General features: G+C 38.8%; 1 protein-coding gene across 1 annotated transcript; it reads right to left on the bottom strand.

Moving 5' to 3' along the window:
* Positions 1-33,120: 33,120 nt before the first annotated feature.
* On the bottom strand, positions 33,121-33,708 carry LOC149181250 (uncharacterized). Its single transcript, XM_089414132.1, has one exon. The coding sequence runs from the start codon at positions 33,706-33,708 to the stop codon at positions 33,121-33,123; it is 588 nt and encodes a 195-aa protein (XP_089270258.1).
* Between the last annotated feature and the right edge of the window lie 38,381 nt (positions 33,709-72,089).

Below are 72,089 nucleotides of genomic sequence, written 5' to 3' on the forward strand. Positions count from 1 at the left end.
CTTATGACCATGTCAATTAAAAGGTCATCTTGTAGACCCCTTGTTAGAAAGTGTAGCAAGAAAGGATAAATTTGAAATTTAGCCTTAGTAAAATTGAGTAAATCAAATTTCCACATCAAAAGGATAACTTGGAGGAAATTAACTAGTGTGACATGGCTCTTTTCACTTAGTTAACTTAGTAAATTTGAGTTAGTGGGCCTGGAATTCAATCATGCATGTGTTGATTGCTAAATTTTAGCAATATAGTTAAGTTATTTTTAGTTTGACTCAGTTAATTGAGCTCAAGTTCTTAGTTAATTCAGTTGAGTAGTAGAACTATTGTTAACTCAATGATCTCTTAGTTAACTAGTCAATCAACTAAAAATAGACATAGTCATGCATGGAATTCAAATTGTCTACTTGAAGTGGAGGAATTAAGGCTAAAGTAAAATTATTTGTATACTAGTGGAGTTTACACAATTTTTCATTTAGGTAGTTGATCAATCCTTTGGAATTATGCAAGGAAATAGCGACTTCCCTATTGTTTAGGAGCTCGAATTAGCTTGGGTTTGTGAAAGGAAGTAGGAGGTTAGATGAGGCATAAAGTGGCTAAGTGTTGGCTAGAGGTCCTCATTTAGTAGGGGGAATAATTTTACCCTTGCAGGTGGTGCTTAGAGCTCAAGCATGCAATTGTAATAGTTTCTCTATTCAAATGATTAATGCAAAGAGACTTGAGGTGTTTTTCCCAGTTGGGTTCTCCTAGAAATCACTATGTACTTGTGATTTTGCTTGTTGCATGTCTATGAATGTGTCTCTAAATTATGATTTATTTTTCTCATAATTATAGAGTAGAATTGTGTCTCGTGTTTTTCAATTTGAAATGTTGAGCAGTTACAATTTATATCAATTTTCTACATGGTATTAGAGCCCTAAAATCACATTAGAACCAATATTTCGAATTTTTCCATTAGAAATTTGAATTTGAAACTTTAGTGGAGAAAATTTTCTTCCCTGCAGGGAAATTGTCTTTCAACGGATTGAGGCTTGAGTATGCATTGGAGGGAAGTTCGAATTTCTGAGCTTGGAACAGATTTAGGATCATCACAAGTGCCCTAGGAGCAACATTCTAGAGCAGCCAAATTATTGACTAGTGGGAAGTCCTTGAAGTCCTTGTGTACAATGATCATTGAAGAACTAATGAGTTGTTAGGAGGTAGAGTTATGGAGCCCTATTTCAAGGTAGATCCAAAAGACCCTATGTGCATACTTCTTAATTGAGCTATAAGGCTACTAGTGGGAAGATCAGTGAGTCAATGTTTAGTGAAAACAAGTAGTTGTGATAATTTATATTGGCAGATTGAGGAGAAAAGAGATTTCCCACAGCGAGATTGAGACTCAGAGGGAGTCTATTTTAAGAGGAAGAAACCTTACGGAAGCTAGTACTTTAAGATATGGGGAGATCATACTCATCATTGTAGTAGTTGCAACACTAGCATGGAATCAGCAACAGAGAAATACCAATAGTAATATGAGTATATTATATTTCACCATGCATGCAATTGTACCTCGAGGAGTGAGGTGGGGAAATGTCAAGCCTTAACCCTAGTGTTGCAAATAATTGGGCAGGATCCGTAGGAAAGTAGTTATAGTACACGTTGCTCATGGATCATTACCTTGCTATAGGGGACAACTATGTTCAGTAGCAGAAGGATCAGTGTCAATTGGTGCTGTCAGATGTTGAGGAGCACAAAAAAATGTCGATAGCAGTGCAAGAGATATTGCAAAATCAACAAATAGTGCAGTTTTCCCATTAGAGAGTTTTAGAGAGACAACTGATTATGTATTTTTGGATGCTTCATAATTGTTGTTGTTGCAACAAAAACAAAAATAGTGAGAGGTAGTGCTACAATACCTTCCACAAGTGTTGGAAATGGGTGGTGCAAAATCCATTTCTTGCTAAGAGGGTGTGTTAGAAAGTGTAGCAAGAAAGGTGCAATTTGACTTTAGCCTTAGTCAAATTGAGTAAATCTAATTTCCATATTAGCAATACAACTTGGAGGAAGTTAACTAGTGTGACATGGCTCTTGTCACTCAGTTAGCTTAAAAAATTCGAGTTAGTGGGCTTGGAGTTCAATCATGCATGTGTTGATTACTAAATTTTAGTAATCTAGTTCAACTATTTCAGTTTGACTCAATTAACTGAGCTCAAGTACTTAGTTGAGTCAGTTGAAGGTCAGTTGAGTAGAATAAGTATTGTTAACTCAGTGATCTCTTAGTTAACTAGTTAATCAACTAAAAATATACAGACTCATGCATGGAATTAGAAGGGTTTTCTTCCTAGAATAAACAACTATTATTCCTAGAATAATCATGCATAGAATATACAACTACTATTCTTCTTTCTTTACCATAAACCTTCTATGCATTATTTCTTCATTTTATGTTTCCTTGCTCCTAAAATTCTTACTATTTCCTCAAATGATAACTTTATGAATCCTTACTCGCAGGTATTGCAATTAGAACTGTTTTCATGAGAAGACATATTGGATGAATCCACTATAGAAATTAGTTATCCTTTTGGATCATGAATATGATCTTGGTGACTTAAAATCACACATTGATATTCCTCGATCTTATAGATATTCACCTTTGAGAGAAAAACAACATCTAGATATACTCACATCAAAATGAAACTAACTTTGTAGCAAGTCTTATAATCCAAGGCTAAAGACTCACATATAATAATGATTTTTTAAGTATATTAATAAATCATCATTTCTAGCTATGGATTTTGTGTGAGCCTAAGGATTTATCTCCTCATATTGATTCCTAGGTTCAATATTGAACTTCAAGGGAAACCATAATATTTTATGATTTTCACACTTCATAGTGCCTTGGGATTAATATGTATGTTCTCATTCTTCTTATGGATTATATTTGATTCAAGAGGGCTTCTAGTCCAAGGGTTCAAGACTTTTCTGAGCTTTGTGTCCCCCCACACCATACTAATTTACTCTCCTAATGTTAATTTCTAACCATAGGCCATTTATAAAAAGCTATTCCCCTCACATTTTAGGTTATCGTTAATGCTTGCCTCCCATTTTTGTTTTGTTTTTTACCTAAGGAAAAGTCGTAATTTTATTTAAGAAAACAAAATTACATGTTGTAGGATCTCCAAAATAATTTGGAAAAAAATCAAACAAATGTTGGTGCCTAGAAAAGAAAAAACAATTAAAAAATAGGTAATTAACTTGGGTCTAAGTGGAAATACCTAGTTACCATTTTTCCCTACCTTCTTATCTATGTTTTTCCATCCTCATTAATCAAGAGAGGTTGTTACAATAACTAGATAGGTGTACTCTAACTTCCACGAATTTTCCTCTTCTAAGTCTAAGCTTTCTAATGAATGAGGGTGTTTGACTCCTCTTGTCTCCTTCTCAATATGCATTGTTTGGGATGAAATTCCTACTATTCTTGGAAGTGAGTTTGGTACCATGGTCCCACCTTGATTAATTTTCCCATTTGCTGAAGGTTCTGGTGGGTTGTACTTTTGCTTATTTATGGGGTTTCCCAACTCCTCTTTCTCTTCTTCTTTTGGTTGCTGCTATGGAAATTCCCATCCCTTGGGATTTTTAGCTAACTTCTTTTTCTTCCATGGATCTTTCTTTGTCACGAGACAATAAATTTGTAAATGTCTTGTTTGTAGATAGGCGAGACACGTTGAAGCCGTATTCTTGAGATATAAAAATTGGGTCCAACACTGATTGTTGTGTTAGAAGAATATGGCCAGTTAGTCCTTTGCTAAGATATACCTCTATGCAAATTTTGGTGAAAGTGCATATTGCTTCTTTGGTTCTTTGTGTGTCCATTTTTATGAATCTCCCCAATATATTACCATCCTTCTAATACTTTTGTATGCCAGAAATGAAGAGGAATATCATGAAATCTTTTCCAGATTGGAATTTGGGTGATCACCATTGATTTTTCATTGAATTTTCATGGAGTTACAGGAACCATAAGGTGATAAAAGACCCAATTTTTCCAAGAACCATGGACCATCTTGTAAAACATACTCTCTGATCTCTGATGATTCAAATTTTACGATGAAGAAACCTCTGGAGCATAGATGAACCTCACAATTTTTTTTCTAAGTCATGAAAATTCATTTAAAAGGATCCATTGGTTTTGGCTAGAAACCATTGAATCTATAGATGATCGCTTGGGATTGGAAGGATTTCCATATATAATTTATCTCTAATGGATATATTGTCAATTCCAGGACTTTATTCGACAATTCCACAATCTAGGGACCAAGAATGTTTAGAGTCTGTTCAAATTTAACAAAGGCTTTGGTATTCCCTTTTAGAATGTCTTTGAATGAAGTGGATCCCTGGAATTTTCCCAGGACCAGTATAGTTCCCTTAGGGAAACTAGATCCAGGCGCACCCCCCAGCAATCACAGGTTTGTGATAATAGAAGAATTTTGTTCAACTCCATAGTCTTGTAGCATCAAATCATCTTGCATAGATCTACCCGCAAAGATCAAGCTTTGAACCTCCATTGGAATGCCTGATATTTTATGGATCTCCCTTTTCAGATCTCACATTAAAGAGTCCTTTTGAACCCTAATCAGAATCGATCAACCATTTTGGATTTCTGAAAAAAAATTGGACGAAGGAATCCTTGCCCGAATCAAATTTCTCAACTTTCTCATCAAGGGGTTTTATGAAGGATTGAGATTGATCTCTCACCTCCAAATCTAGATTTCAACTGTAAAAAACCTATAGATCTATTGAAAAAAATATTCTCTAGATAGAACCAACTCTCAACCATAACTTTCTTGTCAATGGGTAATTGATTCAAGATTTGCCTCCAAAAATCCATGGACAATAAGCCACGAACCCCAATATGATCCATGGGCCTTTGGCATCTGAAAAAAGTACAAATCCGAGGTTATGCATGCATGGAACCTTGGAAACATAACGATGAAACCATGCCAACTCAAAAATTATCGTATCGAAGTGAGGATGTCCAAATCAGACCTTTTGGAGGGCCAATCTACAATTGCAGATGACTGCATCAATTATATTTCTAGCACTGCATAGCCTTATTTTTTGACTATTTATCTTCATTACTATGGCACAAGTGTTTTCATAGTTTACAAACCAAACAAATACTTCCTTCCATCTACCCATATCCCATCCATTTGTGTTGTATGGATGCCAAACATCATTGGAGCATGTTCAAAGGGCATTAAGGGTGCATTGTTACCTTTCAATACAACCCTGGAGCATTATGCAACCCAAAACCCTTGCCATATCTATCATAGACTTTCTCTCACACCCCCATTTTTCTTTTTTTGAAGAGAGAATCCTCAAAATTTTTCTTTCCATAATTCCCATACCCTTGGATTATATTTCTCTTCTTAATTTTTCTTTTTTCAATAGTGTGTGTGCGCGTGATTGTGAACTAATTCAAGTTGTTGAGTTCTTTTGTAATGTTCCAAACTAGGAAAAATAGTGCTATGCAAAGCAAACAATAAAAGAAACACCATAAAATGGAAACATTTAGTGCAAACCCACAAAAAGTCCAGGAATAACCAACAACTAAGCCAGTTTATCATAATATGGGAGAAAAGTATAACAACGTGGATGTGGTGCACCTAGGCTTGCCTCAATGGCAAGCGTGATCAAGCTCAGGTGGTAATATGTCAAGCCCAGATGGCACAAATCACTACTACAATGATGCCCTAATGAAACTGTGTTGTCTGCTGTGAAGATGCTACTGGAAACCCTACCTCTAGTACTTAGAAAATTCTAAGAAATTAACCTGGGTCTCTCCACCAAATACCTAGAATAACCCACGAAGGAATTAGACAAATGTTGACCTCGGAATTTTGACCCAAATTTCCCCTAGCTACTGGCTAAGTTGGGACCCCTATTTGAACCCTCAGTTCTAACCAGAAAATTCTACAAAATTAGTCCCAAGCTCCTCAACCAAAACCTAGAAAGGGTTTGGCCTGGTTTTGACCCCAAAAATTTGGCCTCCCAAGAGCCATGCCCTCCTTCGACTGTTAAAGTGTACGGCCTGACTGTAACTCCAAAGTAAACCCTCCAAAACACACTAAAATGGCTGAGATAATCTTCTTTGAACTTCCCCTTATCTCTCCCGGCAAGTAATCGCTTCAGAACTGACCCACGAACTCCCCATGTGTGCCCAGTGATGAATTCATGCGCTAGTCCTGAGTGTTGGCTATCACGCTGCTCCCAAACAGAAATATCCAGCTCCTAAAATCCTCCTAAAGGCTAGTCTTCCCCTTTACTTCCTTCTCCAAAACTCCTCTGATAATTGCTCCCTGGAAGTCCACTGAATTATCCACTGCGTATTCCACTACTGCATCTTTCTGTAGTACACACTGATTGAATGATGGCTAAGTTGGGGGATCTAAATATCCACCTACAATCTCTTGGAATAATCAAAATAAGCCTCACTAGTGTGGCACTCGTGGTCCACTGAAGAGAGGGTGAGTTATCCACTTGAAGAACTCATGCTAAACAACGGGTGACCCGACTAAGTAGCTCAAGCAACTAAGGTTGAGTTAAATGTGTCCAAAGATGAATGAAATGAGGATAGTTGCCTTCCTTATATAGATTTCATGGAGAAATGTTCCCTCCAATTTTACCTTCATCGTGGGCCCTCACTTAACCACCTCCATGCAAAACTTAACGACCTCAAAATAACTTCTCCTAAGTCTAATCTCCTAATAAAATTGAATGGGCCCCACTATCTCCAAAATTGGCCCCAAAATGAAATAATTAGTCTTGTTCCAAATTAATTTAGGAAGGGACATGACAGTCCTCCCCTCCTAGATGTTGCTTGTCCCCAAGCAAATTAAGTGTTGGATTCTCAAGTATGTGCTTTCCCTCCCAAGTAACATCCTCATCTGGCAAGCTCCTCTAATGCACCAAAAATTTCTTGTCCTCAAGCAGTGCTTGAACAAGTGCCCTCTATGATAGTGGATTCCCACTGTCGCTACAAACTTCACCAGGGTCTCGAATATGCCATTGGATCATCCCTAATCACTGTACTATCCTATAGTGAAGGAGTCCCTCAATAACAAGATCCCAAGCCAACCTTATCAACATGGAGAAACCCTTGCTCCACTCACTATCCTGTTAGACAAGGGTGTTAGAACCCCTCTGTCTACTACCAATAAGTAAAGCATCCTGACGATTTAAAACTCCATCCAAATCCTCATGAAGTTTCCCTACCGAATAGTCCACCCCATGCACTTTTATTGTGGACCCTTGAAGATACAAATCAATCCCCCTTCGAATGAATCCTCTCTTGCATGAGATCCTCCTGCAATCCTCTTGCTGGCCATCCTACCATGTTGATGAAGTCTCCCACGCCATCAGTGAAGAACGAAAACCTGGTGGAAAATCTAGATGACCCTATCCTATAAAGACCAACTAACCCCTATGGGTAGTTGAATCGCTAAGTACTGTGATGCTAGTGCCCCTTGCCTAGCATAGCAAGAAACTATCATACTTACCTCGTGATACTCTAGTCATCACTAATTGTATAGCACGCTCGTATTATGACCTACTCTCGCAAAAATCTTAGTCACAATTTATGTGATGATCAAGGTTAGGCCCAACTTGCCAAAGCTCCTTAATAGTGCTAGCGCTTATCGTGCCATGGTTGGCCCCAATCGTGAGCAACAATCTGCCTCACCCTATGGTGATGGATTTGGTGACTCCCCATGTGTCTACCTGTGAATGAATTAGTTTGCCTGTTATTCTAACCAGGCTCATTGAGGAGTGCAGTATCCCATCAATCCACTGGATCCCTAGATCCCATAACCATACTAAAGGTCCACAACCTCAAATCCTCTCTGCCTGCTTTTGTGTTATGTTGCTAGCTATTGGGATCCCTCTGTGCCCCACCTCTATCTCCTATAGGTATCCAATAGGTAGACACCAAGCATCAAGAACTTGTGCCACGAATATCCAATTTCTTTGTGCTTGTCAAATAACACAATGAGATTTGCTATCCCAACTCCTGATGATGTGCCAGGGTACTTCCAGAAGTCTAGGCATCATCCTACTAGCAAGGACTCTTGTCCTCCGCACCTCATGCTCATCTAACTCCTTGAGCTGTCCAACTAAAAAAGCACCATGTAACTCCCTCTCGGTCACCTCCCCAAGTGTGATATTAGGGGTGGAACATATGCTACTTAGACAATCAACCATGCCATCCCTAAGCCTGTATTCGTCAACTTGTGCACCTACCAAGTGTCTCAACTGGAGAGTCTCCTCCTGGTTCATGACATGAGGTGTCTCATACAACTTCCTAGGGTGAGCCTCCGAAGCCTTGTTGCATGAATGGAGAGTGTCAAGGGGCAACAAACAAACACTTTGCAACTATAAACAACACTAACGGAGGACGGGTATGATCAAGAGTTCAAGCCAGAATGCTCAAGAGTAATCCTACAGACGACCTCCTCTGTGTCTTAGATCTATTCATAACCCCCTCAAAGCCCTGTCTCCACTAAACATGGTGTCCCCAAATGCTCAACATTGTCCTCATTGATCCTAGGTGGGATGCATCCAATGGTACATGTAGTGCCCTTGTCCATAAGTCTCATGAGAGGCAATGCTCCAAGCGCCCGCTGCACCGCATCATCTACCACTACATACCACCAAGTATGGCTGCACTCCTTGACATGCCACTGTACATGCAACTTGTCCCGCTACACCACTGGACACTCCAAGCTATGATTATACCATCCTGTATCGTCCTGTGTCCCACTTGTGTCACTACACCTCTCACTCCCCACATGTACTCAATGCAATGTGAGGCACTCCCACTCCACAATGTAGTCCAACATATTATGACACACCCCCATGCATCTCCATGCCCATTTGCAAACCACTGCTCCATGATAGATGCTCCTACCCATCCCTGGATATGATGGCCTAAAGCTGTGTCCATATGCGTCGCCTTGCACCCGACCTGTATCATCACCTCCACCATCGCATCACTATGCTCTCTAGCGAGGGGATCTCCCCTCTAAATCCTCCATAAGGGACCCATGAAGTGAATCTCCCTAGGTACCAATAACAATTCCATCACTACTTTCTCCTCCATGTCCTCCATGCCCCACACAAATGTGAAGAATTTCCAACTCCATGCAAGGCACTGTCAGGTGACCTATCAGCGCCACCTCCTCTGACAAACTCCCACCAGAGTATGATGATTGTCGTGTGATCCCATGCACAACTATCATACCAAGACACCCCATGGAATCTTCCCACAAACTGGTTGGCTATTGGTACTAGCCAAAAGTCCCCTAGCGAATGAACCGCTAGGTCAACTACACCACCATAATCGTAGTCAACCAGTATATCTGAGGAATGATGGGTAGTCCCACCTAGATCCCAATGCCAGTCTAGGCTTTGGATATCCCAATGCATGAAATCTCTTCCTCAGCTTCATTTGGTTCACTACCATCTCCATAACCTACTACATCGAGTACCAACTCAAAATCTCTCGTCATCCAACCCCAAGAGAGGGATTGAATATACAAACTCTCATACATAGGACAAGCTCTCCATCCGGTGAATGCTACACCTTGCACCGCTCATGTTGCCTCATCTCATCGACTTGGTCAACACATAAAATATGTCGAAGTGGCTTTGCCTCTCTCCCTCCAAGGTGCAGAGGCAAACTACTGATGCTACAAGCCCCATCTATGTATGTCTGAAGAGGGCTACTATGATGATATAAAGTGCACTCTAGTGGTACCATTAGGGAATCCAATTATTCCCCAACGTGAGTCAGTTTGGTCGTTGACTAGGAACAAACCACTCTCATGCCCTCCAACTCCTTGTTTTGTTGTAGAATGGCCTCTCGTACTGTGGTGACCTTCTCTCTCAATGTTAGAAGGTCGACATGGAATTGATGAAACTACCATGGGTATCTATCACTTGCAGACTCAGTCACAGCTCTGGATACCTTTACAACTATCATCATCTCATCCATGGGTGGCTGCTCCTCAAATGATGGCTCTATATGTGTAGGCTCTATCCTCTCCACCAAGGTGTCAACTGGGGCTATCAAAAAGGTCTCAAATAATGGTGACGCATGCACCACACTGAGTAAATCAATGTGCTCCTCAACATCACATGGGCTCTCAACATCATTCTCAACCTCCTCCTCAGGCTCTTGATATCTAAACTGAGGTCTCCACTAACAAAAGCACCCCTTGGTGTCACCCTCTAATTGTCCCTGTCTTGCCTGCTACTTTTAAGGAGATCTAGTGCCCAAATTCTATTAGCTTTCCCCACATGCTATAGGTGGTTGTACTCCCACGACTTGTGCACCTCTAGTGTCTCTACTGTAAGGACAAGGATGGATCTGGTCTCACACCTTCCTCAATTGAGCCAACCTCTCATCATTCCAATGGATTCCACCCTAGAATTCCTTCATACTGAATCTCCCTTGAGCCATGGGTGGTGTATGGTGTAACCCGTCATTGTGCATAAATGCCTAAATCTCCCATGCTCTTATTGGTTACCCATAGCTAGGCCAATATCATGTTCTTATACCACTGTAATGTTCCAAACTAGGAAAAATAGTTCTATGCAAAGCAAACAATAAAAACAACACCATAAAATTGAAACATTCAACGCACACCCATAAAAAGTCCAGGAATAACCAACAACTAAGCCATTTTATTATAATATAGGATAAAAGTACAATAATGTGGGAGTGGTGCTCCTGGGCTTGCCTCAATGGCAAGAGTGATCAAGCCTAGATGGCACAAATCACTACTGTAATGATGCCCTATACTGCCCTGGTGAAACTATGTTGTCTGCTGTGAAGACGCTTCTGGAAATCCTACCTCGGGTGCTAAAAAAATTCCAAGAAATTAACCCGGGTCTCTCCACCAAATATCTAGAATAACCCATAAAGGAATTCGCCAATTGTTGACCTCATAATTTTGGCCCAAATTCCCCCTAGGTGCTGGTTGAGTTGGGACCCCTGTTTGACCCATCAGATCTGCCCAGAAAATACTGCAAAACTAGCCCAAAGCTCCTCAATCAAAACCCACCGAAACCCAAAAAGAGGTTGAATTTATGTAGACATTTAAGAAATAATAATTACAAAGTCATGCTTTTCTTTCAACCATATTATCACTCATTTTGGTGCCCCAAAATTCAAAGTTTGAATTTTTATCAGAGGGCTTTTATGTCATTAAAACTTATTTGGGAATGGGGGCATTTTGCTTAAGAGTCTAGGTGGGGAATTTTGTTGTGGTCTTCATGGTTTTTTTTGCTTGGTAATTTTAGATGAATTTTGTATCTCTATGTTACATGTTTCATTCACGGAAAGAGTTGTTACACTTGGAATCTTACATTGTTGACTGTTAATCATTTATTCCCCCTCACATTTTCTCTTTAGCTGCTTATATGGTGTATGTGTTGGCATTGCTTCCAATGAGGAAGAATATCATGTCATGATTTGTTTGTTTGGATATTCCCTCCAATTTCACATTCATCACCTTCATGTTTGTTTTGATTCTTAGTTTCTAGTTGCATAATTCAAAAACCGTTATCATGTTCATGATCCTAAACTATTTATAAATTATCAAAAATGCAGAAATAATTGGTTAGATAATTCAGTTCCATTACATTCGTTCATGGCCCCATGAGTCTCAATAGCTTTACACTTCATATTGCAAATCAAATTCTAGATTGGAATTTCATTCATTCATTCATCATAAACATGAAATAAAATGATGCATATACGTAAACTTGATAACCATCATAATCATCAACACATGCAATTATAAGAAACCTAACATTGCATTCACATTCATGAGGATAATAAATCCAAACAATAATGCATATATCTCTAAATTTGATGCATGTCTAAAATAAAGTAGAGCATGGGGGTATTTATCCAATATACTAATTGCATATTCATCATCACCACCATCCTCCCTATCTAAGGGTATTAAGCTATTGGGAACAAGGGTCCTCTAGAATGGTCCCTCATCCCCTAAAACACCATAGGTATTCTCTTTATGATAGGGCATCACTCAGTTGGCAACTTGAAGCTAAATTCAATCAATGCCTCATTCAAATTATACTATCCCTTATTTGTAACTCTAGCTAGTAGATGATAAATATAACCATAGATATTATCAAAGATAATTAGTACACACATTTATCCCATTAGTATAGGATTGAATCCCATGAGTTTGCCTCATCATTGCCAATGGCCTACCAACTTCATTGGTTCCTTATCTGCAAACATACAAAATATGAGGAGTATAAGTGGTGTAATTCATATAAATATGGTTATCATTTATGCTATTATGTAAGCAAAAATAAAAATAATTATGTTTCATTGCTTATCCTCTGTCTCCATGCTTGGCTTGGAGCGTAAGGGAGTTTTGGATCTCTTGTATAATCCATGCACTCATATGGATAATGCTCAATTGAAAATGGGAGTTGTAGCTAGTGCACAAAGAAATCTAATTGAAATGCTTCCCATATTTGTGCTACCTCCTCCTCTCCTCATCAATAGTTTACCTTAGACTAGGCAAGGGAAGTTATCATTTCTCCTTGACTATGTAGTTTCTTACATGATTGAATTGAACTCAATATTGCATCATTGATAATTATACATTATGATGGTTTTGGTATTTCAATTTTGTTCACAAAAACTAAATGTGTGAATCTTTTCAATAGTATTGAAATTTTAATTTTTATATTTTTGACAAGTCCAATAATATCCCAATTCTCACCATCTTACAAGCTTATTTAAGTGGATGTTGGTGCATTGGGAAGTGACCCAATGTTCATGTATATGTGAATAAAGTCCCATCATATACTGGAATTTTCAACACCCATGAGTAGGTGAGGTATCCACCAAGGTACACTGATGGGTTTGTAAAACATTTGAAGGTTATGCAAGAAGACGGGGGAAATGGAGATAGCTCTAGCTCAGAGTAACCCAACCCAATCAAGTGTAATATCCATATGTCACAAACAAACCCACTAACAGAAAATACATTCATAAGCCATTACTACATAATTTAACATATTCCCAACAACTATAATGGGTATGGGTCACCATAATATATGGTTCAACCTGAGAAGTAAATTTTCAAGAGGCCTTCATCGCATGTGCATGTGATGTGCATAGGACTAACTTTGACATGAACCGGTAAAAGAAATAGAGTTCATTCATTTATGCAATGCCACAATTATTTACAACATAGAAAGTGTTAACATGAAATTAGCTAGATAACTTGAGAAAACTTTATAGCTAATTCATTAATTCCACCAATAATGCATAACACATAAACAATAAAACCATGAAGCTAGAACAAAACCTCTTCATAACTCATATTTATATTAAACATTGAAAGGAAAAATATACAACTCCATATATTCAACTACAAGAACTTAGATTATTATCATTCATATAATATTGAATAACTAACACCATTATAATAGACAAAATGGATATCATCAATAGAAGGACATACTATTAGAGCCTCAATACAATCATCTCCAAAACCAAATTTTAGACGAAATAAAATATTAGATAACATAAGTAACATAGATTTAACATAAAAAACATAACCAACATAGAATTGAACAATGAATAGAATAAAAGTAGAACATAATATGAGTAGAACAAAATGAATTGTTGATCATAAAAAATAGTTTCTTTTATAACCTTGGTCTTCTACATCTAGCTTAAGGGAATCTCCAACCAACTCACTTAGCCAACTCACCTTGATAAGCTATCCTGATATGTGCCTAACCACAATCATCTACTAAAAAATACCAAGCCAAATTGCCACCTTTGCCCATGTCTAACCAACCTACACAGTTGGAGGATACCCTGTGGGCTAGGAATCTTTTATTTATCACAGAGTCAACTCGACCTTTGTCACACATCTGTGTGGTCTATCAAGCATCTGCACTACATCCCCATACTTAGGAAAAATTTCAACAAATTCTCCACCCCTCCCAATCCCCATTCTTAGCATCAATAGTGTCACAACACTATTAGGGGCTCATCGTTGAGCCACCTTATTGTGATTGTGCCATGGAAGGGAGGACTTCTATAGTCTTCCCCACAATCTTCTCAAACATTTCTTTGGATTTGTGCATATTGGCCTTGGCTTCTTCCACTATTCTAATAATGTTTACAATGGTTTCTACAAGTATAGAGTTAGCTTGGAACAAAAGTTCATTTTCAATAATGGCATTGTGTGCCATATTTTGAAATGCAACAAGATTATCTATGAGTTACATAGCCTCGTCTTATAGATGCTCAAATTTTCATGCTAATTGTTTCTACTCTACTCTCCACGTGTTAATCATTTTGCCTAATGTCACACTCTAGACCATTGCAACTTGACGTTCAGGTGTGGGAAAAGATATGAGATTGTTGTGAATAGCTTCATTTTATTATTCAATAGTTTGAATCCTTGAAACAATATCCTTGAGCTTGACACCATTCTACATTTTGTTTCATAACACTATGCCAACCTCATATTATTTTGTTCACTCATTTTCAATGTCACATGCAATTTCAAAATATTTGGAGGTTATATGAAGCTTTTCTCTCTTGTCGACTTCTTCTGGTGACGTAGAAAGCTTGATCTGTAATTGTAACTCCTCCACCTTTACTTACATAATGTGAATAGCCTCTTCAATTTTGGATATATTCTCCTCCATGGCAGTGTTTAATTCCATGTGGACATCAGTTTTTTTCTATATACATCCTTGACAACACATTGGAATGCCCCTTCACTTTCCTCAACTCATTTTCATGCTTCCTCTAGTTGTGTATTTGCTGCGTGCAAAGCTTGGTACTCAGAAGTAGGTTATACTAGGTATATTAAGGTTTCATGTGCCCAGAACTAGACTTCTTGGGAAATGCACTGTTGCAAAGACTATAAAATAGGCATGGGAAACTAAGAAATAATTAATTTTACTTAAGGTAGGAGTTGTGATCACTATTGAACATTAGTTTGTGTGAGTGTAATACAACCAGGGGCATGGCTAAGGTGTGAGGCTTTGAAAAATTCGTAGATGGTTGTAACAATTCCAGCTAGAGCTCTGATACATGAGGTTCACTAGTTTCCTCCATCATAGTTGTTGGCTTAGTGGCGCTTGGAACAAATGTAGCTTCCCTGGATGCCTTGATTATGTGACATAGTTTCTCCAACTAATTTTTTGTCTGACCTTGTAACTCCCTTTGGTCCTACACATAATTCTCTATAGTTGTGATAATAGGGTCAGTTCCTTGCTCTATCACCTCCTTAAGTTGCTTTGGAATTCCCTGCAAGTCATCCTTCGATAATCCTAGTTCTAGACCCATCATCTTCCTTACTTTATTTTTCTTTCTTGTGCCCTTTTGTTGGCCTAGAAATAAACTTTTCTCACCTCTTGGCACAAATTATTCTTCCTTAGGGTCTTGTTGTGGCCTTCTAAGATGTTCTTCTTTTGGTTCTTGGCATGGGGGCTCTAGGTGTGGCACAATTTGTCCCCCTTTTTGAGCATCTTGGTTCTTTGTCTCTATCTATGTCTTTGTTTCAATATCTTTCACTATTGGTTAATCATCAAGCATTGGTACCTACCATTCCTCCGAACAATCATTTATTGTTTGTGGCACGGTAAATTCATCCAACTTATATCAGCATTGGAGCCATACTTGTTGGGGTTGACTTAGGCCTGAATGTACATATAATGTGGGGTGGCATGAAATTGCACCATTGGGCCATAGGTGATAATAATATTGACTAGTAAGCATCGTACCTTATTTTTTATGTGATTGATAACCTTCTTCTAGATGTAAAATGCAACATTGTTGTCTTGATACCACTTCTTGTCCACTGTATACCATAGAGACACAAATATAAACGTGATGAAGTCAATATTTTCCGTGGCTGGAAATTTGGTGTCCTTTATAATCTATCATGCCATAAGGGCTATTAGGATCAAGAGCCAAGAATAGTGGAAGTAAATATTCTTACCTTGAGCCTCAATACAGTCTTGCATTAACTAGTTTAGAAAGAAAGTGGCCCACTTCATCTGCACCCCCTTTATACACTTTATGGAATTTGCGAGTATGCTTGCAAGGCATTTTTATTCCCTTCATTTTCTTAATAGTTTGCACACAATGAGTTGGGTGGAAAGGCACATTCCATCCTACTCTATGTTGGAGATTATTAGTTTTCACTTCCTTCAATCCATTGAAAACTTCTTTGCGACTTCTTCAGCCACTGCTTTCTCATTGTTTTTTTTAATAGGAGATATGGATCCTCTTTGTTAGCATGGATCCCTGTAATTTAAGCAATCAATTTTGTATCAATTTCAATTAGCTCGTCACACCATAAGAAACCATGCACACTACTAATTAGAAAATTGATGCAAATTTTCACCTCTAAACTCCTGCTAAAGTGTGGGATATATAGGATGTTTAATATGCTAGAATTTTCTAGCCTAAAGACCCATTGTTGCACTTCAATAACCACCTACTATCCTAGTTGTTCAATCCATCTAGCATATCTATCTTCAACAAATTTTGGGAACTTCTTCAGATTCTACATGTTGTTATTGTTATACTTGAGTTTATCAAGCATACCCAACATATCCCCCTCCTATATAACCCCCTTTGGAATTGGAGTCATAACTAGCCTGTAATTTTCCTCTTTAGGTAGTTGAACTTTAAATTTGGTAGCAGGTTGTGGAGGTGGCATAAACCCAAGACCCTTAGCCCTTGATTTCTTAGGAATTGAAGGTGATGTCATAACGAATGTGTAAAAAATAGAAAACAACTCTACAAATGACACTCTAATCTCTAAAATTCACTCTATTCTCTACGAAGGATTTAGATCTACACTTGAAAATATGTTATAATGAATTTGAAAATAGAGGAAATACTAATGATTTTCATGGCTGGTGCACATTTCCAGCTACAATAATTTTTTGGTGATCATGGCAATATCTTGTCATAACTTCGCCGACCTTTAAATAGTATAGCTCTCTGTGTAGGAACATCGTTTATGGTTCTATCTAGATTGGAAGTCATGTCATCAACCCTTCTAACATAACCATTGATCCACAAAATATTTTTCCTTTATTAACTTTAGTGCCTTTTTCTTAATCTAGTTCCATTGTGTCCAATCCATGTGGGCGGCACACACGTTTTCAATGCATTTTTATACCCTTTCTTGGTTCTTGTGGCTATCATCGACTGCTAGCTATAATCCACTATGTAATTTATCATTGATAATGAATGCTCATGCGACTACCAATTCCCTTGACAACATGGCGTTTTTAGTGCACGTTGTGCTAGACCCCTACCGTGACAAGAAATTTTTACTCTATCAAGTTTGTTTCATTGTTCCCCATAATAATGACATTCTTAGGGGTCTCTGCTTCATGTCTCCTCCCTAAAAACACAAACAATTTTGCAAAAATACAACCTCTTTTTTTCTTATAGATCAACTGTGGAATATGGGGTGAATATCTTTATACAATTTCAACCAAATCCCATTAACAAGTTTGTTGAGGGGCTCCCTATCCAACTTATCCAATTAGATTTCCCCTGCATCTATGACATAATGAATGATATACAACTCCTTCCAATTCATTTGGAAATTTTCTCGGTGCTTAAAAAATTTGTTGCCATACATAAACATAAGGTCACCAACTTGGAATTTATTTTGTTTTATATGGTGATCTTGCCATGCCTTTTCCTTGGAATTTTGCACATTTTGTTGGAACCTTGCTATAAATATGTCCTCTTCCAACTAAAGCAACTCTTCAACCTTTACTTGACTACACCAGAATCGTCTAACCCTGTTGTTGTAATGATGCACAAACTAGGGACTATGAGCTTCATGAGAACTATCACTTCCTTCCCATATATCAATTTGAACGGTGTTTGACCTATGAGTTTCTTTGTCTAGTAGGCCTATAACACTATGGGAATCCTTATGTCATAATTGTAAATATTTACGTTGTAGACCTTTGTCAATGAGTCTCCAAAATGTTGTTGAAAACCATCATAGTGATAATGTATTGCACTCCACTTATCTTTGTTGGTGGATTGATTGGCCGAATGAAATATGCATGCTACTTATTAAATTGTTGTAAATTTATTTGTAGGTGGAGTGGTATCTAATTTTGTTGCAAAGGTTTACCCACTCTTTGACATATGTCACAATTGTGACAAAATTCTTTGCATCATGGTGGATTGTTGGCCACTAGAAACCTATGCATGAAATATTCTGTGTAGTTTCTTTAACTACATAGTGCCCTCTAGACACTCCACACATCTTTGTCAATATGACAAGCCTCTCATTCTCCAATGCACATCGACATGGTATTCCATCTACACTTGATTTGTATAGAAATCATGCAATGATTTGACAATCCATGGTCTTAACTACCAATAACTTCTTCTATTCCACTGTGTACTCTTGTGGTGTCGTCCCTGTATCAGGAAATTTATAAATGAAATAGTGCAATAATTTAATTAAAATTTCAAAAATTTATGAATAAAATATTTAAAAGCTACCACCACCACTTGGAAAAAAACCACTAGTGCATTCTTCAACCTGAAAGGCATGAAAATATACTAAAATGATCCCCACTCTATTGCAAATGTTGTCTTATTACAGTCCTCCTTAGAAATATTAATTTAGTGGTATCATGAGAATCTGTCTATAGATGAATAGGTTTCCTATCCTCTGACATTCTCCAAAACTTCATCTAATACAGGTGGATATTGGTGGCCACCTATATACTCCACTTAGATCCCCAACACTGTTTCTTATTGGCTTCTTATGTTTCAACACAATTTCATATTTCAACAATTTTCTATTTTTGTCAGTTTTGGGTCGTGAACTTCCAAAGCCATTTTACGCCCCTAAAAAAAATATTTTTTGGAGAAATAGGCACATGCATGTCAAATTCTATATTTGTATTTGAAAATTGTTTTCCTTGGATAAACCTTTTTAATGGACTATTGTGCACACCAAATGAAGATCACATGCCAAAGTTACAACCCCGGGAAGTTGACATTCTAACTAACCCCATCGAGGCCCATAAACTTTTGGCGCTCATCTCCCACTCATCTCCTAGGGTTAGGATTTTGGATATTTAGGTTGTCTCATTATCTCTTCATGATAAAAAGGCCTCAGATCCCCACTGTAACATAGTTCAAAAGGCATGTATATATCACATCTCTTCTCAGAGATAAGCTACTATCATTTAAGCTAGTTTACTTTCATTCTACATGTAAACAAATTTCAAAATTCTCTATTTTATTAATTGAAGTTCAGTTTCATTATATCTCCATGTTTTTTCCTAAATCTGTATTCCATTTCATTCCTTCATAAATTCGTATCAGAGTGGTTTGTTCTTTCATTTTTTCTTTCCACGTCCCCAACGAGGTCATGGCATAAGGAGTTGGGACTTGAACCCTTAAAAGATAGTCCTAATCGACACTGACGACCTCCCATGGTGGAAGAAAATAATGACAAGGGAGCAAGAGACCCTATCAATTTGTTGCTCAAAGAATCCCTCGAGTGATAGAGGAACGAAATAATCAACAACTTTCCCCAGATCTTTCGATGATTACCAATATGCTATGCATCTTCATCCAACATCACTTAAGAGGAACCTCCCCTTTAAGGTACAAGTTAACTTTGATAATCCTATATTTGAAGGCAAGATAGATGCATATGCTCTAGATAAATTGTTAAATTTGTTGGAAGGATAATTTTGAGTCCATTATTTTTCCAATAGAGAAAAATTTATTTTACACTGCTTAAAGTTGCCACCCACGTGAAGGACTAGTGGGAATTTTACTATGAGAGAAGGCATATGGAGGAGTTTGCATTGTTTTCAGTAGCACCCTCTTGGAACGCTTTTAAGGATGTTGTTAAGGAATAATATTACCCTATTGGAATCTATGAAGACAAATATATAAAATGGACCATGCTACAGTAAGAAAAGGATGAAGACATGCCAGAGTTCATGAATATCTTTCATACTTTATGCATAAAGTTTGGTATCGAGGACTTTAAGTGACATCTAGTGCTCAAGTATCATGTCTTTTTTCACAAATACATCCATGTAGAGATGGAGTTCTTGGAAATTTCCTTTCTTGGCACCGCATTTCGATATGCTACCTGAATTGAGGATAAATTTAAACCGAAGAAGGGAGACTTTGGTTTTGTGAATCCAAAGCAAAGCAAGGGCACCCCCAAACCATAAAACAAAGGATAAAGTGAAGTGGGGATGACCTAGGACAACCCATTTAAGCCACAAGAAAATAATAGCAATGGTAGGATGAATGAGGACACGAGAAAGTGGTGTGAGTTCCACAAGAGCCCCACTCATAATACAAATGAGTGTCATGCAAAGCAATCACTAGTGGCTAAGATGAAAGCTTCAGAGTAATATGCAAGTTATAACTATGAAAGAAACCCTAACAAGGGGAAATAGATCATTGTTGCAAAACCCAATGCCATTATTGCTACCACTAAGGTCTACAAAAGGAGACTGAAAATCCAGAGGAAGGTGAGTGTCTCTTCCACTCATAAATTCCAGTAAAGGGGGCTCTGTTGCGTTTCATTTTCGATAACACAACAAGTCTAAAGAGCCTCATATTATCATATGTCATTAAGAAGTTGAGCCTGTCGAAAACACCCCACCTGTAGCCATACAACATTGGGTGGCTCCACCAAGGGCGAGATCTCCATGTTAGCCAACAATGGCACCTATTCTATAGCATCAAGCTTTTCACGAACGAGGCATTGTGTGATGTTTCACCCCTTGAAGTTTATGCTACTTTTTTGGGCCAAACATACTTGTGGAAGCATCTTGCTATGCTAATTTTACAGCTCAGGGACAAATTCCCTCCTTCAGACAACCTTCCTCATCAAGAAATACCCATCCTAGCCTTTGGAATAATTTAATTTGGTTGAGGTTCAAAATATATTTTAATATGGAAACCCACATGTGCACAAAAGTACAGGTAAAATCAAAAGAGAAATTGGACACCCTTGGAATCCTATAAATACAATTCAAGTGAACCTCATTTGGACATCATCATCAAGCATCTTCTTCTTCTCTCTTCTTTGGATTGGTTCACACAGGTTTGATGTGGGTTCATGGAATTGGTTTATACAGGTCTGAAATTTAAGGGTTTGAGCTTGGATGTGTGGATTATGGCTTTTGATATGGGTCTGCAAGTTTGGAACAAGGAAATATTGACTATAGTCACACACATGCAGGGTTCTCCATGCGGCTGGAGAGTTACAATTGCTTGCATGGTCACTAGTTGACGATAGATCTTGATCATTGACAACCTTCTTGGGACTTTCATTCTAATCAATATTGTTGTTGGTTTCTTCCCTTGGATATTATATGGTCGGTTTTGTTGGATAGTATTGTGATTGATGAATTAAATCATTTCACTCTCTCTTTGTTGAACACTTTATGACAATCTAACAATAAGAATAATTTGAAATGGATTTTCCCCTAGTCTTTGGCCAAATATGGTGTCTCTTATTATTCATTGTATTTATTGTTCTATCTACAATTGCTATTAATCATTCGAAGATTAATTTGCGTTTAAATATTGCTAATTAAAGATAAGAATTTGGCTAAAGTGATTGTAACATCATAGAACAGTCGAAAGTTTAACATGGTATTAGAGCTAAGGCGAAGAGAAAAGCCCAAGGAGACAAGAGATAATAGAAATCATTCATGAAAGAAGCTAAATGATCATATTTGGTTTGGTCAAGATGTCTACCTCTTACTTCAATGAAAATGAGAAATGGGTGACTCATCTAACTTTGTTGTTTAGAAGATCAGGTTGGAAATTATAGTAGATGACATTGATGTTTTAGAGTATGTGCAAGGAAAGGTACCCGAGAATCAAATGAATGCTTCTACTACTGTCAAATATAAGTACAAGAAAGATGATCTCAAAACTAAGAAAATTACCATTGATGGTTTATAAGATCATTTGCTTCTTTATGGTGGTAACTTGAAGGCATCTAAGGATATGTATGACAAGTTGGTCAATATATATGAGGTCAACAACTTGAATCACATACTCTCTTTGAAGGATCAACTCAAAGAGATAAATATGAACAAGGGAGAATTTGTACAATCCTATATCATGAGGGTATCCCATTTAAGGGATCAACTGTAAGATGTAGGTGAACATGTGCCTAATAGGGAGTTGTTATTCATCACTCTTCGTGGTCTTCCTCCTGTTTGGAAGACCTTTCATTACTAATATAAGAAACAATAATGTGTTCCTGTCATTTGATGAGCTCGTTGGTAAATTTATTCATGAGGATACTAGGATGATTGATAGAGGGAAAATTCAAAAGCATGAATTTGGAGACCCTTCAACATTTTCCACTCAAGATAAGAAAAGGAAAGGTAAAGGAGGTCCATATAATAAAAGGAATTTTGTGCCAACACCCAGGTATTCCATTAGGAGAATGACGAGAGATAAAGATATGTCAAATATTGAATGTTACAAATGTCACAAGTTTGGCCACTATGCTCAATATTGTCGGGAAAATAGGAATTCTCCAAGATAAAGGTGCAACAACAAGCATGGATTCGAAAATAGCAATTTCAGTTATATAAGAATAAACGATGATAAAAGAAGAGGTGATGATAGAATAAGGAGAGCTGACAGAAGAAGAAGAGATACACCTGATGATTGGGAAGGAACTTATCATCCTCAAAAGATATCAAAAAGCATTTATAATGTATATATCTAGCCAAAGGAAGATCGAGTTTAGTAGGGATGTGACCTTTGATGAAGATGATGCTCTTGGCAAAGAAATATACCTTCCTCCTTCTCCTCTGAAAAAGATCATGATATGGATATATTAGAAGGTCCTTTTGTGCCAGACTCAAAGAAAAACATTGTTGATAATCCCATGGAGCTTGTGGGCCCCTTGGATTCTCCTCCAAGTGAGCTAGGAAGAGACAATTATTGCTTTGTGATATTTTACAGTACGTTGAGAGATTTGTTCTTTCCAAAAGAAACTTTAGAGAAAGAAAAATCTCGTGTCAATATTAGGGATATGTTGTAGCAATGATCACTATGATCTAGGTTGAGCCCTCCACATTTGAGGAAGCAATGAAAGAACATGTTTGGAGGGATGTTATGGTCGAAGAATATGAATCCATTATGAGGAATGATTTATGGGATATTGTTTTGATACCTAAAGGAATTTCCGTCGTGACCTCAAAATTCCTATCATTTCCATAAATCAATTGGAATCGAGGATAATGACATCCATTAAACTAGAATTGCCTCTAAAACATATTTTAACATCACTAGTGTACCTCCTATAGATAACAACCTATGACACCACAATTTAATTCTCTTTTCAACCTTAACTACTAGCCATTACCAATCTCTTTCCATGTAGTCATTAGATTTTAAAAGAAATCCAAAATATTTTAGACCATACTCCAAATTAATATTATTGTAGGGAAACAAAGTATATAAGAAAAAACCTTCTCTTGATGATCTATACCTCGAAAAGAGACTGAAGATTTGATTTGTAAATGGTAGGCATATGACATGTCAATTTCACCAACACGGATCTTCTACAGAAATATGTGTTTGATCTTTCTCTTAGTCTTGTATAGGGAATTGTGTATGTAGAAAGACCATTTGACTTTGTTCTCTATCCTATATAAGGATATATATCTTCTTCTTATTATGATGATTGTAGTGTCTATTCTTGGGTGTGAACTTCTAGAAACAACCTTGAATTCATTGGCTTTGCAATGCATTTCATAGAAAATAGCTTAAATAATCACCAACTTTTTTAGCCTTTTTACAACTTTTGTAGGAAACAAATTTTGTGGTAGAAGATTTTGTAGCAATAGCCTCTGAGCATAAGCTTCTATCAAATAACTTCCATGACAAAACCTTTCGTAAAAATAACTTATGTTATAGAAGCTTCTGTAGCAATATTTTCTTCGGTACAAAATTTTGTAGCAATATCAACTTCTATAATAGAGTGTTTGCTACTTATCAGATAACTAAAGGTGCCCATTGAATAAGGAAACAAACCAACAATTAAATACATTTATAATTGGCTATAATCAATTCTTTGAGAAATAAAAAGAGTCACCCTATGAAAAATAATGCTCATTTTGATGTCTAAGGAAACTAACAATAGAGGAAATGCTCTGTAGATGATTTTTAACACTTACCGAAAAATAAAATGCATAGGGGTAGATTTAGAAACTTAACAATTGTAGAAAATGTCCAGGAATAGTTTTTAGGCACTTAACAACACCAAAAACATCAAGGGATATATTTATATTCACAACAACAAGAATTTCTTTTGGTTATGGATTTAGATGCCCAACAATTCCAAAAAACTCCCATTGATGGATTCCTATTCATAACAACCAAGGAAAACATTTCATGATGGATTTTTATGCCCAACAACTCCAAATAACTCCTAGGGATGGATTTATGTTCATAACAAAGGAAAATGTTTGGGATGAGTTTGGACTCTTAACAACTTGGAAAAACATATGGGGACATGTTTGAAATCTCAATAACTTGGAAGAATGTTTGGGTATGTATTTGGAATCTCAACAACTTCGGAAAAATGTTTGGGGACATGTTTGGACTCTTAGTAGCTTGGAAAGTCACATAGGAATGTATTTTCATTCCTAGCAATGTAGAAAAGCATATGGAGGCAATTTTTGATTGATTACAAGAAAGTGAAAAACTCCCAATAGTCTAGAAAAGTAGTCGAGCAACCCTTACACTTTTGCAACATATTTAGAATGGGAAAAATTGGTTTCCATGTCTAAAATTAACGAAGTGTGCAGAATAGATAACTATTGGAATAGTTATCTACCATTAAACCTTTGTGCTATGAAGTAAAAACCTTCCAAACACACAAGTATGTAGTGCATATCTCATTAACTCCTCAACATAGATTAATAATATACAAAGAAACTATCAATAACTTTAATGAACAAAAATGAAAGTTAATAATGTAAATAATCAATCCATATAAGAAAATAATGCACATGGAAATAATATTTACCCAAAAAATCAAAATGGGAAAACCAACTTTCAATGGGGCTTTAGTCTTTTTGTGTTGACAATCTATGATAACATGCTTTCATGGATCCTTATCCTTGACATTGTCCTTGCCCAAAAGACCCCTTGATAATGAGATAGAGGGAGGAAATAGGTATATAGGGGGGTGGAGACAAGGACAATAACCATGCCAATTTGTTTCCTCTTCCTCAAACTTCTCTCTTATATCTTTTTCTTATTGCATTAAATTCTCTATTTTCTTCTCACGTTCTCATTTTTGTTTTACTCAACTTTACATAAGAATTAGTTTACAATGTTTTCCAAAATTTATTATTTGTTGAATTAAATTGTAGGTACTGAGACTTAAACCCAGTCATTAGTTCAAAACCATTTTGGATTACACCTCCCATTAAGAGGATTTCTTAGTCTCTACAAGCTTAAGGAAACTAGTTTGGAATAGTGTGCCTTCTATTTACTTCTATAAAACATGGTTTTGACTCTTGATCTTGGTAACGTATTTGAATCTAGCTCCATCTCTGACTCTTGGATTTGGTCCTTACCTATGGAACTAGATTTACCTTTGGATCTCTTGTTCTCACTGACTCTCAACTTTGATAAATCTCAAGATCCACACTCTAGACTCAAAATTCATTTTCATCTCCCTCTCTGTCTTGAAGATACTCCTTCTTGGAAATTATGTAGCCAAGTTAAATGTTGGTCTTCATATTCAGTGTGACCCTAACATGCTATCATAAAATAAAAACCCCACAAGAGGAAGTGTTTCTACCTTCTTCTACTAGGATCATTTACTTATGACCATGCCAATTGAAAGGTCATCTTGTTGACCCCTTATTAGAAAGTGTAGCAAGAAAGGATAAATTTGAATTTAGCCTTAGTCAAATTGAGTAAATCAAATTTCCACATTAGAAGGATAACTTGGAGGTAATTAACTAGTGTGACATGACTCTTTTCACTCAGTTAGCTCAGTAAATTTGAGTTAATGGGCTTGGACTTTAATCATTCATGTGTTGATTGCTAAATTTTAGCAATATAGTTAAGTTATTTTTAGTTTGACTCAGTTAACTAAGCTCAAGTACTTAGTTAAGTCATTTGAGTAGTAGAACTATTGTTAACTCAGTGATCTCTCAGTTAGCTAGTCAATCAACTAAAAATAGACACAATCATGCATGGAATTCGAATTGCCTACTTGAAGTAGAGGAATCAAGGCTAATGTAAAATTATTTGTATACTGGTGGAGTGTACAAAATTTTTCTTGTAGGTAGTTGATCAATTCTTGGGAATATTGCAAGGAAATAATGACTTCCCTATTGTTTAGGAGCTCAAATTATCTTAGGTTTGCGAAGGGAAATAGGAGGTTGGAGGAGGCGTAAAGTGGCTAACTGTTAGCCAGAGGTCCTCATTCAGTAGGGAGAACAATTTACACTTGCCGGTGGTGCTTAGAGCTGAACCATGCAATTGTAATAGTTTCTCTATTCAAATGATTAATACAAAGAGGCTTGAGGTGTTTTTCCCAGTTGGGTTCTCCTAGAAATCACTATGTACTTGTGATTTTTCTTGTTGCACGTCTATGAATGTGTCTCTAAATTGTGATTTATTTTCCCCATAATTATAGAGTAGAACTGTGTCTCGCGTTTTTCAATTTGAAATTTTAAGCAGTTGCAATTTCTATCAAATTTCTACATGGTATTAGAGCCCTAAAATCACATTAGAACCAATATTTCAAATTTTTCCATTAGGAATTTTGAATTTGTAGCTTTAGTGGAGAAGATTTTCTTCCATGCAGGAAAATTGTCTTTCAACGGATTGAGACTTGAGTATACCTTGGAGGGAAGTTTGAATTTCTGAGCTTGGAACAGATTTAGGATCATCACAATTGCCCTAGGAGCAACATTCTGGAGCAGCCAAATTATTGACTAGTGGGAAGTCCTTGAATTCCTCATGTACAATGATCATTGAAGAACTAATGAGCTGTTAGCAGGTAGATTTATGGAGCCCTAGTTCAAGGTAGATCCAAAAGACCCTATGTGAAAACTTCTTAATTGAGCTATAAGGCTACTAGTGGGAAGATTAGTGAGCCAATGTTTAGTGACAAAAAAAGAGTTGTGATAATTTATATTGGCATACTGAGGAGCAAAGAGATTTCCCACAACGAGATTAAGACTCAGAGGGAGTCTATTTTAAGAGGGAGAAACCTTATGGAAGCTAGTATTTTAAGATATGGAGAGATTAGACTCATTATTGCAGTAGTTGCAACAGTAGCATGGAATCAACAACAAAGAAATACCAATAGTAATATGAGTATATTAGATTTCACCATGCATGCAATTGTACCTCGAGGAGTGAGGTGGGGAAATGTCGAGCCTTAACCCTAATGTTGCAAAGAATTGGGCAGGATCCATAGGAGAGCAGTTATAGTATACCTTTCTCATGGATCATTAGCTTGCTACTGGGGACAAAAATGTTCAGTAGCAGAAGGATCAATGTTAGTTGGTGCTTTCAAATGGTAAGGAGCACAAAACAATGTCAATAGTAGTGCAAGAGATATTGTAAAATCAACAATATTGCAGTTTTCCTAGTAGAGAGTTTCAGAGAGACAATTGATTATTTGTTTTTTTGGATGCTTCATAGTTGTTGTTGTTGCAACAACAACAATAGTGAGAGGTAGTGCTACAATACATTCCACAAGTGTTGGATATGGGTGGTGCAAAATCAATTTCTTGCTAAGAGGGTGTGTTAGAAAGTGTAGCAAGAAATGCACAATTTGACTTTAGCCTTAGTCAAATTGAGTAAATCAAATTTCCATATTAGCAAGACAACTTGGAGGAAATCAACTAGTGTGACATGGCTCTTGTCACTCAGTTAGCTCAATAAATTCGAGTTAGTGGACTTGGAGTTCAATCATGCATGTTTTGATTACTAAATTTTAGTAATCTAGTTCAATTATTTTCAGTTTGACTCAGTTAACTGAGCTCAAGTACTTAGTTGATTCAGTTGAAGGTCAGTTGAGTAGAAGAACTATTGTTAACTCAGTGATCTCTCAATTAACTAGCCAATCAACTAAAAATAGACAGTCTCATGCATGGAATTAGAAGGGTTTTCTTCCTAGAATAGACAACTATTATTCTTAGAATAATCATGCATAGAATAGACAACTACTATTCTTCATTCGTTACCATAAGCCTTCTATGGATTATTTCTTCCTTTTATGTTTTCTTCCTTCTAAAATTCTTGTTATTTCCTCAAATGACAACTTTATGAAGCCTTACTCTTAGGCATCTCAATTAGAAGGGTTTTCGTGAGGAGGCACATTGGATGAATCCACTACAGAAATTTGGTATTCTTTTGGATCATGAATATGATCTTGGTGACTAACAAAATCACACATTGATATTCCTCGATCTTATAGATATTCACCTTTGAGATAAAAACAACATCTAGATATACTCACATCAAAATGACTAACTTTGTAGCAAGTCTTACATGGTGTATAATCCAAGGCTAAAGACTCACATATAATAATGATTTTTTAAGTGTATTAATAAATCATCATTTCTAGTTATAGAATTTTTGGGAGCCTAAGGATTTATCTCCTCATATTGATTTTTAGGTTCAATATTGAACTTCAAGGGAAACTGTAATCTTTTATGCTTTTCACACTTCATAGTGCCTTGTGATTAATATGTATGTTCTCTTTTTCTTTTTTCTTAAGCAAGAAACGGACCTTCTATTTCATGTATGTAAGCAATTTACAATATATACAAACAATCACCATCCTCTGTGGACTAGGGCCAACCAGAACGTTGCCCTACAGAAAAAGACACTTCAAACTCTTTTAGTTTCTTACAAAAAAAGGGGAAACGGGAATATTAGGGCACATGAGCCAACCGCAAAAACCCGTGAAAACTACCCGTTGGCTAGTCTCTTTGATCACCCACGTTTAAAATCCTCTTTTGATCTGACGGCGGAAATGAAAAATGCTTCTGAAAGAAGCAAGGTATAAAACTTCCCGCACCACTTAACTGCTCGATCCATCCTAACCGTCGGATGTCTTTGTATAAATGGACGGTTGTGCTTGATATCGCACCGCCAGAAGTTATCGACCTTTAAGGCGTGATGGGGGTGGTTTTTGAATCCGACCATCCACCACGTGTCACGCTTTATATGGTATCGCTGCCCATGCTCCAAAACTACTTTCTGTTGGAAAGCGGTGCGATCTCCTAAAAACCGCTCAAGCTGCTGAATATTCACCCGACCATAGAAATTAGGATGCGGAAGCCCCCATCTCCACTGCCGACGATTATTCCCTAAGGCTTTTTCCTGGATTGGGGAAAACTTTTGCCTAACACAGAGGATTATAGAAGAAGAGATAATCCAATCCGCCATAATTAACCAGGGCCATTCTTTTACCTGTTTGACCCAAAAGAGAGAAACCAGCCAAGATCTGATCATCGAGACCTTTCTTTTTGGGATTTATTCCAGAACGCTTCCTTATCCTTTTCCGCCAGGTTGTGACTGCGGGCTTTTAAAATGCTTTGTGGTAGAGCTTGCCAGCCCGTCAGAGTTCTGTTATCCTTGCATCTAACACCTTGGTTGGCCAAGAAATCTGCCAGTTTGTTGGCCTCTCTGCGCACATGATTGAACCTGACAGAGTTAAGCCCTTGAAGGTGACCCTGAATTCTCTGGAAAACTCGGATCAATTTCCAGTGCTGAGAGACTTTCTCTGGCTCTGAGCCACATTGAATTCTTTTTACCGAGTTGATAACTAACTCTGAGTCGGCTTCAATGATAACATTATGACAGTCCTCCTGCTTCAAAAATTCCAGTCCTTGCTCCATTGCCATTAATTCTGCCATGTTATTGGTAGCTCTTCCTAGATGACAGTGGAAAAGAGAGAGGATATTACCTGCTTCGTCCCTCAGAACTCCCCCATATCCTGCTTTACCAGGGTTACCCTTTGAGGCCCCATCCACATTGTATTTCAAAAAGCCTCTTGGAGGAGGTTGCTAGTACTCCTTTTCAGAATCCTTTTTGTTAGCTGATTTGTTCTGGTATGGTAAGATGATCTCCTGCAATCCTAACAGCCTAAGAGTTCGAAGTTCAGTACCTGAGGGAGGAATTTTGGGAAAATTCCTGGTTAAAGAGCTGACTGTTTCCCTGATCTGCTTTAAGATCTGCTCAAACAGGCTAAGAGCATGACTCTTTTCCTCTTTGAAGATTCTCTTGTTTCTTTCTTTCCAAATATTCCAAATAATAAAACTTGGCATGAGAGCCCAAGCAAGGTTGAGAACTTCATTATCCGAAAAGTGTCTCCTCCATCTGATAAGGGTGTTAGTAATACTCTCTTTATCCCTGTCCGACTATTGAAAGATGTTGGCAAAAGCATCCCACAGCCTGGAAGTGTAATTACAACTGTTGAGAAGGTGTTCCATAGTTTCCTCTTGGGCTTCACAGAGCTTGCAGATGGAAGGACCTAACATGCCCCTCTTTCTAATGTTGTCCCAGGTCAAGATTTTCCTGTGATGAACCAACCACATGAAGAGTTTTATTTTCATCCACCCTTGGTGTCTCCAAAGGTGCAGCCAGGTTCGGTTTGGAGCCTGGGAATCCAGCTCTAGGAGAATATTTTTTGCTTCCTTGATATTGAAGATGCCTTCACTGTTGTTTCCCCATCTGAGTTGGTCCTGCCCAACAGAAACTAAGATCATCCTTTGATCCAACTTTTTCCCAAGAGCCTCTACCTTTGTTGTCAGCATTTCATCATTCCTGCACTCTATATTCTTCCATTTTCTCCACTTTTCATTGTTGTGGGTGTTATCCCAAAAATCTTTCACTCTTTTTAAACCTTGGGTGTCAGTTTCATGTTTCAGGTTCAAAAACTCTTCTTCTAGCAGTCTTGGTTCTTGTTGCCATTTGTCCTCCCAGAAAAGAGCCAGGTCTCCTTCTCTGATTTCCCAAAAACTATTTCTTTGAACTAAACCTCTGTTTGCCCAGGCTTTGTTCCAGATAGCTGAGCCTTTTATGTTTCCAGACATTCTTATGAGGTCAGTGTACTGCCACGAGCTGGCATATTTTTCTTTCCATATGTTTGCCCATTGTGCCTTAGGATTTTTCACCCAGCGCCACCAGAGTTTGGCTCCTAGCACTTTACTTAGGATCTCTTGGTCATCTAAGCCTAAGCCCCCATGATTCTTGGGTTTACAAATCTTTTCCCAAGAGACCAAGGCCCATTTTTTCCTGGTTTCCTCCCTGCCCCAGAGGAAGTCTCTCTGTATGTTTCTGAATTTTTGCAAGACTCCTATGGGGGCTGGTAATGCTGAAAGCACGAAAATTGGAATTGATTGGAGCACAGCCTTTGTCAGCACTAGTCTGCCTGCCAGATTTAGCGATCTGCTCATCCATTTTCTAACTTTATCCTACATTTTGGTGATCAGGGGTTCCCAAATTCTCTTGTGTAGTGGTTTCTCTGTTAAAGGAACTCCTAAGTACTTGGAAGGGAGGGAATCCCTCTGGAAGCCTAAAATTCTGGAGATGTTTCTCTGAATAGCTATATTGGTATTAAAGAAAAAAATTTGGATTTGGAGAGGTTGACTTCCATACCTGAGGCCATGGCAAAGTCATTCAGAATTTGTTTGAATGCCCGAGCCTCTTTGACAGTGGGGATACCTTGTAACATGGTGTCATCTACAAATTGTTGATGAGTTAAGGCCTGGCCGTTCTCCTTCAGAGTGAGACCTTGAATTTTGCCCATTACTCTGGCATGCTTGATAGCCCGTCCGAGGCCTTCCATCATGAGAATGAAGAGAAAGGGGGAGAGTGGGTCCCCCTGCCTCAGCCCTCTGGAAGGAATAAAAATCTTAGAAGGAGAGCCATTGACCAAAATTGAAAAGCTGGAAGAGGTGACTAGGGCCATGACCCATCCTACCTAGATGTGATCAAAACCAAAAGCCTTAAGTGTATTCCTGATATAGGTCCAGTTCACCTTGTCATAGGCTTTTGCTATGTCTAGTTGCAAGATCATACTAGATTTCCTTGTACTGGTTAAAGAGTGAACCACTTCATGTGCTTGAATAATGTTATCCAGAATTTGTCTACCTTCTACATACCCTGATTGCTCCCCTGATATCAGAGAGGGGAGAAGAGGTTTTAGTCTATTGGCAACAACCTTGGAAATAATTTTGTAGACCACATTGCAAAGTGCTATGGGTCTGTACCTATCTGGTGTCTGAGCATTATCCTATTTAGGAATCAAAGAGATGAAGGAGGTATTGAGCGCTTGTAAGATGGTTCTGTTCCTCCTAGAGTCTTCCACCACCTTCAAAATGTCCTCTTTCACAACATTCCAACAGGCTTTAAAGAAGTCTACATTAAAACCATCCAGGCCTGGTGCTTTTCCATTCTGCATGTCTTTAAGAACCTCACTGACCTCTTCTTCTATCACTGGTCTATTGAGATTGAAATTATCCTCTCTAGTCACTAGCTTAGGTATATGCCTAGTGACGTCCTTGATGAAATGTTCTCTATTAGTATTTTTTTCCTGGGCTATTTCACGGAAGTGTTGAACCAACTCGGCCTCTATTTCTTCATGGGATTGAAGAAGTTGTCTGTCCTTCTTTTTTAGTGAAGATATTCTGTTGTGTGCTCTATTCGCCATGGTGGAATTGTGAAAAAATCTAGTGTTACACTCCCCTTCTTTGAGCCATTGAACTCTAGACTTTTGTCTCCAAAAAATCTCCTCTCGTTTACACCAATTTTCCCAATCTTGATGATATTTCTCCACTAGATCCTTCTTATCTTTATCAAAACCTTCTGAGATCATGGCTTGGTTGAGAACCTGCATTTTAATTTCCACCAATTTCTTTTCTGCAAAAATGTTGCCAAAATTCTTCTTATTCCATTCTTTGAGCCTTATTTTTATGTGCTTTAATCTTTTATGAAGCATGAACATTCTAGTTCCCTAAATTTGTAGATCTTCTGCCCACCATTTCCCAATATTGCTAATGAAGTCTGGGTGTGACAGCCAAATATTCTCAAATCTGAAAGGTCTATTCCGGGGGGTGCCTATACCCTGGATTTCCATTTGAATTGGCCAGTGATCTGAACCTCCCACTGGAAGAACACTGGTTGTTATTTCCTTATCTGAAAGCATGAGATTCTCAGAGATAATGAATCTATCCAATCTGGAAGCTACCTGAGACTCTCCTCCTCTCTTGTTGTTCCAGGTGAAGAGGCCATTACATGTGTCCACATCCACTAGTTTCATGTTATCTGAAAAGATCTGAAAGGCTAAGGAGTCTTTATTAAGGGCTCTGGTGCCCCCTTTTTTTTCCGAAAGTGATTTTATCATATTAAAATCTCCTCCCATAATCCAGGGTATTCCAGCATGTCTTTCCCTGAGATACATTAGGGATTCTGTAAACTTGAGTTTGTCATCTATTCTTTGAGGGCCATACACATTCGTGACTAGGTAGGTACTCCTGTCACCAACAGGCTGTATCACTACTGATAAATAATTTCGTGCAGCTTCGGCCTCAATTACATCCATTCTTTGGGGATTCCAGAGTGTGAGAATACCTCCCGTTGTATTCTCTGCTTTAACTTCTAGATATTCATATTTATTGAGCCACTTGCTATGAAGTTGTCTTAACCTTTGAATGGAACATTTTGTTTCCTGGATAAAAATTATATCCGGAGCAGCCTGTTTCATTCTATTATTTAGCAATCTCTACTTTCTTTTACTGCCTAGACCTCTAATATTCCAAGAAATGAACTTCATCATTAAATATTTGTGAAGGAGTAACTAGTGAGATCTTTCATCTTACCTGAATCTATCATGAGATTTCCGCATTCCATCAGTAGTTCATTTTGCTTTTTTCTACCTCTCTTTTTTCCTGGGTTTTTGGGTGCTAATCCCGGAGTAGATTTTATTGTCTTCACTCCTTCATTGCTCATCCTGTTCCTTTTTTTTTCTTTCTCCAGACCCTTTTCCTGAGTTTTCCATAAATACAGTTGTTGTATTCTATTGAGCTCTTCCTGGGGTAATGATTCCACCCCTCCAGATGTTCCTTGAATTAAAAACCCTTCCAGATCTAGGTTTTCTCTTTCTAGAATCTCTTGCAGTTCTATCTCCTCCAGATCCATTTCACTCTGTGTCATTTCTTGGTCCATCTCTGGTTCTGTATCACTCGTCATTATTCCTTTCTGCTTAGCATTTTCCTAGGTTAGCTCACAGTTACCTTCCTCCTCCTTCTGCCCCGTACTTCCTTCCCTTGCTTGATTTTCTATTGCTCTTTCTTCCTCTTCTTCCAATACTTGGAACCGGTTCTGCCTGCTTTGATATCCGTCCTTTTGTTGCAGCTTTGGCCCTCTTTTTCCGCCTTTTCCTTTATGGACCACCTTGTGAAAGCTATCCTGGTCTTTCATTGTGTTAGTTTTACTAATATTCTCCGCTTTGCTAAGAGGGCAGTCTCTGAGAAGATGCCCATGTTCATGACATTTATGACATCTGAATGAAATATGTTCATAGTCCACCGTTTGAATCCATTCTTCATCAAAAACTTCCAGTATTACCTCATCCGGAAGAGCTCCTGATAAATCCATCTCCACACAAATCTTGGCAAAAGAAGTATATTTTCCTCTTCTAGTAGCTTCTGAGGTCTTGATAAATCTACCTAACTTGTTGCCTATGGAAGCTAACGATTCAGGTTGCCAATAATCAAGAAGTAAGGAATAGAGTCTTACCCAAACCGGGACCGAGGTGAAATTTTCCTTCTCGAGGACAAAGTTCATCTTCCATGGCCTCATGTAGAGACCTGCTGCTGCGTAGAAGTAGGGCCCTCCTTCAAACACTCTGTCTTTATCCTCAATATTTGTGAACACCATTGTAAAGAAACCCTTTGACCCAAGGTGTAGATCTATGCTTCCTTTGGGTTTCCAGTGGTACTTGATCCAAGTCTGTAAGGCTTTTTCAGTGGGCCAGAGTCCCATGAATTTGCAAATGATTGCATAGGTTTGCATGTGCTCCCTGTGCACTTGCAGCGCAGGATCATTTAAAATAACTCTGGGTGTTATTTCAGCTTTGGGTTTACAAGGCCCCTTTTGTTTTTTCTCTTTTGTTTCCTGTTTTTTTTTGTCCTCTTCCTCCTTGTTTCTAGTGCTACTGTTCTCCCTTATTTTTTCCTCCACCTCTTCCTTTTCCATATTGCTCCTTTCTTCTTCCACTATTTCTCTGACTTTTTCTAGGGGCTTTTTGCCCTTGTTGGCCATGACCTCCGTGAAGGAGGGAGACGAGCTCCCTCCTCTACCTCTGTCCATGGATTTTGCAGCTCGCTGAAACCCTGGTAGCTCTTTTTTCTTCAGTGTCGCCCACCGACAACCACCAAACCTCGTATACCAAGGAAACCCTTCTTGTTGCTATAGGAACACAAATCGATTTGGGTATCAATGTGATGACCGTCGAGGCTACTATTCAAACATAATTGTTGGTTTTTATTGACAGGACTACTCAGACAGAGCCTGTACCTCCTTACAGCTCCTTGATCATGGATGCTACCATTTACGTGTTAAATAAAATATTCCGATTAATATGTATGTTCTCATTCTCCTTATGGAATATATTTGATTCAAGAGGGATTCTAGTCCAAGGGTTCAATACTTTTTTGAGCTTTGGGTTCCCCCATACCATACCAATTTACTCTCCAAACGTTAATTTCTAACCTTAGGCCATTTATAAAAGCTATTCCCCTCACATTTTAGGGTGTCATTAATGTTTGCCTCCCATTTTTTTTTTGTTTTTACCTAAGGAAAAATTATAATTTTATTTAAGAAAACAAAATTACATGTTGTAGGATCTCCAAAAGCATTTGGAAAAAAAAAACTAAACAAAAGCTGGTGCCCAGAAAACAAAAACAATAAAAAAATAGGAAATAAACTTGGGTCTAAGTGAAAATAATTAGTTACCATTTTTCCCTGCCTTCTTATCTACATTTCACCATCCTCCTTGATTAAGAGAGGTTGTTACAATAACTAGCTGGGTGTCCTCTAACTTCCGTGAATTTTCCTTTTTTGAGTCTGAGCTTTCTGATGAATGAGGGTGTTTGAATCCTCTTGTCTCCTTCTCAATCTGCATTGCTTGGGCTGAAATTCTTGCTATTCTTGGATGTGAGTTTGGTACCATGGTCCCATCTTGATTAATTTTCCCATTTGCTGAAGGTTCTTGTGGGTTCTACTTTTGCTTATTTATGGGATTTCCCAACTCCTCCTCTTTCTCTTCTTCTTTTGATTCCTGTTATGGAAATTTCCATCCCTTGGGATTTTTAGCTGACTTCTTTTTCTTCCGTGGATATTTATTTGTCACGGGACAATAAATTTGTAAATGTCTTGTTTGTAGATAGGCAATATACAATGAAGCCATATTCTCGAAATATAAAAATTGGTTCCAGCACTGATTGTTGTGTTAGAAGAATATGACCAGGTAGTCCTTTGCTAAGATCTACCTCTATGAAAATTCTGGCGAAAGTGTATATTGCTTCTTTGGTTCTTTGTGTGTCCATTTTTATGAATCTCCCCAATATATTAGCATCCTTCTAATACTTTTGTATGCCATAAATGAAGGGGAATATTATGCAATCTTTTCCAGATTGGAATTTGGGTGATCACCGTTGAATTTTCATCGAGTTCCAGGAACCATAAGGTGAGAAAAAGACCCGCATTTTCCTAGAACCATGGACCATCTTGTAAAACATACTCTCTGATCTATGATGATTCAAATTTTATGATGAAGAAACCTCTAGGGTATAGATGAGCCTCACAATTTATTTTCTAAGTTGTGAAAATTCATTTAAAAGGATCCATTGGTTTTGGCTAGAAACCATTGAATCTATAGATGACTGCTTGGGATTGGAAGTATTTCCATAGATCATTTATCTCTGATAAATCTATTATCAATTCCATGACTTTATTCAACCGTTCCACAATCTAGGGACCAAAAATGTTTAGAGTCTGTTCAAATTTAACAGAGGCTTCAATCTTCCCTTTTAGAATGTCTTGTAATGAAGTGGATCCTTGGCATTTTCCCAGGACCAATATAGTTCGCTTGGGGAAAGTAGATCCAGGTGCACCCCCAACAATCACAGGTTGGTGATAATAGAAGAATTATGTTCAACTCCATATTCTTGTAGCATCAAATAATCTTGCATATATCTGCCCACAAAGATCATCATTTGAACCTCCATTGGAATGCCTAATTTTTTATGGATATCCCTTTTCAGATCTCGCATTAAAGAGTCCTTTTGAACCCTAATCAGAATCGATTGACCATCTAGGATTTTTGAAAAAAATTGGTCAAAGGCATCCTTGCCCAAACCAAATTTCTCGAATTTCTCATCAAGGGGTTTTACGAAGGATTGATATTGATCTCTCACCTCCAAATCTAGATTTTGGCTATAAAAAACTCTAGATATATTTAAAAAAAAAAATCTCTAGATAGATCCAACTCATCGACGATAACTTTCTTGTCAATGGGTAGTTGATCCAAGCTTTGCCTCCAAAAATCCATGGACAACAAGCCACCAACCCCCGATATGAGCCATGGGCCTCTGGCATCTAAAAAAGTACAAATCCGAGGTCATGCACGCATTGAACCTTGGAAACACAATGATGAAACCACACCAACTCAAAAATTATCATATAGAGGTGAGGATTTCCAGATCCGACCTTTTCTGACTTTTTACCTTCATTAATGCGGCACAAGTGTTCTCTCAATCTACAAACCAAACAAATACTTCTTGCCATCTACCCATATCCCATCAATTTGTGTTGTATGGATGCCAAGCATCATTGGAGCAGGTTCAGAGGGCATTGAGGGTGCATTGTTACCCTTCAATACAACCCTAGAGCATTTTGCAGCCCAAAACTCTTGCCATATCCATCATCAACTTTCTCTCACACCCCCATTTTTCTTTTGTTGAAGAGAGAATCCTCATTTTTTTTCTCCATAATTCCCATATCCTTGGATTATATTTCTCTTCTTAAATCTTTTTTGCTTTTAAAACAATGTGTGTGCGCTTGCTTGTGCACTAATTCAAGTTGTTGAGTTCTTTTGTAATGTTCCAAACTAGGAAAAATAGTGTTATGCAAAACAAATAATAAAAATAACACCATAAAATTGAAACATTTAGCACACATCCATAAAAAGTCCAAGAATAACCAACAACTGAGCCATTTTATTATAATATGGGAGAAAAGTACAACAATGTGGAAGTGGTGCACCTGGGTTTGCCTCAATGGCAAGCGTGATCAAGTTCAGGTAGTAATATGTCAAGCCCAAATGGCACAAATCACTACTGCAATGATGCCCTGATGAAACTGTGTTGTCTGCTATGAAGATGTTGCTATAAACTGTACCTCTGGTGCTTAGAAAATTATGATAATTTAACCTGGGCCTCTCCACCAAATACGCAGAATAACCCATGAAGGAATTAGACAAACGCTGAGCTCAGAATTTTGGCCCAAATTCCCCCTAGCTACTGGCTGAGTTGGGACCCCTATTTTAACCCTCAGATCTAACGATAAAATTTTGCAAAGTTAGCCCCAAGCTCCTCAACCAAAACCCACCAAAACCTAGAAAGCGTTTGGCTAGGTTTTGACCCCAAAAATTTGGCCTCCCAAGAGCCATGCCCTCCTTCGACTGTTGAAGTGTACAACCTACCTATAACTCAAAAATAAACCCTCCAAAGCACACTAAAATGGCTAAGATAATATTCCTCGAACTTCCCCTCATCTCTCTCGGCAAATACTCGCTCCACAACTGACCCACAAACTCCCCACGTGTGCCCAGTGATGAATTCATGCACTTGTCTTAAGTATTGGCTATCATGCTACTCCCAAACAGAAACGTCCAGCTCCTAAAATCCTCCTAAACGCTATTCTTCCCCTTTACTTCTCCAAAAATCCTCCGGCAATTTCTCCCCAAAAGGCCATTGAATTATCCACTGCGTATTCCACTACAACATCTTTCTAGAGTATGCACTGATTGAATGATGGCTAAGTTGGGGGATCTGAATATCCACTTGAAATCTCTTGGAATAATAGAAATAAACCTCACTAGGGTGGCACTCGTGGTCCACCGAAGGGAGGGTGAGTTATCCACTTGAAGAACTCATGCTAAACAATGAGTGACCCGATTAGGCAGCTTGAGCAACTAAGGTGGAGTTAAATGTGTCCAAAGATGAATGAAATGAGGATAGTTACCTTCCTTATATAGATTTCGTGGAGCAATTTTCCCTCCAATTTGACCTTCATTGTGGGCCCTCACTTAAACACCTCAAAATAACTTCTCCTAAGTCTAATCTCCTAATAAAATCGAATGGGCCCCATTATCTCCAAAATTGGCCCCAAAATGCAATAATCAGTCTTGTTCCAAATTAATTTAGGAAGGAACATGACAGTCCTCCCCTCCCAAATGTTGCTTGTCCCGAAGAAAATTAAGTGTTGGATTCTCATGTATGTGCTTTCCCTCCCAAGTAGCATCCTCATCTGGAAAGCTCCTCTAATGCACCAAAAATTTCTTGTCCTCAAGCAGTGCCTAAACAAGTGCCCTCTCTAATAGTGGATCCCCACTATCACTGCAAACTTCACCAGGGTCCCAAATATTCCACTGGATCGTCCTTGATCATTAGACTATCCTATAGTGAAGGATTCCCTTAATAAAAATATCATAAGCCAACCTAATCAACATGGAGCACCCCTTGCTGCACTCATTATCATGCCAAATAGGGGTGTTAGAACCCTTCCGTCTACTACCAATAAGTAGAGCATCCCGATGATGTAAAACTCCATCCAAATCCTCATGAAGTTTCCCTACTGAATATTCCACCCCATGCACTTTGATTGTGGGCCCCTGAAGATATAACTCAGTCCCCATGCGAATGAAGCCTCCCCTACATGAGATCCTCCTGAAATCCTCTTGTTGGCCATCCTACCATGTTGATGAAGTCTCCAATGCCATTAGTGAAGCACGAAAAACTGATGGAAAATCTGGATGACCCTCTTCTCTAGAGACCAACTCACCCTATGGGTAGCTGAACTACTGTGTACTGTGATGCTAGTGCCCCCTGCCCAGTGTAGTAAGATTCTATCCTATTGACCTCGTGACACTCTGGTCATCACTAATTGTCTAGCACGCTCGTACCATAACCTCCTCTCACATAAATCTCGGTCACAATCTATGCGATGATCGAGGTTAGGCCCAACCTACCAAAGCTCCTCAATAGTGCCAGCACCTATCACCCTATGGCTGACCCCAATCCTAAGCAACAATCTGCCTCACCCTATGGTGAGGGATTTGGTGACTCCCCATGTGTCTACCTATGAATGAATTAGTTTGCCTGTTATTCTAACCAGGCTAATTGAGGAGTAGATTATCCCATCAATCCACTAGATCCCTAGATCCCATAACCATACTAAAGGTCCACAACCCCAAATCCTCTATGCCTGCTTTTGTGTTATGCTGCTAGCTGTTGGGATTCCTCTATGCCCTCCCTCTGAATCTTGTAGGTATCCAAAAGGTAGAGACCAAGCAACAAAAACTTGTGTCACAAATATCTAATTGCTTTATGCCTACCAAATAACACAATGAGATCTGTTATCCCAGCTCTTGATGATGTGCCTGGGTACTTCCAGAAGCCTAGGAATCATCGTACCAACAAGGACTACTGTCCTCCGCACCTCATGCTCACTTAACGTCTTGAGATATTGTTATATACATTTTTGTGCCTTACAGCATTGAGCATGAAATGTCCATAATCTAAGGGATCCAAAGTCCCTAAACATGTTGTTCCTACTCCTAGAGGAACAAGGCTAACAAACCACAGCAATTCACAGAAGTTCTCCACCAGAAACTGCTCAAAAACAAGTCAATTCAGGATCATTTCAGTGGCTACACTAGCTGTTTGCGCTGAATGTCAAAGCCAACACTAGCTACCTGCGTTGAATGTCAAAGGTAACACTGGCTACCTGCGTTGAACGAGAGTGGACATGTGGCAAGCTCATTTCTCAAGGTGTCAAAACCAAGAAGCTTCCAAAATGACACTTGCCTCAGGGAATTCAACTGGTGATGAGTAAGAGGTTCCAAATCTCCAAGTGGAATCAAGAACTGACAGAGGGAGAGGACACTAGTCAGATCTCAAGCTGACTCATCCTCTCTCCAAACATCTATATATGGATCTCTCCTCCATGAGATCTAGAGGTTGGAATTTTGTTATTGCAAAGAATTGTTGTTGGTTTGAGATTGGAATCATTGGGTGCTTAATGCTTTGAAGGGGGTGAAGATAGGAATTCCATTTGCTGGGAAGGAGATGCTAGATTGGAGCCCTCTGGGTTGTATCTCTTCCTGAACCTTGTTATTCATCAATAAAGCTATCTTGGTTTCTCCTATATATTGATGTATTCTTGATGTATGATTGCATTAGTGTATTTGGTTTATTTCTAATCCTAAACTAGTTATGAATATGAATATTTGTCTTTGTGTAGTGTTCTTCTCTTGTCGCAAGTAGCTGTTCTCTTGTGATCTTGCAGGAACCCGTTGAAGCTGGACAAGCAAGAAGGCAAGTAGTTGTTCTCTTGTGATCTTGCATGAACCTGTTGAAGCTGGGCGAGTGAGAAGGCAAGTAGCTATGAAATCCCAAAGAGAAGAGAGACCGGATCGAGGGACAAACGGAAGACACCGGTAAGTCTATTTATCTCTCTTCTTTCACATTTCATAAAGGAAGAAACCAGAATAGTTGTCCTTGTTTGTTGCTAAGGCACTGTCACACCTTAGGTGGATAGGATCGTCCTGCATAGGCATTTTTCCCCACAACAAATTGGCGACTCCACTGGGGAGATCTGTTTAGTCATTTTATTTGTGTTTCTATCATTGTTTGTTTCATAGACTTGACAGCAACAATCGAACTGCATCTGCTATTCCCGGATGCAAAGTAGATAGTTGCTGCTTTGATCCAATCACTGGACTTGTCTATGATCTGAACAATGGACTCACAAATGATTTGATGATCCTTTGTGATAGATCTTAGTACCCCCTCAAAGCATCCCTTTGATTACACCTTGCTTGTTGCTTTTATTTGGCCTAAAACAGTTGATTAAATAGCAATATATGACCCAGAACCAGTGAGAAACGATAGTTTCTCCTTCAGTGCAGACCCAGTGAAGGGATTCTGCATTTCAACGCAGGTCCCGTGAAGGCTACCTGCGCTGAATTTCAAAACCCCTGTGTTGAGGTTGCGCTGAACCAGTTTGCCCTTGTGCAGCGGGGGTTCTCTGCTCTGTTTTGCCTTGTTTTGATCTCTGATTTTTGCAGCCTGTAACCAGCATAGGTACCATTCTGATAACTCCTTTTCTCTGCTTAGATTCCACCTCCTTTTGTACAAAAAGACTGTGAGTGTTTTTATGTGTTTGTGGCGTCATTTACAGTTTTCCTTTGCATGAGTGAAATAGTCATCCTGTAGCCCTTGATTCAGATCTGTTGATTGTGATCTTAGATAAGAGTTCATTGGCTGTTTGCAGATTGATTATACATTTAATCTTGCTTATTGGTTTGAGTTTGTCTCTTTTAAGTGTCGAAACAAGTATTCATTTCGAAAATCGTTAAGTGTTGTAATCTCTTCTACCCTCTCTGATTTCGAAAAAGTAAACTTGTTTGTATTTGTCATTTAAAAGCAAATTCAAAGTTGTACAAAAAGCTTTCTATGTAGGCATCAATACTAAGAAAGCGGAAAACAAACACCTCCATTGTGCATTTGCATCTTGATAATTTGCATGTTTGATTTAGGAAAAGTGCATTAGAGTGTGCTGATTGCTCTTTGAGAAAAGATGGTGTCTTTCTTTTCCCTTAGTAGCTAGGATTTTCGAAGTTGAAAAGATATAAAGCTCGCTTATCATCTTTAGACTGCATTTAGGAATTGCATCATACATCTCATGGTGAACCTTGAAAGGCAAACTTCTAAAAAGATCAACCTAAAATAAATTGAATGAACTTAACAACGCTTTGCAACATAACGCACAACATAGAGGTCTAGGCTAGAGACGTGTTCCGACGTCATTAAGCCTGGTGACTGTCGATCTCGTGGATGGTGGGTGATTCCTCCTGAGGGACGATAGCGCCAGTACGGATTGTGCTCCCACGTACCATCGTGTATATATTGGGAGACCCCTATAGGCATAAAACCTTTATCCTTAGGAAGCCGTGTCGGCCGCCCTACTGATCGCAATGCACTGAACACAGCATTCAGGAAGATCGACCGCCCGTACCCTAAAAAGTATTCTGCGGTTTTGCGAAAAGTTTGGCACACCCTCTGCCTAGAACTCCAGAGCAGTTCCTTTTGGCCTTTTTCAGACTCTATAACGGAAAAATTCCATCCGATCATTTGTCACTTCGGGCTCGTTAAGACATTGAAGGAGACTAGAGTCATCTTTAGCTTTTTCTCGACTCTTTAGAAGTGAAAAAACAAGTTGTTTCTAAAAGCATCTAAAAAATTCATTTAATTCGGAAACACATTTTCCCCTTTTGTATTTTGGTTGATCGAGTAATTCGCAATCATGGAAGAAAGTCAATTGAAACCCCGTCGTTCGCGGAGGCTTATGAGTCAACCGTCTTTGTCTCCGGAATCGAAAACAGTACGGACAAAGCGAACTCGTTTAACCGGTTCGAAATCTCCTATCAAAGTTAGAACAAGTGTTCCAACGACATCTGAGATTCCGGTTACTCCAAACATTTCTGGAAACCCTGCCTCTACAGAAGAATTTCAACAGCCACAGAGGGACAGTAACACTGATCCTAGTCTGGGGGCAAATACTTGCGTTACTGAACCAGTTCCATCTGTGACCGGTCCGGAGAGTCTTGCTCCTCAAACAACTGTCGTTGTTGATTCAACCCCTTCTTCGGCACCAGAAATATTTTACGGACCTGACGGTCTTCCCCTTCCACCTGGTTTGATTGCAATAGAAGAAATTGTAGAAGATCCGCAAGCAAGTACTCCAACACATTTTGGAGTAGGGGTCACTCTATTTCCTTCTACATCAGAAGTTAGTCTACCACAAGTGGAAGTTCCTGTAGAATCGCTAGGCAATCTCTTGGATAGACTCAAAATGTCTGAGCAACGTCAACATCTAGGACTGTGTCGAATGACACAGCGACAACAGAAGCCCCTGCCGTCACTCCGACAATGTTTGCCGGCATACCATCTGTCCGAACTAGCTCACAACCGCTAGAAGGAGTCCACCCAGGGACTATTTCGATAGTGTGGTCGGTTCCAGTTTGTTCCTCCGGAATAATATCCGGCAACTCTTATGTTGAAACTCGCCAGATTGATCCATTTGGAGGTCAATTTGGGCCATCCAGTCCCCAAGGACAAACAATCCCCTTGAGTTCCAGATTGCTACCGTATGGGGGGCAGTATGCCCTTTCATTACCCCCTCCGGGAGGGTATCCATACGGGAGTTCACAACAGTATTCAGGTTATACTGGAATTTCATCAAGTGGTTGGGTACCTATGCTACCTCAACAACCAAGGGTTGTGTATTCTATGCAACAATGTGTACCTATGTCGAACATCCCGACCACACCGGCCATTGTGACAGTGTCGCAAGTTCAAACGTTGCCTATTGTATGTCAACCTCAGATTTCTCAGGTTGTAATGCAACAGCCCGTTGACCCTGTGACTCAACCACAGTCGCCTACTGGTGGGGCAACACAGGTCCAAACGGGTACAATTACCCCACACCTTGGTCCAACGGTTAGTATAGCACAACAGAACATGGCTTCACAACCGTGGCTGGTGCAACATCAACAACCACAATTCCAGCAAGTGTACCAAGGTTCTGAGCAGCAGATCATTGCGAACAGTGGACAACCGTACATTCAAAACGGTCAAAACCAACCACTTTATAGTGGTCAAATCCACCAACCGTATCAGTCGTACCAACATCAATTACATTATGCTGGTATGCAAAGGCCCACTGCTCAAGCGATTCCATCGTACCCTGGGTATGCTTCACCTAACCTGAATCAACAGTTACCATTCGTGACAACTTTAGAGTTACCCGATTTACACCGGTTAACCAACGATCTGATTGCTTACGCCCCTTGGTGGCCAGCGATTCCCCACAAACTTCCATCTGACATTCCTAAATTCAATGGAAATCCAGGTGAAGACCCATCGAATCACGTGATGACTTTTCATCTGTGGTGTTCATCAAACACCCTAAATGATGATTCGATAAGGCTTCGCCTCTTCGAGAGGACGTTAATGAGTCCAGCGGAAAAATGGTATATTGAATTACCTAGAGCCTCGTTTGACAATTTCAGCTCCCTAGCCACGACTTTCTTAACCCATTTTCAATTACCGATAAGGTATGAAACGGGAACGGAAATCTTAACCAACTTCAAGCAGACAACGACCACTCATATATCCGATCATATACATGAGTGGCGTCGTCATCGTAGGATGGTGAAAACATATGTTCCCGATCAGCTATTAGCTGAATGGTTTATCAAGTCGTTACTTCCTGCTATAACGGAAGATGTGGCCAAGGGGGGAGTCGTAACGGAGGAGCAAGTTATTGCTCGTGCACAATATCTAGACTTAGTCTATACTCAGTCTGGCACGCTCTACGACAAAATACCTGACGCCCCTAGACCGGAATTCTCAATTCCTCCTCCTCCTAAATCAAATAGTGACTCTCATGCCGGCGATGGTGTGATTGGCACGACAAACGCGAAATCGACAAAGGCTTCGTCTAAGAAAGCCCGTAAGAATTCGGATCAAAATGCAAAAGATGAAATTCTTGCTTCGGAAGTAAATGTCGTATCAGCAGATAAAGGCAAAGAAACCAAACAACCAGGGAGCAAGAAGAAGCAAAACAAAGGGAAGAAGAAGAAACAGGGTGAGTCATCTCCTGAAAAAGCCTCTTCAAACCCTCCTGGAAATAGGAAATATCCATGTCAGATATGCGATGAGGATCACTGGACAAGGGATTGTCCATACAAAGCTGAGCTTAAAAGGTTCTTCAAAAGTTCGCAAACCTCAGCTGTGTTAACTGATCCGTTTCCCAATCCAGGTCAAAATCTGGTTGATAGTGGAAATGCTTCCCCGTCGCAAGTGCTCATGTTGTCGGTTTCAAAACAGCAAAATGATGCTTTGATTTCGACAAGGAACAAAGATTACGGGAATCCGCAGCTGTCGAACGACAAAGGTAAAGATCAACCAAGTAGTTCGACAACAACTTCGACAGAAGTTGTACCGCCCATCATTCCTGAATTAACAATAAAACCGCCAAAGGGAGTAGTACACAAGTCGACATTTAATCCTCGCGCCAGAGCGGCGCAACATTATAACATAGTGGAAGATTTGGCCCAATCGCCATCCGCTATGTCGACTCTTGAAGTACTACAAAATTGCCCATCCCAAAGGCAGGCTTTGTTATCGGCTATTGGTGGGGTTGATCCTAAGGATTCCAATCTTGTATCCTTCGACCACAAAGGATACGATCCTCAGTTACCAGCTCAACTAGCTTTCCTTATTCAAGTGAAAGCCCTCAACAAAACTGTTCACCGAACAATTATTGATGAGGGGGCATCTACATGTATTATGTCGATGAGTTGCTGGAAAACTTTAGGGTCTCCGACCTTGTCGCGATCTTCGACGACATTGAAAGCATTCGACGGAAGGACCTATACCCCGTGCGGTATCCTTAATAACTTGAAGGTTGAACTGGGAGGAAAAACAGTAGAAATAGATGTTGAAGTCATCGATGGAAATCTTGACTACAACATCCTACTGGGAAGACCGTGGATATATGCCATGGCAGCTATAGTGTCGACGTATTTTAGGAAGATCGCATTCCCTTTTCAAGGAGGGATTACGATCTTCGACCAACAAGACTTCCTCCCTAATGATTCACAAGTTACAGGAAGCATTCCCATGATCCATGGAAGCAACCATTCGCTTCAAGATATCGGAGTAGGCCTACTGAAAGACCCCACATTAATGGGAACTTTCGCACTTCCACCTCCAATCTATATAGGAGAAGTAGCCTTGGTAGGAGCCTGCAACATGATATCTTCCACGAAGATCTCAGAAGACGATATCGACATGGATCATGCAATGGTTTTTCCCCCAAGCCCTATAGAAATATTGTAGCAATCAATGTTTCGGGCATGGGAGGCGAACCCAAGTCAACGCTCATCAAGCGTTTGGGTAGATAGGTCTAGAGAATATGGTACCCCATTAGATCCTTGGTTGAAAGTACATGGGACTGACGAAGGAATTCTACAATCAATGTTGATTGAGGATGCACCATGGTATGATTGCCACCATCGTTCCCTTCTTCAAGAATATGAAGAAGATACTCAACATGACCTTTATCACCCTTCAGTTTTTGAATTCCTATCAAATACTGTAAATACGGTGGATTCCGAGCGAAACTTATCCAATTATGAAGAGACTATAGCCATAAATATCTCGACTAAAACAAATGTTGTAGAGAATATTTATGTCGGCAAAGGATGTTCTCCTTTAGAACTGGAAATATATAACGCTCTTTTTCGTGAATTCAGAGATGTCTTTGCTTGGTCATATGATGAAATGCCAGGCATTGACTCGAGTATCGTTGAACATGAAATTAAGATGTATCCTGATGTCAAACCAGTAAGACAACAGCTTCGGCAGGTGCACCCCAAGAAAGTCGCTGCCATTAAAGCAGAAGTTGAAAAACTCCTCCATGCTGGTTTCATCTACCCGGTTCCTCTAACCGATTGGGTATCGAATATTGTCCCTGTTATGAAGAAACAAGGGACAATCAGAGTGTGTGTCGATTATAGGGATGTAAACCAAGCTTGTCCGAAAGACAACTACCCTACACCCTTCATCGACCAGATAATTGATGAATGCGCCGGATGTGAAATCTTTTCATTCATGGATGGATTTTCCGAGTATAATCAAATAAATATCCGCCCACAGGACCAGTCAAAGACTGCATTCATTTGTCCGTGGGGCACATTTGCTTATCGAAAATTACCCTTTGTTTTAAAGAACGCAGGGGCGACGTTTCAGAGGGCAATGAATTATGCCTTCCATGACATCAAGAACATCGTTCAACCATACCTCAACGACCTTCCGGCTCATTCGCGAAAGCGGACTGATCATCCGCAACATTTAAGAGCGATATTTCTACGTTGCCGACACTACAAGATAAGACTCAATCCGCACAAATGTGTATTTTGCGTCGGTTCTGGTCATTTACTTGGCTTTGTAGTCTCTAAGGATGGGATTCGTCTCGACCCTTGCAAGGTTCAGGCAATCATTAATTTGCCTCCACCTTCAAATTTGCTTCAGATTCAGAAACTCTAAGGGAAAGCAAACTTTCTGAGGAGGTTCATTCCAAATTACGCAGAACTTGCTAAAGGTTATACTCGTCTTTTGAAAAAGGATGTACCTTTTGTCTGGGATCAGGTGGCGCAAGCTTCCTTTGATGCTCTGAAAGATTCTCTAGTAAAAGCATCATTAATGTATGCCCCTGACTATCAAAGAGATTTTAACCTGTATCTGGCTGCAACAGATACGACCATTGCGATGGTTTTAGTTCAAGAAGTCGATGGAATTGAACATCCTATCTATTATTTAAGTAAAAACTTGAATGATACAGAAAGCAAATATTCTTATGTTGAAAAGCTAGCACTCGCTGTTGTTCAATAGATACAAAGATTTCGACATTATGTCCTCTTTCAAAAAACTACCATTCTATCAGATTGCAACCCCATGACTTATATATTGTCGCGACAGTTGCTGGGGGGCAAGTATTCAAAATGGATAGCGATCCTTCAAGAGTTTGATCTGGAATTTGTAAAATCCAAATCAAAGAAAGCTTTAGTTTTCGCAAAATTATTGTGCGATCTCCCATCGTCGTCCAACGATGAAACATCCGAAGAATCAATCGTGGACGAAAGTTTGTTTCTGATATCTGCAAGCAATGAGTGGTATGGAGATATAATAATTTATCTCCAAACCCAAAAATTCAGGCCTGGCACCTCTCACTCAGAACAGAAACGTATACGATACCAAGCGAAAGACTACATGATCGTCGGTGATATGCTTTACCGTCGTGGTATCGATACAGTTCTGAGGAGGTGCCTCACCCATGAAGAGGTCGAAAAAGCCCTGAATGAGTGTCATTCAGGCGCGTGTGGGGGGCATCAATTTGGATATGCTACAGCACAAAAAATCTTACGAGCAGGATACTTCTGGCCAACCATGTTCAAAGATTGCATAACCATAGTCAGAAGTTGCAGTGCTTGTCAAATTTTTGATAGCAAAACCAGAAGACCACCCGCACCTTTACAGCCAATAGTTGTTGTTGGGCCTTTTGCCAAATGGGGCATCAATTTCATGACATGTAACCCCACCTCGACCGGGGGGCATGGGTATATCATAGTCGCCGTTGACTATTTTACCAAATGGGCCGAGGCGATGCCTACATTAGATAACACTGGTGAAACAGCTGCCTTTTTCTTTTTCAATCATGTAGTCGCCAGGTTCGGCGTACCACAGGCTATAGTTACAGATCATGGGTCGCATTTTCGCAATCACATGATGGTTGAATTAGCTGCCAATCTAGGGCTAACTCACGACAGCTCCACCCCGTATTATCCGCAAGCCAACGGACAAGTTGAAGCAATCAACAAGGTCCTGAAGCGTATGTTGCAAAGGATGATCGGGGTTCACAAAAGAAGGTGGCACCTAATCCTGTACTCAACCTTGTGGGCTTACCGAACATCGGTAAGGAATGCAACCGGGTTCACACCTTTCCAACTGGTGTATGGCCTGGAAGCAGTCTTGCCAATCCAGTGTGAAATTTTGTCTCTTAAACTCGCAATTGATCTCCTCCCCGGAACTTCGGAAGAAGAGGCCCGTTTCTTGGAATTAATCCAATTGGATGAAACCCGTCGTGACGCCGCGTTGCCTAACGAAGCCCATAAGAAACGAGTCAAGGCGCAGTTCGACAAAAATGTCAAACCTCGTGTCTTCTCAGAAGGTGATTTGGTCTTGCTTTATGACCAAGAATCCGATAAATTGGGAGCAGGTAAATTTAATTCTTTATGGATGGGACCCTATATTGTTAAACGAGTGTTAGCAAAAGGAGCATACGAGTTAATGGATTATGACGGAATTCCACTGGCGCAACCCCGTAATGGGTTGTACCTCAAGCGTTACTATGCTTAAATAGTAACCTGTATGCTTTTGTTGTATTTTGTTTTCGCTAAAGTGTTTGTTTTGGTCGAGTAATCCACCTTTTTACATTTATTGTAGATGTCAAACCTTCTGGAGACATGTGTTGGATATGCCGATGGAGCGAGTCGTAGTTCGCGGAACCTGTCCTCCGCGGCCTGGGCCATTTTTTATCCAAGCGGCGAGTAGTAAGTTTCAGAGGTGTATGTATCGGGCAATCAACGAATAACATCGCTGAGTATAGCGTGTTGATAGAACTACTCTCTGATGCCATCACCCATGGTATACACCGACTAATCGTCAGGCTAGACTCACAACTCGTAATACTACAACTCAATGGTATATATTTTGTTCGCAATCCAGCTATTTATCGCATGTTCCTAAGGATCAAGATTTTGGAAAGACAATTTGATTTAATTCAATACCAGCATATTTCCAGAAACTTAAACACATTAACCGACTCATTAGCAAACTATGTGTTAGATAGACATTTGCGACATTTATAAAAGAGACACATCATCAATGTTGTACATATGGATCATATAACTCAACCAAAATAAACCCCGAAAATCAAAATATATATATAAGTTGTTTATCGTTCATACATAATGTTCTGTAACCAAGACAAAAATCGGTCGCATGACCCAAAAACTCAAAAATGCTAGGGGGCACCCTAGTCTAGTGATGCTCATGATAGCACGTCACATCCTGTGCAATCATGCGTAAGAGACGTGTCCATCGTCTAGGCACACCAGTAGTATGCCGCTGCAACTGTAAAGGTAACTAATCAATCCTCACATCGGGAATGCCTAGAGTAAGGCTCTCAACCTGCTCCTGGACAACTGTAAGGGTCTCGGCCACGTCAAGGTCGCGAAGAATAACCCTCCCAGCAGTCTCCCCTGCTGGGGCAGCGACTGGCGCTCTCGGGCGAACTACTGGACGAACAGGACCAACATCTGCATGCACACATGAGTTTGATTAAAGTCTTGATAGAATAAAGCACAAGGACATTATAAATAAGAACAGTAAACAGTAATATGGTCAAAGATTTTACCAATAGCGCCCCACTGTTCGCCATCCGGCAGTACCAAGTTTGGATCACCTCGGAAATCCGTACCAACATATGGATACTCGGAATAGACCATCTCCTGACGCTCGAACCACCTGAAGAAGGTATCAGTGAAAGAAATCTGAGATTGACCAGCATGCCTAGACATGTGATCAACCCATCTCTGCATGCGTGGCTCGGTAGGAGAAGGCAAGTCGAGTGCGATATACTGAGGCTGCATCAGTGGTATTTTCTCCAAAGCAAAGGCAGTCGGAATAGAACCAAATCCAAAGTTCTTTAGCTTCCCGTCCTTTACCTTGTTCAACTGACTTTTCATCTGAAGAAGTACTGCATCACACCAGTTGAATATTTTCGGTTGGAGACACTCCAAGGCATGCTGCACATAAGACCTGTTGGCAACATGAAGAGATGCGCTACCAGCCATCCTACCAATAGTATACAAAATGGACCTGAGAGATCTGTCAGCAATCTCACGGATAACGACCTTGCCGTCTCTGCTCGGCTGAGATCCTTCCCTGCAATACTGGCGGACATAATCTCTCACGGAGTCATTCCCTCGGGCCAAACCTGACAAAGAAATGGGAGCACCCCGCCTTGACAAGCCAGTCCAGAAGTAAATGTCTACCACGGTCAAAGGGATGGATTTGCTCCTGATCTGAAATACTTGGTTGATAGGATCCCAAGCATCAAGCATATACTGCAATAAGGAGGTCTGTGCTCTCATGCTAGAGATACAGAAGAACTTCAGCAGGCCACAGTTCCGTAGCGCGTTCACAGTGATAGGGTCATGGAGGGCAATCATGTCCTCTTCTTCATGTTCTCGTTCTCGCCATGTAAGGGTCATTTTGCTCAAAAGTCCCTGCAAAACAAACAAGAGAAAGGGTAAGATCCTGGATTTGATGAGAAACTGGCAAAATTTTCATCAAAAACTGTGCAACAGAACTGTTTTTCTATGCCCAACGCAACTGGCTAGTGTTCCACCTGCGTTGAAGGTCAAACTGCCTTCATGCAGCTTGACATTCAACGCAGGTTTCGAGTGGACTGCCTATGCTGATGGTAGAGCGCCTTAACAAAACCCCAGGGGCTTAGGGGAACAGGGAAACAGGCACAGAATGGAAAAAGGAAACCATGAAAAGAAAGAGCTAAGGTTTAGCTCCTACCTGGTCCAGAAGGCGCCGAAAATCGTCCGGAATCTCCCAGAATCAGCTGATGAAAATCAAGGGGGAAGAGGCACCTCCAAAGCTCCAACAAACCAAGTTCAAATAAAACGGTAAAATGAGAGGTAAAAACACCTTTTAATTTCTTTTTACGTAGTTCGAAGCGAAATATTAGGGTTCTAATCTCATTTTCAAGCAAATGTTATTCATTTCTAACTAGTTTGATGCAGCAATTGAGGATACAGTACTATCTTTGAAAAGGGAAAAACTAGTTATGGTAAAAAATCAAAAATTTGACCATATAATATCGAGCAGTTTTAGCACACAGTTCATGCTCGTTAAAAAATAAACGCAAGATCCGAGCAGTTTTAGCACATAGTTCATGCTCGTTAAAAAATAAACATAAGATTGAGCAAATGTTTCCACCCGCGTTTAAGCTCGTTAAAAAATGAACTATCCCGGTAAATAACCACAGTGAATGTAATATCATCAGCCATTAAAGCCTTGGTCGTGTTTGCACCGTCACCTCCACTTTTCCATCGGCCGATCGTTCACCTCCATATGATTGTTTACCCATTTTGAGGAACAGCTGCGAAGAGTGATTTCACCTAGCCATCCTTGTGACACTGCCGTGATTGGAAAATTCCAACCTGTACCTGGAATCAACTGCTAACCCTGTTTATCACTCGTTCCTCAAAAGACGAGTCTTATTTAAGCTCTTTTCAACTGACTCGTAAAATATGAAAAGATTGCCGAGTCCTTGGCCTTCCAGCTCATTAAAGGGACAGGAAGAGCTATCCCTCCTCTAGATTTTAATCTTTTTGGACCTGAGGGATTATTGCACAAAAAGATCGAGCGCTTGTTTTATTCGGCTCGTTAAAACTATCGAAAACTCATCCCTTCTGTATTGTTTTATACTTTTTCAGACTTAAGGGATTAGATGACAAAAAAGGACTTTTGGAGTTAACTTTATGTACCTTTTCAGACTCTCTAAAAATGAAAAGGACCGAGTTATCCTTGTCGTTAGACTCGTTAAAATCATTAAATAGCGAAAAACTTGTCTTTAGACGAGAACGAGTTTCACTATCGCTAGGCTCGTTAAAACATAGCGATGGGCTTGCCCGAAGGGCAGGTTATAGAACAAGCATATGTTATCCTCCTCAAGGTTGACAAAAATAAATAGGTACTGGTCAGCAATGACTGGGGAAAAATTGGGAGAAACTCAAGAAAACTTTGATGGTAGCAAGTCGCTCTTGAACATGACACTTTTCCTCCGTACCACAATCGGGTTGGGTTGTTTCATTCACCAGTCACATCCATGGTCTCGCCATACCATCCATATTTGGGGTAATGCTACCAATCCATCGCATCAGTGTCGCCATATGTTCAAGAGAAGTCGTTCAGAAAAGTCAACTGTGTCCCATCCACTGCCATACATTATCCTTCTTCCTTTCATGACCACCACCCTGAATCATATGTCATAGATCGTTTTCACCTCCATTAAAATCATTAGCTCCATTCCATGTCACTGATGTGGGATTCATTAAGGCCCTCCTTTGATGGATCGCTTCTTGTCGACATTAACTCATTATCCAAGAAGTTGATCTAGGAACAACCCCTTCAGTACTTTGAAGCTTACATGCCTCAATGGCAAGTTTCTCACTTCTGGCGACAAGTATACATCAATGACCTTCGACTGAAAGATTTTGCGTGGTGTTCGACGCCAAGTCCTTTATTCACACCACGTGAATTTTACTGCAGTACCTTGAGGGTCATTATCATTATCGGTGATTCCTCTTGCGCTTGTTAACGGTTTACATCATTGACCGGTAATCAAGCGATGTCTTTCCATGTTCGACTTCAGAACATTTCTCACATGGATCGACTTGTACTTAGAGTGAAGATCGAACGAGTTTGAAGACCTCGGATCTAGTTTCATCCATCCGGGCTGCGATATATATTCAGGAAAGATAAAGACATTGACATGTACATCATTGCAGCAGATAATCATCCTACTCAAAGGAAGATAATTTCATCAAAATTATCAGTCTACCATCAGATGATTGTCTGTTCTATGTACAGAAAAATGAATTTATAAAGCTGAGCATGGGAATGCCCGCCTCAGCTAGATCATGAAAGCAGTATGAAAAATAATGTATTGTATTGTATCTTATTACAGGTCTCCTCCCAGCATTGGATGAACTTCGGATCCCCCTGATAAAGCATTTCACCCGATAAACGGCCTCATACTTTAGGGGGCAACTGTTGTAGACATTTTTGTGCCTTACAGCATTGAGCATGAAATGTCCATAATCTAAGGGATCCAAAGTCCCTAAACATGTTGTTCCTACCCCTAGAGGAACAAGGCTAACAAACCACAGCAATTCACAGAAGTTCTCCACCAGAAACTGCTCAAAAACAAGTCAATTCAGGATCATTTCAGTGGCTACACTAGCTGTTTGCGCTGAATGTCAAAGCCAACACTGGCTACCTGCGTTGAATGTCAAAGGGAACACTGGCTACCTGCGTTGAATGAGAGTGGACATGTGGCAAGCTCATTTCTCAAGGTGTCAAAACCCAGGAAGCTTCCAAAATGACACTTGCCTCAGGGAATTCGACTGGTGATGAGTAAGAGGTTCCAAATCTCCAAGTGGAAGCAAGAACCTCCAAGTGGAATCAAGAACTGACAGAGGGAGAGGACACTAGTCAGATCTCAAGCTGACTCATCCTCTCTCCAAACATCTATATATGGATCTCTCCTCCATGAGATCTAGAGGCTGGAATTTTGTTATTGCAAAGAATTGTTGTTGGTTTGAGATTGGAATCGTTGGGTGCTTAATGCTTTGAAGGGGGTGAAGATAGGAATTCCATTTGCTAGGAAGGAGATGCTGGATTGGAGCCCTCTGGGTTGTATCTCTTCCTGAACCTTGTTATTCATCAATAAAGCTATCTTGGTTTCTCCTATATACTGATGTATTCTTGATGTATGATTGCATTAGTGTATTTGGTTTATTTCTAATCCTAAACTAGTTATGAATGTGAATATCTGTCTTTGTGTAGTGTTCTTCTCTTGTCACAAGTAGCTGTTCTCTTGTGATCTTGCAGGAACCCGTTGAAACTGGACAAGCAAGAAGGCAAGTAGCTGTTCTCTTGTGATCTTGCATGAACCTGTTGAAGCTGGGCAAGTGAGAAGGCAAGTAGCTGTGAACTCCCAAAGAGAAGAGAGACCAGATTGAGGGACAAACGGAAGACACTGGTAAGTCTATTTATCTCTCTTCTTTCACATTTCATAAAGGAAGAAACTAGAATAGCTGTCCTTGTTTGTTGCTAAGGCACTGTCACACCTTAGGTGGATAGGATCGTCCTGCATAGGCATTTTTCCCCACAACAGATATCCAACTAAAAAAGCACCATATAACTCCCTCTTGTTCACCTCCCCAAGTGTGAGCTTAGGGGTGGAACATATGCTACCTCAACAATCAACCATGCCATCCCTAAGCTTGTATTCATCAACTTGTTCACCTACCAAGTGTCTCAACTTGAGAGTCTCCTCTTGGCTCATGACACGAGGTGTCACATCCAACTGCCTAGGGTGAGCCTCCCAAGCCATGTTGCATGAATGGAGAGTGTCAAGGGGAAACAAACAAACACTCTGCAACTATAAACAACATCGATGGAGGATGGATATGATCAAGAATTCGTCGGAATTCTCAAGAGTAATCCTACAGATGACCTCCTCTGTGTCTCGGATCTGATCATAACCCCCTTGAAGCCCTATCTCCACTGAACATGGTGTCACCAAATGCTCAATAGTGTCCTCATTGATCCTAGGTGGGTTGCATCCAATGGTACATGTAGTGCCCCTGTTCATAAGTCTCTTGGGAGGCAACGCTCCAAGCACCTACTGCGCCACATCATCTGCCACTGCATACCACCCAGTATGGTTGCACTCCTCGACATGCCATTGTACATGCAACTTATCTCGCTACACCACTAGATACTCCCCGCTACAGCTATACCATCTTGTATCATCTTATGTCCCACCTGTGTCACAGCACCCGTCACTTCCCACATGTACTGAATGTGATGTGAGGCACTCCCACTCCACAATGTAGTCCAACATAATATGACACATCCCCATGCGTCTCCATGCCCATCTGCAGACCAATGCTCCACGCTAGATACTCCTACCCATCCCTGGATGTGATGGCCTAAAGATGTGTCCATATGCATCGGCCTACACCCGACCTGTGTCATCACCTCCACCATAACATCACTATGCTCTCCGGTGAGGGGCTCTCCCCTCCAAATCCTTCCTAAGGGACCAAGCAGTGAATCTGCCTAGGTACCAATAACAATGCCACCACTACTCTGCTCCTCCATGTCCTCCATGCCCCACACAAATGTGAAGAATCTCCATCTCCATACAAGGCACTATGAGGTGGTCTATCAGTGCCACCTCCTTCGAAAAACTCCCACTAGAGTATGATGATCGTCGTGTGATCCCATGCACAACTGTCATACCAAGACAACCCAAGGAATATTCCCACAAACTAGTTGGCTATTGGTACTGGCAAAAAGTCCCCTAGTGAATGAAATGCTAGGCCAACTACACCACCACGTTCGCAGTCAACCGGTATATCCGGGGAATGATAGGTAGTCCCACCTAGATCCCAATGCCAGTTTGGGCTTCTGATATCCTCAATGCATGAAATATCTTACTCAACTTCATGTCGGTCCACTACATCGAGTACCAACTCAAAATATCTCACCATCCAATCTCAAGAGAGGGACTGAATATACAAACTCTCATACATAGGACAAGCTCTCCATACAGTGAATGCTACACCCTGCACCGCTCATGTCACCTCATCTCATCGGCTTGGTCAACACATAAAATATGTCGAAGTGGCTTTGCCTCTCTCCCTCCAAGGTGCAAAGGAAAACTACTGACACGACAAGCCCCATATGTGTATGTCTAAAGAGGTTTGCTATGATGCTCTAAAGTGCACTCTAGTGATACCATTAGGGAATCCAATTGTTCCTCAACATGAGTCAGTTTAGCCATTGACTCGGAACAAACCACTCTCATGCACTCCAGCTCCTCGTTTTGTTATAGAATGGCCTCTCGTATTATGGTTACCTTCTCTTTCAATGTTAGAAGTTCGACATGGAATTGATAAACTACCATGGGTATCTATCACTTGCAGACTCAGTCACAACTATAGATACCTTTACAACTATCTTCATCTCATCCATGGGTGGCTCCTCCTCAACCGATGGCTCTATATGTGTAGGCTCTATCCTCTCCACCAAGGTGTCAACTGGGGCTATCAAAGAGGTCTCAAATAATGGTGACTCCTATGCCACACTGGGTAAATCAATGTGCTCCTCACCATCATGTGGGTTCTCAATATCATTCTCAACCTCCTCCTCAGGTCCTGATATCTAAACCCAAGTCTCCACCAGCAAAAGCATCCCTTGGTGGCACCCTCTAATTGTCCCTGTCCTGCCTGCTCCTTTTAAGGAGATCCAATGCCCAGATTCTGTCAGATTTCCCCACATGTTGTAGGTGGTTGTACTCCCATGACTTGTGCACCTCTAGTGTCTCTACTGTAAAGACAAGGATGGATCTGGTCTAACACCTTCCTCAACTGAGCCAACCTCTCATTGTTCCAGTGGATTCCACCCCAGAATTTGTGCATACTGAATCTCCCTTGAGCCATGGGCAGTGTATGATGCAACCCGTCACTGTGCATACATGCCCAAATCTCCCATGATCTTACTGGTTAACCATATCTAGGCCAATATCATGCTTTTATACCACTATAATGTTCCAAACTAGGAAAAATAGTGCTATGAAAAGCAAACAATAAAACAACACCATAAAATTGAAACATTCAACATACGCCCATAAAAAGTCCAAGAATAACCAACAACTAATCCATTTCATTATAATCTGGGAGAAAAGTACAATAATGTGGAAGTGGTGCTCCCGGGTTGCCTCAATGGCAAGAATGATCAAGCCTAGATGGCACAAATCACTACTGCAATGATGCCCTATGCTGCCATGGTGAAACTATGATGTCTCCTGCGAAGATGCTTCTTGAAACTCTACCTCCGATGCTAAGAAAATTCCTAGAAATTAACCCAGGTCTCTCCACCAAATATCTAGAATAACCCACGAAGGAATTGGCCAAATGTTGACCTCAAAATTTTGGCCCAAATTCCCCCCTCGTTGCTGGCTGAGTTGGGACCCCTGTTTGACCCCTTCGATCTGCCCAATTTTTTTTGCAAAACTAGCCCCAAGCTTGTCAACCAAAACCCAAATAAACCCAGAAAGGGTTTGGGTTGGTTTTGACCTGGAAATTTGGCCTCCCAAGAGCCACGACCTACCTATAACTCAAGAATAAGCCCTTCCAAAACACACAAAAATGGCTAATATAATCTTCCCCGAACTTCCCTTTATCTCTTCGAGCAAATAATCGCTCCACAACTGACCCACGAACTCTCCACGTGTTTCGAGTGATGAATTCTTGCTCTGGTCCTGAGTGCTGGCTGTCATGCTACTCCCAAACAGAAATCTCCATCTCCCAAAATCCTCCTAAAGGCTAGTCTTTCCCTGTACTTCCTTCTCCAAAACTCCTCTAGCAATTTCTCCTAGGAATGCCATTGAATTATCCACTGCGTATTCCACTATTGCGTCCTTCTAGAGTACGCATTGACTGATTGATGGTTGAGTTGGGGGATCTGAATATCCACCTGCAATCTCCCGAAATAATAGAAAGAACCTCACTAGGGTGGCACTCGTGGTCCACCAAAGAGAGGGTGAGTTCTCCGCTTGAAGAACTAATGCTAAACAATGGGTGACCTGACTAAGGAGCTTGAGCAACTAAGATTGAATTCAATGTGTCCAAAGATGCATGAAATGAGGATAGTTGCCTTATATAGATTTCGTAGAGCACTTTTCCCACCAATTTTACCTCCATCATGGGCCGTCACTTAACCACCTCCATACAAAACTTAACCACTTCAAAATAACTTCTCCTAAGTCTAATCTCCTAATAAAATCGAATGGGCCCCACTATCTCCAAAATTGGCCCCAAAATATAATAATTAGTCTTGTTCCAAATTAATATAGAAAAAAACATGACATTTTTCAACTTTTCTTTATATAGGTACAAAGGATTATTATATTTTTCTTTCTTATATGTAAAGAGAAAGGAATCTTAAAAGAACCTTTTAATACAATATAAATTTATATATTTTTATTAATATATTTAATAAAAAATTTGATATTCTTATAATTTAGTTATATATATTAATTAAAAAATAAAAATAGAAATTTAAAAGTTTGATTTTTTTTATCCCTTAATGCTTAAATTTCATATTAAAATAATATATGACAAACATAAAGTTTTTTAAATATAAATATAGAATTAAATAGTGAGAAAAAGTGTTTAATTTATGTGATATTTTCTTTAAAAAAATAATAAATTAAATTTATATATTCAAGGTTGTGTGATCCATAATGAATTAAGCAATGTCTTTCGGTAGAAATCACATAAGAGAAATTTTTGGCCGACTTTGGAACTAACAAGTGTGGTTCATCCATCATAAGAACGAGACCATGACAAAAGCTTAAATAGAGAGCAATGTAGAGACATAATTTCAAGTAATAGCTATATTTGAATAATAATATTTAAATTATGACATCAATTTATTAATATATTAAAAACAAATATTATTAAGTAATAATATTTAAATAATGGTATTAATTTATTAAAAATATTAATAGGTAATAGATATATCAAACTACTAATTTAAAATATATATATATATATATATATATATATATATTTAAATTAATTTATTATAACACAAAAAAATTCCCTCATGTAATTTTTACTTAAATATTATTATTTAAAATCAAATTAAATTTAAAGCAAGGCCAACTTGTGTATTAGGTTAAAATACCATTTATTAGCCATAGATTGATATTCCCAAAATTATGAAAAACTCCATCAAAATACACATTTAATTGGGGTTCTAAAATTTTAACCATAAAAAGTTCATTTTATTTTAAATATATCAAATACATTTAATAAATAATAAATAATGTGGACCTACCTAATCTATATTAATTTTCTTGTAGACATGGGTGTATGACTAAATTTCATAGAGTAATCTAACAATTATGCTTTTTCCCTAAAGTTATGGAAACTCTTCCTATATTTTGAAAAAATCATGTTCCATTTTTGTAAATCAAAGTAAAAGTTATCAAACTTCATAAGTTTAGGTGTTCTAGGTGTTCTAGAGGTTTTTGATAGTGTTGAATTCATTTCCACCATAAAAAAACATGATTCAAATATTGACTTTTTTGAATTTTTTTTCCCAAATTCGGACCACTTTTGACCACCCCTCCCTATATTACTATTTCATAGGATAGATAGAAGTTTTTAATGGTGCTAAATCCATTTCCACAGTAAAAAATAACGATTCAAATATTGATTTTTCTATATAAAAAATGCCAAATTCCAACAACTTTTGACCATCCAAATAATTCTTCCACCTCCCTGTACTACTATTTCCCTATGCTACTATTTCATATGATAGATAGCCAGTGCGCCACGCTTCGCACGAGGAATTAACAAAAAGAGCGAACGATTTAAGATTTGGCCCATTCACCACCACATGGAATTAACAAAAAGAGCGAACGATTTAAGATTTGACCCATTCACCACCACATGGGAAGGGGAAGACAGAACGTGAGCCGTTAAAAGAGCAAGCAACTGTATAATATATGTTGCAGAACATTCTTTCTCCTAACTGGGTTCTCTGCCCATCAATCTCATCGGACGCCTGTGCTGGGAAATCATCGTAATTTGGATTGAAAACAATAATTTTCGTTTCATCTCAATAGTAATGGCAGCCCCAGCCCGAGCAACAGTCACAGGCACCCCGACAGCCCCAGCTCCGGCCCCACCCACAGCCCCAGCTCCAGGCCTAGCAATAGCCACAGCCACGGCCTCAGCCCGAGCACCAGCCACAGCCCCAGCTCCAGCCCTAGCAATAACCACAGCCCCAGCGCCAGTTCGAGCTTTCGCTCCCACGCCCTTGTATTATACCATGGTATGGTCTGGTCTGTTTTGTTTCACATTGAAATATATTCTTGTTCTCCTGCTAATTTGCTTTTGATGGTCTGGCCATATTTGAGAGCATTATATTGTAGAGATTTTTTTTTTTTCCTAAGCACTGTTCCACTTTCAACCTTCTCCAGGTTGTGACGCAACGGCTGAGTACGTACAATGACATGCTCCAGCGCTACAACGAATATTTAATATGGTACTAATCTTTTTAACCACGGATATTCTGTCATTCATATGTATATGTAAATGGTTCGAGGTCATATACATGTATATATTCTTCTTCTTGTTCTGGGCAGATAGATAATAGGGTTTCATCGTAATGTACATTGTAATGATATAGGTTTATATTGCGCAGGATTGTGGCAAACATGTCATCACATGAGCCTGGTCCTCTACTCACAGGTGCTCCGGGCTCGGAAGGTGAGTGGCTGACTGATTGAACTATATTTCTTTATTTATGTATATATGTATTTGTGAGAGAAAGTGGATATATTAATTGTGTATGTACACTGTGTGATCTTGAACGATAATCATAACAGCCACGGAAATCGTGGAACATGAAGCTCCGTTAGGGTTGCCACCAGGAGGGCGTGGTCAATTCATAGTCAGACTCTTCGTTCAACTGAGAGGGAGAAACGGCTTAACACGGCGTCCCATGCGGCGTGAATATTTCGTATACGAACTCTTCCAAGATGAGAATAATCTCGACGACCCTGTAACTACGCGGACATTTACACCCCCAGCTGGTTTTGAATGTTAAGCTGAAGCTGGTAGGGCTGAACGATTTTAGAATCTCTGTGATTTCAAAATATTATACAAGATATTGAAATGAATTATTCAAGTGAAATATCCAAAACCATTTATAAATATAAATAAGATAAAGAGTCAACACCATTTTGTGTCACTATCTCCTTATCAACTAAACCAACACTATGAAAAAAACATTTTTTTGAGGGCTACTACCCAAAATATCTTTAGGTCCACCTATTTTTGGGATAAACTATTTTCTAATTGCATTCATGTGGTAAAGCATTTTCGTTTAGACAATTTTCTTTGGATGGCTACTACCCAAAAATCGTTAGGTCCACTTATTTTTGGCATAAACTCTTTTCTAATTGCAACCAAGTGGTAAAGCATTTTCCTTTAGTTTCTTTCCACCTCAATTTTGTGAGTGTATATGGGAAGTGAGGATTGATTTTATGGAGTGTTAGTTTATTAAGTATTTTGTTGTGGTTATTAATTATTTTATGAAATGAGTTTAATTTATATAGAGATTTAAGAAAATAATAATTACCCAGTCATGCTTTTTCTTCAACCATGTTATTACTTATTTTCGTGTCCCAAAATTCAAAATTTTAATTCTTATCAGAGGGCTTTTATATCATTAAAATTTATTTGATAATGAGGGTATTTTGCTTAAGAGTCTAGGTGGTGAATTTTGTTGCGTTCTTCATGGTTTTTTTGCTTGGTATTTTTAGATGGATTTTGTATCTCTATGTTGCATGTTTCATTGAAAGAAAGAGTTGTTACACTTGGAATCTTATGTTGTTGACTCTTAACCATTTATTCACCCTCACATTTTTCTATTTAGTTGCTTATATGGTGTATGTGTTAGCATTGCTTCCAATAATGAGGAAGAATATGACGTTATGATTTGGTTTCTTGGAGATTCCCTCAAATTTCACATTCATCACCTTCATGTTTGCTTTGATTCTTAGTTTCTAGTTGCATAATTGAACAAACGTTATCATGTTCATGATCCTAAACTATTTATAAATTATCAAAAAATCAGAAATAATTGGTTAGATAATTTGATTCCATTACATTCATTCATGGCCCCATGAGTCTCAATAGCTTTACAATTCATATTGCAAATCAAATTCTAGATTGGAATTGCATTCATTCATTCATCATAAATATGAAAGAAAACAATGCACATACATACACTTGATAACCATCATAATCATCAACGCATGTAAATATAAGAAACCTAACATTGCATTCACATGCACAAGGATAATAAATCCAAACTATAATGCATATATCTCTAACTTTGATGCATGTCCAAAATAAAGTAGAGCATGGGGGTATTTATCCAATATACTAATTGCCTATTCATCATCACCACCATCCTCCCTATCTAAGGGTATTAAGCTATTGGGAATAAGGGTCCTCTAGAATGGCCCCTCATCCCCTCAAACACCATAGTTATTCTCTTTATGATAGGGCATCACTCAGTTGGCACCTTGAAGCTAACTTCAATCAATGCCTCATTCAAATTCTACTATCCCTTATTTGTAACTCTAGCTAGTAGATGATCAATATAGCCATAGATATTATCAAAGATAATTAGTCCACAACATCTATCCCATTAGTATAGGATTGGATCCCATGACTTGGCCTCATTATTGTCAATGGCCTACCAACTTCATTGGTGCCTCATCTACAAACATAAATCTAGCTATCATTTATGTTATTATGTAAGCACAAATAAAAATAACTATGCTTCATTGCTTACCCTTTGTCCCCATGTTTGGCTTGGAGCATAAGGGAGTTTTGGGTCTCTTGAGTAATCCATGCGCTCATATCATGGATAATCCTCAATTCAAAATGGGAGTTGTAGCTAGTGAACAAAGAAATCTAGTTGAAATGCTTCTTATATTTGTGCTACCTCCTCCTCTCCTCATTAATTCACCCCTTTCATCTCACATGAGGCTCTTAGGTCTTACATATTAGATGAAATGGTGGGGTTAGAGAGACAATCCTCTTAAACAAGAAAGCACATATGGATGTGCCAAATTTGAAGCCACCACATGTACCCTTTTTTATAGCCATTAATTGCCTCCACACTACATTCATCAACACATGGTCCCACCCAAAGAAGGTGCCCCTAAGAATCATCTTGGAAATCAACATTTCATTTTCCAAGACCTAGTGTGGTGCCTACAATCCCATGATTCACACTACCCTTGTATTTATGGTCAAATTGTCTAGTTTCTATGCTTCTTGGATATGGATTGATATATTATGAGTGAAGGGTCCATCCGCAACTATTTCACCAACCATTTTGTACATTAAAAAACCAACCAAGAAGTAAACATTCACCAAGATGCGATAAATGTTCTTTGCTTGGAGTATAAATTCCCTTGCATCCACATTCCAATACTTAATTATCTTAGAGGGTAGAAGAAAGTGACTCACATCAATCTTTTCTCGAGGAACTTGAGTAACCCATGAACTACAAGTAATACATAAACTACTTGGAACTCGTGGAATCCAAATTTAATGGCTAGAATGAAATATATGAGCTTTGAAAGTTCTAGGCCTCTTAAACAACTCAAACTTAAAATTATCTAGATGAATTTATAATTAAGGATTTTGACCATATTTATATTATTTATTTATCATTATTACTTTTTTCGCCTTTTTTTTATTGAATTTTATTTTTCTCCATGCAATTTCGTACGAGTCCCATTTGATCCTTCATTAATGCCAATTTCCCCCTTGATTTGAGATCTTTTACCTAATATCAACAATTTTTTGTGGTCATGTACTTCATTCAAAAATCCCATTTCCCCTTAATGTTCCCATGCATGTAACTTGAGTCCAATAACTCAAATTCTCATGCCACATGCACTACTTTTTTTGGTTTCATATGCAATTTTACATTCAGTGCGTGCATTTATCTCATATAAAAGCTTTTTTTTTTTTTTGTAACAGGCCCATTATTGATTTTTTAAGAATAATTCTCCAAAATAACATATAGGTTACATATTGTACTAGATCATGATGCATTTTCCTTATTTTCCACCCTTGGAATATGGTTGTAAGAACACTCTCATAGTTTGAGCTAGCAACCTGGTTGATCCACCTTTGCATTAACCCTTTCCTAACAATATTACTTTAATTACATAAATATACATGTATTATACCCCATTGAAGTTTATAACCTATGCTATTATTTCCCTATTAGAATCAAGAATCCATATATTTTATGTATCAGGGTTTAGCCTCATAATCATTCTCATCATGATATTGGCTTGTTTCCTAGGATCTCAAGTGGTTCAATTATATTAGCATTCTTTACTATGATTGACTACATGTTGTTGACTCTCTACATCACCCATACTAAATATTACTTCCGTTGTTTTTCCACAATTCATATACCCACAAGGATATTTACATTAGTGCAAACCCCTTGGTTTCTTCCATGTGTCATCATTATTTCAAGTTGATTCATTTGGTAATATTTTGGGAACTAATATTCTTTCTTGTATGATTATCACAATTTATTCATTTTTTTGGGAAACCAAAAACATTCTCATTAGCACACTTATAATGTATATGATCTCTTTGGAAACATACCTAGTCACCCTTATATAGAGCATCATGCTATGAGTCACCTTTGGAATATTTTTCTTTCAACTCTCATGTTGTGTTGATCATGTCTATTAACATCGTCCAATACCACATTTAAGTCTACCTTTCTCGTTCAACACTTGTATTCACCTTCTAAGTTGTCATCACTAGCACATTGGCCCTTGTTGACTATATCTTGAAGTTATACATTTGTATCTAGGTGATACTTTACATAATTCATTAAACAATGGAATTATTTAGTTGATCAATCTTTTAGATACTTTTCCACTATTGTGTCAATCACAATTAGTTTCATATTACTATCATTGTAATATACCTCATGAAAGTTTCCTTTTTCTTTGCTTCTTGTAGGACTTCCCCTATAAACATCAACACATTTATTCTAGGGGCTTAGTCTAGAGGGGTATGTACATTTCCCCCATTTTCCTCATTAATAGGTTACCTTAGACTAGGAAATGAAAGTTATAATTTCTCCTTGACTATGTAGTTTCTCACATGATTGAATTAAGCTCAATATTGCATCATTGATAATTGTACACTATGATGGTTTTCGTATTTCAATTTTGTTCACAAAAACTAAATGTGTGAATCTTTTCAATAGTATTGAAATTTTAATTTTTATATTTTTGACAAGTCCAATATTATCCCTCTCCCTTCACATATTCAAGTTCCACTAATTTCTAGATTCTAGAGTCATTGAATTGCAAACCCTTAAAATAAAATTCAGCCCACTTAAAATTAGATTCAAACACTTAAATGCCATAATTCTAAGTGCAAGTAAGGAATATTTACCCAAATTATCACCATCTTACAAGCTATTTAAGTGGATGTTGGCGCATTGGGAAGTGACCCAGGGTTCATGTATATACGAATAAAGCCCCCTCATATACTAGAATTTTCAACACCCATGAGCAGGTGAGGTATCACCCAAGGTATACCAATGGGTTTGTAGAACCTTTGAAGGTTATGTAAGAAGATAGGGGAAATGGAGATATCTCTAGCTCATAGTAACCCAACCCAATCAAGTGTAATATCCATATGTCATAGACAAACCCACTAACAGAAAATACATTCATAAGCCATTACTACATAATATAACATATTCTCAACAATTGTAATGGGTATGGGTCACACATAATATATGGTTCAACCTGAGAAGTAAATTTTCAACATGCCTTCATCGCATGTGCATAGGACTAACTTTGACATGAACCAATAAAAGAAATAGAGTTCATTCATTTATGCAATGCCAAAATTATTTACAACATAGAAATTGTCAACATGAAAATTAGCTAGATAACTTACGCAAACTCTATAGCTTATTCATTAATTCCACCAATAATGCACAACACATAAACAATAAAACCATGAATCTAGAACAAAACCTTTGCATAACTCATATTTATATTAAACATTGAAAGGAAACATATACAACTCCATATATTCAACTACAAGAACTTAGATTATCATCATTCATATAATATTGAACGAATGGATATCAGCACTAGAAGGACACACTATTAGAGCTTCAATATAATCATCTCCAAAACTAAAGTGTAGAATAAATAAAATATTAGATAACACAAGTAACATATATTTAACATAAAAACACATAACCAACATAGAATTGAACAATGAATAGAATAAAAGCAAAACATAATATGAGTATAAAAAAATGAATTGTTGATCATCAAAAATAGTTTCTTTTATAACCTTGGTCTTTTGCATCTAGCTTAAGGGAATATCCAACCAACTCACTTAGCCAACTCACATTGATAAGCTATCTTGATATGTGCCTAAACACAATTGTCCACTAAAACATACCAAGCCAAATTGCCACCTTTACCCATGTTTAACCAACCTACACAGTTGGAGGATACCCTGTGGGCTAGGAATATTTTAGTTATCGTAGAGTCAACTCGACCTTTGTCATAGATTTGTGTGGTCTATTAAGCATCTACACAACATCCCCATAATTAGAAAAAATTTCAACAAATTCCCCCCACATCCCCCTTCTTAGCATCAATAGTCCCCCAACACTATTAGTGGCTCATCGTTGAGCCACCCTATTGTGATTGTGCCATGGAAGGGAGGACCTCTATAGTCTTGCCCACAATCTTCTCAAACATTTCTTAGGATTTGTGCATGGTGGCCTTGGTTGCTTCCACTATTCCAATAATGTTTACAATGGTTTCTACAAGTATAGGGTTAGCTTGGAACAAAAGTTCATTTTCAATAATGGCATTGTGTGCCATATTTTGGAATGCAACAACATTATCTATGAGTTACATAGCCTCTTCTTACAGTTGCTCAAATTTTCATGCAAATTGTTGTTACTCTACTCTCCACTGGTTAATATTTTTTCCTAATGTCACACTCTAGACCATTGCAACTTGACGTTCATGTGTGGAAAAAGATATGAGATTGTCGTGTATAGTTTTATTTTGTTATTCAACAGTTTGAATCCTTGAACTAATATCCTTGAGCTTGATAATATTCTGCATTTTGTTTCATAACTCTATGCCAACCTCATATTGTTTTGTGCACTAATTTTCTATGTCACATGCAATTTCAAAATATTTGGAGGTTGTATGAACCTTTTCTCTCTTTTCAACTTCTTCTGGTGGGGTAGTGAGCTTGATCTATAATTGTAACTCCTCCACCTTTACTTACATGACGTGAATAGCCTCTTCAATTTTGGATATATTCTCCTTCGTGGGAGTGTTGAATTCCATGTGGACATCAATTTTTTTTCTATATACATACTTGACAACCCATTGGAGTGCCCCTTCACTTTCCTCAACTCATTTTCATGCTTCCTCTAGTTGTGTATGTGCTTCTTGCAGAGCTTGGTACTCACAAGTAAGATATACTAGGTATATTAAGGTTTCCTGTGCCCAGAACTAGACTTCTTGGGAAATGGACTATTGCAAAGACTGTAAAATAGCATGTGAAACTAATAAATAATTAATTTTACTTAAGGTAAGAGTTGTGCTCACTATTAGACATTAGTGTGTGTGGAGTGTACTACAACCAGAGGCATGAATAAGGTGTGAGGCTTTGACAAAGTCATCGATGGTTGCAACAGTTCCAGCTAGAGCTCCGATAGCACTTGGAACAAGTGTAGCTTCCCTGGATACCCCGATTATGTAACATAGTTTCTCCAACTACTTTTTTGTCTAACCTTGTAACGCCCTTTGCTCCTACACATACTTCTATATAGTTGTGATAAGAGGGGCAGTTCCTTGCTCTATCACCTCCTTAAGTTTCTTTAGAATTCCCTCCAAGTCATCCTCCAATAGTCCTAGTTCAAGACCCATGGTCCTCCTTACTTTAGTTTTCTTTCTTGTGCCCTTTCGTTGGCCTAGAAACAACCTTTTCTCACCTCATGGCAAAAATTATTCTTCCTCAGGGTCTTGCTGTGGCATTCTAGGATGCTCTTCTTTTGGTTCTTGGCATGGGGGCTTTGGTTGTGGCACAATTTGTGTGTGGCATGAAATTGCACCATTAGGCCATAGGTGATAATAATATTGACTAGTAAGCCTCATACCTTCTTTATTATGTGACTGATCACCTTCTTCTAGATGTAAAACACAACATTGTTGTCATGATACCACTTCTTTTCCACCATATACCATAGAGACACAAATGTAAACATGATGAAGTCGAGATTGTTTGTGGTTGGAAATTTGGTGTTATTTGTAATCTTCCATGCCATAAGGACTATTAAGATCAAGAGCCAAGAATAGTGGAAGTCAAAATTCTTATCCTGAGCCTCAATATAGTCTTACATTAACTAGTTTAGCAAGAAAGTGGCTCACTTCATCTACACCCCCTCTAGACACTTTGTGGCATTTGTGACTGTGCATGCAGGGCACTTTTATTTGTTATGAAACCAACTCACAAAAAGATAGAAAAGATAGATCAACTCCTTATAATTCAGCCTCTTCGAGGGGGCAACCTCCTTTATATTACACAAATGAACAATTCTTGGATGATTCAAATGAAAAAACCTCCTTTCTATATATAGGAGTCTAAGGGGTCACAATATAATGAAGCTGACCTAACAATAATAATATAAAGGCAGAAAAATAACAATAGAGGGATTCTATGGGGCACAATAATAACAATATGGGGACAATAGGGGCACAACAATATTAATAAGAGATACAATGACAATAGTAATGGGGGAATTACTAGTATTATAGGGATCTAACATGCCCCTCTCCTTAAAAAAAGTGTTGTCCTCAACGCTTGAGTAGTTTTGGATGCTTCTGTATAAAATTCTCATCCTCCCATGTGGAATCTTTAGTAGATAAGTTCTTCCACTTGATGAGATACTCTGAAATTGATCGATTTCGTCGCTGTCGAGTTCTTGTTTCTGTGATTGCTTCCAGTTCCAATATAATTTTTCCTTCCTTGTCAAGTTCTGGCAATATTGTTTGAACTGGGAGCTTGTCACCTATAAACTTCTTTAAACATGAACATTGGAAAATTGGGTGCACTCGAGAAGCTGCAGGAAGCTCCAATTTGTATGCCATAGTACCAATCTTTTGCAACACCTTGTACAAACCATAATACTTTGGTGATAATTTATTATCCTTCTTAGCTTGCTTGAGGGACATTTGTTTATATGGTTGTAACCGTAGGAATACCCAATCACCTACATCAAAACTTATTTCGTTGTGATGTTTATCTGCCTGTTGTTTCATTATATTTGCGCCAACATGAGGTTATCCTTTTAGAGTTGGAGAACTTGTTGTTGATGCTCGATGTGATGTTCCACTGCTTGAACCTTAGAATTTTCTCTTAAATATGATGTGATGGATGGTGGCTGATATCCATAAAGTGCCATAAATGGGGTCATTTTTCTGTAGTATGGAAGGAAGCGTTATACCACCATTCAGCTAGAGGCAACCATTTGACCCATTGTGTCTATTTGTCAGATACAAATCAATGAAGATATCCTTCCAAACATTTGTTTACTATCTCAGTTTGCCCATCAGATTGAGGATGATAATATGAGATATGAGCTAATTGAGTACCAAGACAAGAAAATAATTCTATCCAAAAATTTCCAGTGAAAATGGGATCTCTGTCACTTACAATAATCTTTGGGTTTCCATGTAGCTTTTGAATTGTTTCCATAAATGCAGTAGAAACTGTACTGGCTTTAAATGGATGTGATAATGCACAAAAGTGTGCATACTTGGTAAGTCTGTCAACTACCACCATGATGACATTCTTTCCTTCAGACTTGGGTAAACCTTTGATAAAATCCATTGAAACCTCATCCCAATGTTGGCTTGGAATGGATAAAGGTTGTAATAGACCTGGGGTCTTAATTGTTTCAACTTTATTTTGTTGGCAAACCAAACATTCTACCACAAACTTTTGAATATCCGATTTAAGGCCATCCCAAAAAATTCGTTCTTAACCCTGTGGTAAGTTTTTAAAAATCTTGAGTGCCCTCCTAAGGTAGAAGTGTGCAATTCCATAAGAATCTATTGTTTAAGTTGGGAATTCTTACAGAGGTATAAGCGATCTTTGTACCATAACGAATCATTTTTCCAGCTAAATGTATCAGATGTACTGGAATCTTGTTGTAACTTTCGAATAAGTGCCCACACTTCTTCGTCATTCTTCCATTCCTCCCTTGCTTCGTTTATCCAATCTGGTTGGATAATAGAAATGGCGCACAATAATGCTTCCACATCCTCATCCTTTCTTGAGAGTGCATCTACCACAACATTTTGCTTCCCTTTTTTGTAGATGATTTCAAAGTCATAACCCAACATATTTGTGACCCATTTTTGTTGCTCTTCAGAGGATAATCTTTGTTCTAAAAAGTATTTAAGACTATCATGATATGTTTTTACCTTGAAGTGTCT

The sequence above is a fragment of the Pinus tabuliformis genome, chromosome 3_2 (genome assembly GCF_031772625.1).
Source record: "Pinus tabuliformis cultivar Carrire ecotype Pingquan chromosome 3_2, CPIR1, whole genome shotgun sequence".
Taxonomy (NCBI): domain Eukaryota; kingdom Viridiplantae; phylum Streptophyta; class Pinopsida; order Pinales; family Pinaceae; genus Pinus; species Pinus tabuliformis.

Bases quoted from the DNA above. Each gene is read 5' to 3' on its own strand.
- LOC149181250 (XM_089414132.1), bottom strand. From the start codon at position 33,708: ATGGATGTAATTGAGGCCGAAGCTGCACGAAATTATTTATCAGTAGTG.